The following is a 72,089-nucleotide window of genomic DNA, read 5'->3' on the forward strand; positions in this document are numbered from 1 at the left end:
ACCAAATTCACGCAGGCTATGGCAACGTCTTCCTCGCTCTGAGAAGAGAGGGAAAAGCCCACTGCAGAAAAAAATCTGATGAACTAGACTTTTGCTCACGCTTCTTCCTTAGATTGCTTGGCGGGGAAAGGCAAAGCGAAAAGACAAGGCTGAACACAAGGGAGCCGACAGGACAGGCGTTGAAGCTACAATTAACATATTTATTGCGAACAAGTGTAGAATTTATAGGCCAGCCTTAACGCACGTGGCGCAAAAAAAAGAGGAGAGAACTGTCAGCAACCAGTGTAATAAAAATGACTGAAGCGAAATGTCGTCCTTTCAGTAGACCTAAAACACGTAATTCCAGGAGCACATCACGACATCAAAACCCAGTGTAGCCAAGAGAACCTGAGCCAGTGACCAGATGACAAGAAAAACAAGGACAAACGAGCACCCCTAAGAAAAGCGGCGAGAGCAGTTTCACAAATATCGAAGCAACAGTAGAGACAAAGGAACAGTTAACAACATGAACGGCAACGAAAAACAAATACGAATCAACCAAGAATGACGGTTCAGCGGAAGAATACCTCGCATATATACTTTGCATGTCAGAACAGTTGTTTTTAAAATAAAATTTGATTTGATCTTAAAGCATCGTCGAAACAACAGCCGCTCAAACAAGTAAAACGCGGCAGTTAAAACCAAAACAAAACTTATAATTATCGCGAAACAGTCTCAGTGCCCAAAATCAAAACCTTAGTCCAATTAGTGACGTCCTAAAAAACTGAATTCTCTGTCCGCCATCAAAACGAAGGTTTTGCTAACATGCTGATCTTCTGCTTTGTCTACTTGCCGTGCGTCAATGATTATACCTTTCAATTTCAGTGCGCGCGCATCCTCCGATACGATGAGTTCAATGTAATCTTTTGGCAGCACCGACGACGCCTGAAGGCACCACTTTGACAGTTGCCTTGTCGACTACGCAGGTTCTTGGCGCAGCACAACTGTATTTCCACGCCCCTCCACGTGTGGCACACATCTGGACCGACGGGCCAACGCTGCACGGTCATCACCGATAACCCTGATATCTACCTCGTCTGCTGGGTACCACGAGGGACTGTGACGTCAACGCTCGCCTATATAAACTCTGTGCTATCCCTGGACGCGCCATTTGGCAGCACCGACGACGCCTGAAGGCACCACTTTGACAGTTGCCTTGTCGACTACGCAGGTTCTTGGCGCAGCACTTCTGTATTTCTACGCCCCTCCACTTGTGGCACACATCTGGACCGACGGGCCAACGCTGCACGGTCATCACCGATAACCCTGATATCTACCTCGTCTGCTGGGTACCACGAGGGACTGTGACGTCACCGCTCGCCTATATAAACTCTGTGCTATCCCTGGACGCGCCATTTGGCAGCACCGACGACGCCTGAAGGCACCACTTTGACAGTTGCCTTGTCGACTACGCAGGTTAGTTGCAGTCTGTCTGTTTTCTCTTCTTCTTTTTTTTTTAGTAAGGGCGTCGTTGCTGCTGCTGAAGTGTTGTTGCATTGCCGTTACATTGACTTCTTTGAAATTGTTTGTAGATTCTTGTTGTGGTAGCTCTTCTATCAGGAGGACCTGTCTAGAATGGGAAAGGGCCCTAATTCATCTGAAAAGGGCGCCCGGAGCGACAGTCGGGAGGAGAGGGCTGAGATGAGAGAAATGGTCAAAAGTATGGAGTATATTAATAAGGATCTTGAGCAATTCAGAAAAGACTTGGGGGAGGTCCTTGCCGAAAATAAACAGCTTAAGAAGGAAAATGAGTGCCTTCGGAAGAAGTGTGAGGAAAATGAGAAACGCATAAAAGATCTTGAAAAAATGTTTGTTCACAACGACCAGTACTCTCGGAAATGCAACCTTGAGATCAAAGGTGTAATTCAAACAGAGGCGGAGGATGTTGTCGAGCTTGTTGGTAAAATTGGTACTGCTGTCGGCGAACCTGTCTCGCCTTTAGATATTGAGGCCTGCCATCGTGTGTCAGCGCGGAATGCTCGACAGAGCGACATTGTTGAGCTGAGCGAAAATCAAGAAACAAAAAAGTTCGCTGCGAGCAATATTGTTGTGCAGTTCAGAAGTCGCCGGAAACGTGACCAAGTTCTAGAAAAATCAAGGAAGAAGCGCATCACTAATGAAAGTCTAGGATTGTTTGACAGCAGTGCTGACGGTACAGATAGCTCTGCAAGCAGCCATCCAGTGTTCGTCAACGAACACTTGTGTCCAAGCCTAAAAAAGCTGCTGTCATCGGCCATTGCACGTAAGAAAGCATGTGAATGGCGGTTCGTGTGGACACGCAATGGCAAAATATTGGCACGGAAAACTGAGGGTAGCGATGTTGTTCACATTGAGTCTGTGGACGACCTTACTAAGATCTCCTGAATGGTTTTGTTAATGAAGCGGTGCGAATTGCAGCTACCATAAAATGTTCAGTCTTTCTGATGTCTTATACCAGCAGTTTGTTGAACCTAGAACAGCTAAACTGTGCTCATCTGCAAAATGCACAGTATCCTTTATTCACCTTAACATCCGTTCTCTGGCAAAAAAAACACGATGAATTTGCTCTTTTCATTGATCAGTTTTCTTTCTGATTTAATGTTATCATGCTAACTGAAACTTGGTGCACAACGAGCAACTGTGCGCCTTTGTTACCCGGTTATAATAATTTTTTTATCAATCGAACCGACATGCGTGGTGGCGGCGTTGGCATGTACATTTCTGACAGTTTATCAAGTGAGAAGGTGTCCCAGTTTACCGATATCACCAAACATTATGAAGCACTTTGTTTGCAACAAGAGAGCATTCTTTTCGCTGTCGTATACCGACCTCCTTCAGGCGATGTTAAAAGATTCATGGACTTTGTGGATAACCTACTCGAATATGCATCCTTCGAACGATTGCGGCTAGTTCTTGGTAGAGATTTTAATATTAATGTTACTGCAGGTAATACCTCTTCTACTGAACTGAACAACAAACTTGCAGCCTGTGGGTTTCAAAACGTCATTAAAACACCAACGCGTGTCACATCAACAACTTCATCGGTTTTGGACCTATTGATTACGAACAGCAACACACCAGTAACCGCAGCCGGAACCGTCAATTGCAGCCTCAGTGATCATTGTCCTGTTTTTATGGCTTATTCAGACGTCGCTGTGCGTCGCAAACCTTGTCGTTCAAAGTTCATTTTTCAATCTATAAATGACACCAGTATCGATGATTTTAGGAATAAAATTATTAGCACTGACTGGTCTGAGGTTTTTGCAGAAAGTACTGCAGATAAAGCATACGACACTTTTATGACTATTTTTTCTGCCCATTACAAGGCATGCTTCAAACTTAAATCTGTTAGGCAGCGTCGATCGATAAGAAAACCTTGGATCGGCATCGAGCAGGTAAAAATGATTGAAGATAAAAATAAGCTTTTCGCCCTGTTCTTAAAAACGCGTAAGCCTTCCATATTAGCAGAGTTCAAGAAACTACGCAATCGAATCACATCAGAACTAAGGAAAGCCAAAGTGCAGTACTTTCAGCAGCTGATTCAGGATGCCTCGACATCTCGTCCTGATCGGATCTGGAAGATTGTGAACGACGCACTCGGCCTGCGTACAGCTGCGCCTAATCAGTTTCAGATGACTGTCCAAGGTCAACTGCTTACTGAGGGTGCTCTAGCAGAGCATTTCAACACCCACTACATAACTGCCATGACTAACAATGCTGCTCCTTCTGTAACGTCTTGCGTCCTTGACGACAACCTCTTGAACACTGTTTTTATGGTGCCAACTAATACAGCTGAGGTTTACAACATATTTACGTCACTAAAGAACAGTAAAAGCCTTGACATAGATAATATCCAGGTCCGAACGGTCAAATACGTCCTCGACGTCATCTGTCCAGCCCTCGTACACATTTATAACCTTGCTTTGGAGACTGGTTTTTTTCCACTAAACATGAAACGCGCAAAAGTTTCAGTTATATATAAAGGCGGCGACAAAAATGATGCTGCCAACTACCGACCAGTGTCAGTTCTCCCAGTGTTTTCAAAAGGTCTTGAAAAAGTTATTCTGTCTCGTCTCGACCCCTTTTTTACCAAGCATAAACTTCTTTCTGAATGTCAGCATGGGTTCAGAAAAGGGTGCTCTACCGAGTCCGCCCTTTTGATTCAAAAGGAATTGATACTCAAAAACATGGATGCGAATAAACTGACGCTTGGGGTGTTTGTAGATTATAGCAAAGCTTTCGACTGCCTCAACCATACTGTTCTCCTTAATAAACTGTATCACTATGGCATTCGGGGCGTACCCCACTCACTATTAAAGTCGTACCTTGCAACACGCATGCAATCTGTAGTTATCGATGGCAGTCTGTCGTCCTTTAAAGAAATACCATGCGGCGTCCCTCAAGGCAGCGTTTTGGGACCGTTTTTGTTCAATATCTATGTTAACGATGTGGTTCGTATTGATAAGCATGTCAAGTTTGTTTTGTACGCTGATGATACCAGCTTGTTTTTCACATCAGATAATAGTTCTCACCTACTGCATACCGCTAATGAAACTCTCTGCAAATTGCTTGATTGGTCGAGCAAAAACTCTTTAAGAATAAATCCTAAAAAATCAAAAGCCATTCTGTTTGCTTCAAAAAACAAACCAGTAAGTTTGATTGGCGAGCTCCGCTTGGGCAGCTCTACAATCGATATAGTCAAAGAGCACAAGGTTTTAGGAGTGGTACTATCGCACCGTATGACTTGGGATGCGCATATACAGCAACTGGTGAAAAAACTCTCTTCCGTTGTTGGCTTAATACGTCGATCTCGAGATATTTTTCCAACTAACATTAAACTTCAAGTTTTTCACTCCGTCTTTCGGTCCCACATTAACTACTGCACGTTAATTTGGGCCACGACTACTAAAAAAACATAACTATACTACATAGGCTCGAAAAGAAAGCTGTTCGTTGCATCGCTAATGTTTCATACTTTCACAACACTCATGACCTCTTTACTCAGTTCAAGTTGGTCAGTATACAACAGATTTACGATTACCGTCTACTATACCTGCTGTACTTCTCTAGTGTATCTTACCAGCAGTTCCTGAAGGAGCTGTGTACTCTTACTTTGCAAACTCGCACATATCGAACCAGGTCGTCTGAGGAATGGTTTGTACCGCGGCCACGCACTAATTATCTTCTGCAAACATTAACGTACAACGTACCATTTCTATTAAACAAGATTAAAACGCAATTTTCTGGTTCCATTGCCCTAACGCGCACCGCATTGCGCAGCATGTTTGTTTCTGGGCAATTTTCTAAGACTGTTTTATGATTTTGAGTGGTAATTGTGAAATTGGGCATACAGAGTGAGTGTGTGTGTGTGTGTTTGCCTTCTCATCGGGATCTCACATGTCAAACTCTTTATGGTACTAATTTTTATTCGTTTGTTGCGTAGTTTGATTGTAGTGCACATTGTTCTTTTGTGGCGTAGTTAAGTTGATGAATGAAGTCCGTGTATTCCATTACAATATTCACTTGCATTTTAACTATTGTACTCAGTAAGTAGGACAATGTATGTAGTCTGTTGCACATTTCATTTGTATTTGAATTATTGAAGTGCATATGAAGTCGCTGCTGCCAAAATGGTTCCCTGATCTAGTCAAGCTGTCCTCACAGCTTTTTGTCACGGAAGCCATGAACATTGTATCAATGTTGAAAATAAATTTTTTGATTTGATTTGAAGTTGAACCTTCATGTCATCGCACTAAAAAAGAAATTGACTTTCGGCATCAGAGTGCTTTGAAAGCCCGCCCTTATTTTCAGCTGTACACATTTAACACGCTTACGGTTCTTTCATTTACAGTCGTATCAACTACTCCATCTCTTTATCGGCACCAACGTGTCATTCTCACCTATCCAACTTCAACACCTCTAAAAGAAGCTGTCAGAAACGTGGATATAATGCTCGCTTGACCTCACTCATTTTATTCTTCCCTGAAAATCATGGCAATAAACAATCTAATAGCTGGGCCCTTTCAGGCCCCACTTACCTTTGGGACATAAATATTTTTTGTCTTAAATATCCAATACGCTAGTTTACCATCAGAAACCTTCAATGGGCAACTTTTTACTCGCGCATACAAAGTGCCTTATAAATTTGCAGTATAGTTGGGAAACTGCATTCCTATCGCACAAAGAGTTATTTGATAAACACCGTAGGCATTGTAGAATCTGTTCGTTTTTTGTATATCCACACTACTCTAGGAATCCGAAAAAAAAGCATTGTTACTGGTGGCAATATCTCTCAGCAAGGAAATAGAAGAAGACGTGAAGTATAATTTGAGGCATTACCAAATTGGCGAAAAAGGCTTCCCATTGGCAAGCTGAAGGATGCTGAATTCCTTTGAAAGGAAGAAATGAGTGCTAGCTAGACCATACTCGTACAAAAACATATGACTTTGGGATGTACACAATTGTGAATAAAGAGTCTTAGCACAATCTCATAAACAGCTAGCCTTCTTTATATACTGTGAATTGATCATCTAAGAAAACCAAACCCTCCACAACTTTGAAATTAAAATAACTTTTTATTTGCGAAGGCTAGTACAAATTACCGAAATTATCTGTTGGTTTCGCAATGATTAAACACTAGATTGAGTTTGCAATTTGCAGTTAGTCATCGCGCTATCATCCTTCAAGGCACCTCCTAAAATACATTTTTAACAGTCATCTAGTGTGACAACGTTCTCTCACAGACGTACGGCTACATTTATTTTTTAAATTTATTGTTCTCTCATTCTCTCCTTCGAACAGTGTATTGTGCATTAGAATTTCATCCTTGGCATGTGCGTTTCTTAATCTACAGAATATTGCTTACTTTACTTGATGGATTTTTTTGCAGTTTATTTGTGAGCTTTAGTCTTTATTTACTAGCTGTTTTATTTTAATAAACACTACCCTATTTTATATGCTTAACATATTGTTTGCGTTTAATTAGCTTGGGTAACATGCATTTAGTTTTTCGGTGCCAGACAGGTATTATTTTTTTCCTAGACATTAATGACAAGAAGCACAATTACGATATCTGCTTTGCGACTTCTTCAATGTAATACTGAATGGCTGTAGGGACCAAATTTTTGCTTGTAAACCTGTTTTCTTCTTTCAAATTTTAGGTACAGAAAAATCTATCCAATCTTTAAACTCTCGCACTACTGCAACATAAAACAGTGCATTATCAGCAGTATCCCCAGAACAATGGGCTTTGCCTACAATTCGGCTCAGTTCCGCCAAACAGCAGCTTTACTATTGCTATCTTCGGTTTTGAAATAATTACCTAAAATAATATAAATATATGGGATCCTTTCTATCGCGAAATTCGATGTTTGTATTGTTCGATGTGGGATTTGCAGTTGCAGAATGTCGCTTCAGTTGATCTACTGTAATTCTTTTCTTTCTCGTTTTTCATCGCCCTAGTTTCTATGTCATTCCTGTAATGTGTGCAATGTTGTGAAATTTTTATTCATATTATATACCCGCTGCGGTAAAACGACTGAGTTAGCGGGTGAATTAAGCTGCCAGATCGCAGCATTTTCTCGCAACCCTTTCACGCACATGAGCATACATGAAAACTAAAGTTTTCATTTGAAAAAGAAAAAACGGTGCGGTAGACACTAAAATATATGAATCACTCCAAGATATTGATATTTGCCTACGAGCACTAAATATTTTATATTTCACTTCTTCTTAAAGCTGTTTCGGTTTATCATATAAACGATAGCAGTGTCTTTAGGGGATATGAGTCAAGAAAAACGGCAATATAACGGCCGATATATTGTTTGTTTTGATTAGAGCTCTTGTAGCAGGCTGGTTTAAGGGTAGTAGTGAATCGAAATTACGCATGCCGTTTATATCGCTATTTTTTAGGTGGCCTAAAGGCGGACTACAAGTCACAGCCATCGTTTGTTTGCTGAAACCTAATCCGAATCCGCAAGAAGGAAGAAACTCAATCGGAAATTATTTGGCGGTCGTAGGCGAATACCACAGAGTGATCAATATTTCCGGTGTCTTACTCATTATTTTAAAAGAGAAAAGAGCAAAATAAACATAGCTTTCTATAGCCCTTCAGCTACGTATTTACTGTACAACGGTCTGGTGAGATGGTAAGCTTTCTTCCTCTTCTGGCGATTTAATTCTGTGGCATTTGCCGCAGTCTAACTTAGCGTGTAGCAAAAACACACGAACACCTCAAAAGAGACCACGCCTTCTGTAAAAGGCAAGAGGAGCCAAAACATTGACCGTTAAAAAAATGAAATAAAGTTGGTCAAGAAAGGCGACCTAATTTTTGCTTTTTTAACACTGACAGTTTTCGTGCCGTGAAGTCACTCATGGAGACTTTTGTACGAATACGTCACCAATTGTGCGATTTTTTCATGGAGTGGAGTTACAGGCAGAGCAGCAGGCTTTCGTAGGCTTTTAGAGACAAGTGTTGTTTGGGGAGGACTTGTGCTCGCAAAGAGAAGAAAATTGGTTGGTTGGCCTGAAATAAAGATGGCACATAATTCCAATTTGGTCGTCCTTGTGAAATGGGTAGTACACAGCCGCCTCACGAATCATGCATCGATTCTACATGCCCTCAGTGAGGCTCAGATTGTTTTTTTTTTTGCTGTGGGTGTTTGATTTGGTCCGCACGCATAGAATTGGAGAGCTGAATTAATGTTTCAGTGAGGCAGAAGCAAGCTTTGGCTCAAATTACATATTGCAAATGCACACGACAGCGTTGGCAACAGTATTTTGTTTATAAACTAGCTGACCTCAAACCTCCATCGTACCTCATTGCATGGATAAAACCGTTCTTAAACGACTGCAATTTCTTCTACACTGATGGAAATTACAATTCGAACACATACGCTCAGTCGAGGGGAGTGCCTGAAGGTTCGGTGCTCTCGCCATTACTGTTCAATATACTCCTACGAGATATTCTCGTCCGCCCAAATGTCAAGGTCTGTGTGTACGGAGACGATATTTCATCCTTCGCGTCTGCGAAAGACGTCCACACTTTGTATCGGATTATGCAAGTGTACTCAACGCCTGGCCAGACAGCGTAAGGTTAGCTTTAAATGTTGGTAAGAGTGCCCTCCTTGCTTTCCCGCCGGCATCCCCTCTTTACACCTACTCGCTGTATCGCAATGCCCCAATCCCACATATTGATGCCGTAAAATAGCTCGGTATTACCTACGATCCGGAGTTAGACTGGCGGCTACAAATTCAGAGAAATGTGCTTAAAGCTGAGCACGCTTGGCCGGTTGAAGAGAATCAGCCGCAAAATATTCGGCATGCGCCGTGACATTTTGCTCTTTATAAATCGTATGTAAGGCCACTACTTGAATTTGGTTGTGTTCTTTTTTCTGGTTGCTCAAGGTACAAGCCTCAACCTTTGATTCTTTTGGAGAGACGTGCTCTGCGTCTTTTCCCTGGACTGCCCAACAGTGTGGCGAATGCTGTGCTGCTATTGGAGGCGCGAATACCTGATTTAATCTCAAGGTGTCAGCTTCTCAGTGTGCGAACTTTCCTTAGAGCTTTAGAGCCTATTCCAGGATTAGCTAGCCCAGTCTTTACAATATCCGGGACTCTGCTATCTGGTATTATTTGGCCTAGGTATAAGCTCCCTCAGATTGTGTTCACAAATTCTCTGCTATCACAAAGGTCAAATTAGCGAAGGTAAAATCTACAGCCGCTCTATGTGTGAAAAAAAAATTGGATTGGAAACGCTCGCTGAGGGTATCTGTGACTGCAAAGGTAAAAGTTTAAATGTGTTCTTCACCAAAAAATCCACAATGAAAGGACCCCGTTTAGATGTATTGTTACTGAAAAAGATGCATGACAATGACAAGACAGTAGGTACCTACATAAAAAACTAAAAATTTTGATTACTGACGACCCACTTTCTCTCAAGAATTGTCTTATATATATTGAGTTAAACAGGTTTGTAGGCTATATATTTTCTATTGATGTTGATGATCTGTTTTATTTAATTTCGCTGAGCAAGTTGTTGGTTGCCGTTGAATCCTGTAATAGAAAAAATGGAGTTTCTTTTTAGGACAAAGCTGGTGTTTCAGTAGAGAACTTCATGGAGCTTTTAGAGTTTTACCTGTCTTCCACTACTGCCTACTTTCAGGAATTGGTTTTTCCGCAACATAAAGGAATTTGTTTTCTTTATTGGGTGGCCTCCGCATTATGCAATATTTCCTAGCGGGTCTTAGGAGAGCTCTATCAGATGTTTTTGAGGAAGAAAAAGTCCTAAAGTAATTTAGGTAAGTTGATTTTATAATTGTTTAAAAGAAGCAGACAACGTCGATCTACTTGCAAACCATGCAGGAGGTGCTGGCTAGTTTTGAACAAAATGGGAATTGTTTAGATTTTTACCTATGAGCTTCCCGAAGACTTCAAGTTACAGTTTATGGACATTAACATAACCCTCAATGACGAAAGCGTTTGATGGATATATTGCTCACGTGCATGGGAGAAACTGTTTCCATTTGGTTCAGACCACTCTAAGAAAGTTAAAAGCGCCAATACTCTTATTTGCCTTCAAACTTCCCTCAAAAAATCTTGCTGCCAAAAGCGCAGGAAAACATCGAAGGGTAGGTACTAATGCTGCAGCAAGGTGGGTATGCTTTTTTGCTGACAAGCTAAGTTTCTGATGCATTAATGAAAAAGGTGTAATAACAGTGCAAAAACGTTGTTACCAAACAGAACGGTAAACCTGTGATAATTCCTTACATTAATAAGTTGGCGCACAAACTGAAATATATTGCAGCAAAGTTTAAATTTCCTGTAGTTTATTCCGCCCCCATGAAGCTGTCTTCCTTGGGCGGAAAACTCGATCGAAAAAAACCGAAAAAAGTAGAATGCTAGAAAAAGCATAAGACACCGTTTATAAAATGTGCAGTGGGCGTAGTATATCGGATCCCGCTAACGTGCGGGAAATCTTACATCGGCCAAGACGGCCGATGTATTGATCGCCTTGCTGACAATAATAGCGCGTTAGAAAATGACCCGGGTACTCTTCTTACATCATTTAAAGCGCAGAGGGACAAAGAAGAGAAAAAAATGCAACGCGGAGCTGAAGTAATCAAAAATCATAAGCAGGGGTAAAGATACCATAGCCCGTGAACTTATAAAGGCTTTAAACATAAACAAAGGCGGAAGCGATTCGGCAGTGGCACACTGCGAAGACAACTAAGCCCATGAAATTGTTTTGTGCTTCGTAGGTCTGCTGAAACCATAGCAGGAATCTGAGCGGCCGAATATACGTGCGCAGGCGCGACGGCATCACCAACGCCCTTCAGAGCGCCCAGCTCCTAGCGCCTTTCTGACGTCACCTGCTGCCCAGGCTGCATAAGCATCCCATCATCAGGCCCGCAGTCCAGTCGGCGGTGGGACGCTGCGCAGACAACTAAGCCCAAGTAATTGTTTTGTGCTTCGTAGGTCTGCTGAAACCATAGCAGGAATCTGAGCGGCCGAATATACGTGCGCAGGCGCGACGGCATCACCAACGCCCTCCAGAGCGCCCAGCTCCTAGCGCCTTTCTGACGTCACCTGCTGCCCAGGCTGCATAAGCATCCCATCATCAGGCCCGCAGTCCAGTCGGCTGTGGCACGCTGCGCAGACAACTAAGCCCAAGTAATTGTTTTGTGCTTCGTAGGTCTGCTGAAACCATAGCAGGAATCTGAGCGGCCGAATATACGTGCGCAGGCGCGACGGCATCACCAACGCCCTCCAGAGCGCCCAGCTCCTAGCGCCTTTCTGACGTCACCTGCTGCCCAGGCTGCATAAGCATCCCATCATCAGGCCCGCAGTCCAGTCGGCTGTGGGACGCTGCGCAGACAACTAAGCCCAAGTAATTGTTTTGTGCTTCGTAGGTCTGCTGAAACCATAGCAGGAATCTGAGCGGCCGAATATACGTGCGCAGGCGCGACGGCATCACCAACGCCCTCCAGAGCGCCCAGCTCCTAGCGCCTTTCTGACGTCACCTGCTGCCCAGGCTGCATAAGCATCCCATCATCAGGCCCGCAGTCCAGTCGGCGGTGGGACGCTGCGCAGACAACTAAGCCCAAGTAATTGTTTTGTGCTTCGTAGGTCTGCTGAAACCATAGCAGGAATCTGAGCGGCCGAATATACGTGCGCAGGCGCGACGGCATCACCAACGCCCTCCAGAGCGCCCAGCTCCTAGCGCCTTTCTGACGTCACCTGCTGCCCAGGCTGCATAAGCATCCCATCATCAGGCCCGCAGTCCAGTCGGCGGTGGGACGCTGCGCAGACAACTAAGCCCAAGTAATTGTTTTGTGCTTCGTAGGTCTGCTGAAACCATAGCAGGAATCTGAGCGGCCGAATATACGTGCGCAGGCGCGACGGCATCACCAACGCCCTCCAGAGCGCCCAGCTCCTAGCGCCTTTCTGACGTCACCTGCTGCCCAGGCTGCATAAGCATCCCCTCATCAGGCCCGCAGTCCAGTCGGCGGTGGCACGCTGCGCAGACAACTAAGCCCAAGTAATTGTTTTGTGCTTCGTAGGTCTGCTGAAACCATAGCAGGAATCTGAGCGGCCGAATATACGTGCGCCGGCGCGACGGCGTCACCAACGCCCTCCAGAGCGCCCAGCTCCTAGCGCCTTTCTGACGTCACCTGCTGCCCAGGCTGCATAAGCATCCCCTCATCAGGCCCGCAGTCCAGTCGGCGGTGGCACGCTGCGCAGACAACTAAGCCCAAGTAATTGTTTTGTGCTTCGTAGGTCTGCTGAAACCATAGCAGGAATCTGAGCGGCCGAATATACGTGCGCAAGCGCGACGGCATCACCAACGCTCACCAGAGCGCCCAGCTGCAAACGCCGTTCTGACGTCACCTGCTGCCCAGGCTACTTAAGTATCCCCTCATCAGACCCGCAATCCAGTCGGCGGTGGCACGCTGCGCAGACAACTAAGCCCAAGTAATTGTTTTGTGCTTCGTAGGTCTGCTGAAACCATAGCAGGAATCTGAGCGGCCGAATATGCGTGCGCAAGCGCGACGGCATCACCAACGCTCACCAGAGCGCCCAGCTGCAAACGCCGTTCTGACGTCACCTGCTGCCCAGGCTACTTAAGTATCCCCTCATCAGACCCGCAATCCAGTCGGCGGTGGCACGCAGCGCAGACAACTAAGCCCAAGTAATTGTTTTGTGCTTCGTAGGTCTGCTGAAACCATAGCAGGAATCTGAGCGGCCGAATATACGTGCGCAAGCGCGACGGCATCACCAACGCTCACCAGAGCGCCCAGCTGCAAACGCCGTTCTGACGTCACCTGCTGCCCAGGCTACTTAAGCATCCCCTCATCAGACCCGCAATCCAGTCGGCGGCGGCACGCTGCGCAAACAACTAAGACCATGAAATTGTTTTGTCTTCGTAGTTGAGTTTGCCTGTAACAAGGTGTTTACCTTACACGTCCAAGTTTTCCATTGTTTGCCACTGCCGACTGGGTGTCTTTTTAAGACGTTTTCTTTTTACCATGTCCAATACAAATTAACTTATGAAGGCCATCGAAGACCTTAAACGCGAAATGCGGGCCGAAATCTGGTCAATGAACCAGAGCATAACATCTTGCTCTGACGCTGCTGATGACTTTAAGACCACTCTCGCAGAACTTCAAACTCTAACGGCAGAGGTCAAGAGGGCCAGGGAGTACTGTGCTGCTCTAAGGCAGGAAAACAAGGACCTAACTGAACGGCTAAGTAAAGCTGAAGGTAGAATTATTGAACTACAAACAATACAGCCGGCTAAACAACGTCGCAATTAAGGGCTTACCACTCACAGTTCAGGACAAAGCAGCTGAGATGGCGTTGAAAAAAGCTCGGACAGCACATGTTCCTCTCAGCCTAGCCGATATTGACATCGCCCATAGCGTGAAAACTCAAAATAGCAGTGATGTTAATCTAGTTGTCAGATTCACGACCCCGAACGATGCGAAACGTTTTTCTTGAGGCGACAAGGAAGGCGAACCTGTCCACTACAGACATTAGTTTTACAGGGCCTACACAACGAATTTGCATAAATGAACACCTCGCACTAGACAACAAGCGCCTTCTTGGCGCCGCAATCGGCAGGAAAAAGGAAGTGTCATGGAAATATGTGTGGACTAAGAACGACAGCATACTTGCAGGGAAAACAGAGACCTCCGATATCATTCGGATCAGCGCTCATGCCGATTTGCTAAGAATGACGTAATGTGACGTCATTACTCATCGCACAGGGCTTATTCCTTTCTTTCTCGCCTCTGGAAGATAGATTAGGTACCACACCTCTTTTCACACGCTCAAAGCTTAATAAATACGCTGGTCTAGATGGAAATGAACAGCTAATGATAATGCATTTGAACATGCAGTCTGCCGTAAACAAAGCTGTCCAATTGATTAATTTCTTAGCTAACCTAACGAGCCCGCTTGACGTCATCTGTTTAACTGAAACATGGTATCGTCACGATACTGATGCTCTGCGAATACCGGAGTATAATTCTCTTTATGTCAATCACGCGAAGAAACACGGGGGAGGCGTTGCCCTACCTGTGAAAAACAAATATGTCTGTGAACTGCTATCTGATCACTGCATTTGCAATGCTGATATTGAAATACCGTGAAATCAGCTGGTGAAACTTTTTCTGTTTACTGCCCCCCTCAGGAAAACTTAAACACGTTTTTCAATAACTTTTAGCGCGAATTATTATTTTTCAATTCAGAAAAATTTTCTTCCTGTATGGCGGGAGATTTCAACATCGATATGAGCACAATTAGCCCAGCACAGAAACAGCTTTCACTGCTCTTCCAGTCCACTAGTTTCCGTAACGCTATCAATTGTCCTACACGCATCACTACCACCTGCTCTTCGACGCTAGACCTCACAGTCACGAACAGCGAAAATACACACTTCTCACGCCGTATTGCATAAGACATAAGCGACCATTTTCCTGTTTTCTTGTGTTTCGAAAAATAAACACCTTCAAAGGTGATTGTGAATGCACGGCGGTAAGTTATTTCTCAAGAAAGGCTTGAACAATTTCGGAGCCACATTTCCTCAGTAAATTGGGATCCCATATACAAAGAAAACACAGCTGAGGGTGCTTATCGGAAATTCCTGGAAATTTTTCTTTTTTCATACAATGAATGTTTTCCTATGGTTGACATAGGGCCCTGTAAAAACGCTCGGAAGCCCTGGATGAGCCGTCGTCTTACTTTTCTCGTGATCAAGGAACGCAAGATGTTTGCAAAATTCAATAAAACTAAAGACACTGACATATTATTCAGGTTTAAATCACTACGCAATCATTTGAATAAAGAAATTAAGGTAGATAGGACTGCTTACTATAACACCTTATTCGATAAGAAACTTTCCAGCAACCCTAAAGAAAAGTGGAGACGCCTAAATTTGCTTTTAAATAGGAACACACGAAATAGAAACATTACAAGCTTAATAATTGATGGCAAAGAAATATCAGGTACGCACCTTGCGAACTCGTTTAATAAGTAAAACACGTTGCGGGGCTAGTTGGTTATGCATATTCTTTCGTTAAAATTTAAGCAGCGCTAACTTTTAGGACGAATACACAGACGACATGACAGGACGGGCGCTGTCATGTCGTCTGTGTATTCGTCCTAAAAGTTAGCGCTGCTTAAATTTTAACGAAAGAATTCGTTTAATAAATTTTTCGCCGAAGTCGGTCCTAGCCAGTTCAATGCAGGCATCTCTAATTTTCTAGGTGACAAATTAATAGCACCCCTCTTTATAAGACCAACGGACGAAAGGGAGGTTACTCAAATATGCAGAAAGCTAAAGGACAATAGTAGTCTTGACGCGCGTAATATTCAGTCTTCAATTTAAACACGCCCTTGCATAATTACGCCATGCCTAACCTATATATACATACCGTACTTTTGACAGCCCAATTCCCAACCGACATGCAGCTAGCTAGAGTAGCTGTGATCTGCAAGAAAGGAGATACAAACACTCCGGGAAATTATAGGCCAGATTTTGTATTTCCATATTTTTCTAAAGGCTTAGAACAACTAATACGTATCCGTCTTCACGACTTTTACCTTAAAGACTGCGCAATAACTGAGTGTCAATATGGCTTTACAGAATACAGGCCTACAGAGCATGCGCTACTTGTCCAAAAAGAACACATATTAAAAAATTTTGAGGAGCAGCTCCTTACTCTTGCCATTTTTGTTGATTTTAGCAAAGCCTTCGACTGCCTAAATCACGGTATTCTTTTCGCAAAACTGGAGCACTACGGCATACGAGGGCAAGCTCTTAGACTAATTAAATCATATCTGTGTACGGGGTCTCGATACGTGGCTATTAATCATTCCTCTTCAGAAACCTTAAGAATTTCAAATGGCGTAACACAGGGTAGCATCTTGGGGCCACTTTTATATATATATATATATATATATATATATATATATATATATATATATATTTATATATATATATATATATATATATATATATATATATATATATATATATATATATATATATATATATATATATATATAATGATATCCCCAAAATCAGCACACATGCAAAATACAATATCTATGCAGACGACAGCAGCCTGTTATTCTCCTCTAATGATATACAATGCCTAGCAGATACAGCAAACCGCGTGCTCTCATCACTTGCCACATGGTCATCTGTGAACTCACTAAAGATAAACAAAGAAAAAACTAAAGCGATACTCTTCTTGCGTAAAAGAAAACAAGTAGATCAGCGCCCTTCTTTATACCTCAGTGGCACTGTCATAAAGTATGTAGATACCTTCAACTCACTCGGCGTAACATTCAGCAGCACGATGACGTGGGATGACCATGTTAATAATTTTGCTGTAACACTTTCCAGAATCTTCGGAATTATTTCGCGAAATAGGCATATTCTACCTATCAAAACGAAGATCACCTTATATTATGCATTTTTTTTTACTCCCACCAAAGCTACTGCCACCTTATCTGGGGCAGTACAACGCTCTATAACATCTTAGAACTGCACACTTTACAAAAAAAAAAAATGCTTCGCGCGATTGTGAACGGATCGTTTGATTCACCGACTAGGCATATTTACTTGCATTATAATATTGTACCTGTCAACAGGATGTTTGATTACAGCTTTGCATGCTTTTATAAAGGGCTAATAAGAAGAGGTGGTTCCTTTATTTCTATCATTGTTGAACTTATATGTCGCCAATCATCATACGCCAGCAGATCACAGTATATATTTGTAGTACCGAAGTGCAGGACTAATTACGGGCATTCCATGTTAAACTATATCGTACCAAAGTTGTTAAATAACACATCCTGTGACCAACTAAACACTATGTCTAAATTCACAATCCGAAGAGCTTTACTAGTGAGTCTATCCTTCAATGATTTCAGATGTTTTCATACCATCTTATAATGTATCACTCTGTTAAAACTGTGAAATTTATTGTATTAATGACGTTGATAATTGAGATATACGCCTGTTACTGTCATTCCTCTTCTATATTCTTATGTATTCTTTGTTTTATTTGATGTTTGTTTGATGGTTACTGTCATTCCTGTTAATTATTCTTTTGTATTCTTTGTTTCATTTGGTGGTTGTTCCTGCCTTGTGCCTACAGCTGACTTGTAGGGGTGTTGAGGCCCCTCAAGCGGCGTCTCATTCGCTGCTTTTTTCTCGCCATCCTCAGTTTGCAACCACAAACTGAAATAAAAGATTGATTTGATTTGATATGCACACCCTGGCTTAAAATTTAGAGAAAAAAATCCTTTTTAGACACTTTCCAGATATGTGCTGAGACACGTCTTTCTATAGCCACTTGTTATCTTTCTGTTTCTACTAGTGCACATCTGTGGGCCCACCTCTCTGCCTTTGCGTTTAGCTTATATATTCACTCGCTTCCTAAGTGAATAAACAGTTGCAAGTAGCGCTTGTTCCATCTGTGTCCTCCTGTGCTATCTTTTCTACGCATCGCCTCTCTTAGGGAAAACTAATACGTTTGGAATATACAGCGGGATATTTATAATGTATTTTAAACATATTTTGTATTCATGAATGCAGTAATTAAATATAGGCCTGAAATAGGTTCCTGAAATTTTATCATTGATATATTCGAAATATATTCTTAAAATTTCTCCTCAAAAATTTCCACTTAAAGCATGCTTCGAGCACGTTTCAAATACGTGAAGAAATATGTGGTTTTAGTATCTTGTCAATGCGTTAAAAATATACTTTAGTAAATATAAAATTAATTCGTATTAAGTATAATTCAATTTTAACTAACGCACAGTCCTTTCAAACATATTTGAAGAACGTTTTTAGCTGCCGTAGAACAATCTAGTGCTCGAAATTACGTTTCAGGAAATGACATGTTGGCAATGCATTTAAAGTGCACTTTCGCAGATACGACTTTAATTCACCCAAAGAATACTTCAATTTTAACGAATGAGCTGTCCGCGTAAACATATTTGCAGCACACTGAAAGCTGCCGTTGAACAACCATGAAGCTAGAAATCACGTTTCGGGAAATCGCTTTTGCATGCTGGCAATGTATATAAAGTGGGCTTCCCTAAAAACGAAATTAATTCGTCCAAAGTATACTTCAATTCTAACAAATGTGTAGTCCACGTGCTCGAATGCACGTTTCCGGGAACAGTGAAAACTGTCACTTTTCTGATGTCCACTCGTTTATGGTAACTCCTAGCAGGAAGGCAGTCACCCCTTATTTAAATTACATGTGTACAGCATGATAGCACTGTACCGGCATGAGCGCCATGCGCACCTCCGGGCCCGAACATGCCAGCCAAAAGGACCCCGACTGGCAAGGCCGACCGGCTCCCGTAAATGCCCATGTATTTGTTGGTTGACAGTTCGACTCCTGACCGACGCCTGACGTAAGTTACGACTAGCAGTTTGGCTCTAGATAAACCGAAGATTTGAAAGCGACGACTCCGACACTTGTGCGATAATTTGGGGGCCCACAGTATTTGCGCAAAAAGCGCCTCACTGGGCAAGATAATGTGCCTCCTCTTGGGGGGGGGGGGGGGAGGGGGTGGGGAGGGTTATGTTGGAGAAAAGCCAAATTTAGTTATTTATTTATTTCTACATACTGCAGCCCATTTGGGCTATTGAAGGGGTAGGTGTAAACAAAACACGTAGAGAAACAAGGAGCAGAGACAATGTGAGTAGAGAAAAAAAACATGCAAGAAAAGGCAATACTATTCAATAGCCTCTAAAACAGTTTCAAGGGAAGAGAGCGCGTACAACCAGGAAAAGAATTCCAGCATTCGATTACACGCGGAAAGAAACTGTACTTAAAAGTGTTCGTACGGGCAAAATAAGGAGTGATATTTAGGCTGTCGTGACTTCTAGTTTTAGATGGTATAGCTGGGATTTGATAATCATTTGAAGAGGTCCGGCAAGGAGAGTTAACAATACAATGCAGAAATTTTAAAGACTCAGCCCTTCGTCCAGCTGAGAGCAGTTGCAGGCCCACTGACGGAAGTGCTGTGGAAGGCGAGGAATTCCTATCAAACCTGTGGTATATAAAGCGAATGGCTTTTTCTGGACTGCCTCGATTTGGTTAATTTCGCGTTGTTTATGCGGGTTCGAGACAGGAGAGGCGTATTCAAGTAGCAGACGGATTAGCGACTTGTACATTCGTAGTTTAGTATCTCTAAGAGCAGCTTTTATTGCGCGACTTTTTATGTGCCTTTGATGTTATTAAATCTACATGTTTGGACCATGACATGTTCGGTGTAAAAAGAAGACTAAGGTATTTGTATTGATTCACGCTCTGGGTAGGGGTATTGTTGGTTTTGTAAGTAAATGCGGAAGGTTCTGTTAGTGAAAATCATAACGGTTTTGCGGATGTTAATCACATGTAATTTTGTGATATTACACGCCGTCATCAGCGTACAAACGTAGGTTAGAGGTGATGTCACAAATTAAGTTGCTAATAAAAATCAAGAAAAGCAAGGGACCCAATACAGAACCCTGTGGAACTCCTGAGGGCACGTCTGCTATTCTAGAATTAATTCCGTTGAAAGACACAAATTGAGAACGATTAGAAAAAAATTTGTAATCCAGTTGAGAAGGCGGGGGTTGTTCAGGATGGCGTTAAGTTTATACATTAGCTTCGAGTGGATCACTTTATCGAACGCCTTCAAAAAATTAATGAATATTGCGCCTATTTGATTGCCCGCATCCAGGTTAATGCAAATATCATGAGCGAATTCATTAAGTTGTGTCAAAGTGCTGAAAATATCTTGTTTGTCGGAGCAGTACCTGTTTGCTGACGTCAGTTACCATCGACACTTCCTGTGTGGCGACATCTTTCCCGTTCAGGTCGCGCCACGTAATCTTGCATTGTCATAGACTTCTTGATGACAACGCGTTTTCTCTAGGGTTGTCTGTCTCTTGATGCTTATAGCCAGTTCAGTCATTACTTCTGCTGTTGACAACATTGATCAGTACCATCCGTTGAATTCGACTTATGACGCAATAAAAGTTGGTAGTCAGCGCCCGTCCTGTGTTTCGTGTTTCTTCTCGTCCTCGTTACGTTGCGCTGTGTTAATCTGTGTCCTAGAAAGTATCAACCAACTAGCCCACACCAGAATCCTCTTATAATCCGACTAGTACACCTTTTTTAAGCCCAAGCGACTGTACTTTTAATGTGTGAATTACATATTTCAATGTAATTTAATGTTTTAATGTATATTTAATGTGTTTTAGTGTATTAATTGTAGATTTTTAATATAATGTAATGCTTTTAATGTATATTGTAATGTATATATCTAATGTATACGAAGTGTACAGAAAATATAGTTTTGATGCATTTGTAAGAATGTTCCAAATATTACTTCTGCCATAGCATTCGTATTGCAATTTAAGCACGGGGAATAAAAAATGCAAAATTGGTATGAAGTTAATACAAGGTGTTCGAAATGCATTTTTAGCATAGCCTTTTTTTCGCTAAGGGCTTTTTTTTTGAAAACCATGCACTAACTAGCCACCTCAGAGTGTAATACTAGACTAAAAAATGGTTTACCTAAATGATGTCGCCAACTCTAATGCCGCGAATGCTTTTCAAGTTTGTTCATTCTTCGGAGTTGCGGGCATGCCGCTTTATCGCTTTGTCTGAGATGCAAGCAGTGACCAGATTCATCTCAATTGATCGCACCCAGGCGGTGCCGATTCTAGATTGTTCCAGAATTTTCTAGTAAATTTGCACGATTTATCTCTAAAGTTCGCTATCAGCTTTAAATTGAGCACGGCCGAGAGCGGCGGGGTTTCAGTTCGACGACCGCCGAGCGCGCTTATTGCTATATACGCCGCCGGCAAGTTTAGATCTGAGTTTGAAGGTTGCGACGGGGCACGTCTGTTGGGAATATCGTCCAAGGATGGGAAAACCGCTGTTAAATTATAAATCGCATCATTCCAAAACAGTTAAAACAGGAATTGTGGTCTCATCTCTTTTGTCCTCATTATCAAAATCTTGTATCCATAGGGCAACCAACAGCTTCAACGAACAAATTAAAAGGTTGAAGGAAGCTGGATACCCGGATGGTGTTATGTTATTGGGCTGTAACAAGGTAGCCAAAAAGCTTAGGAATCCATCTTTGGTCAGTAGTCCGGGAAAAGAGAAGGAAAGGAAAAAGTTTGCCATTCTCCCATACGTACACCGTATGTCACATAATCTTAAAAATGTGGCAAAAAGGTATGGCGTAGGGGTGGTTTTTTCAGCACCCAAGAAACTTAAAAGGGTTTGTGCTGTTTTGGAAAGAAAGGTTGAACAACGAAAAGAATCTGAAACAACTTGTGGGGTTAAGCACGAAACAATGTATGTGCCATGCGCAGAAGAGGTTGTGTATAAAATCCCAATGTCATGCGGACAAATATATATCGGGCAGACGGGGCGTTGCATCAATAAACGTTTGAAAGACAGCGCTTGTCCTGTATTTTCTTCCACTCTGTCCGCGTCGTTGCGCTGTTTGCCACCAACAGTTAGTGGACGCAAGTCAACCTACACTCTAAGCCAAAAAGGAATAAAAGGAGGCGAGAGATTATTCTCTTTCGGAACCAACTGATTTGCCAACCATTAGTCATTTTCGGGATCAAGTGCAAAGGGTGCAATTGTTGGTCCCCTAGGAAAGGAGTGCAACAGTTAATCTCCGGGAGCAGCCTTTTCACAAAGGAAAGCAAACGAAGCGCGATTTCCAGCGCAGTTTAGAGTGGGGTCGTCCGCCCGAAAGCACTTCTTACGAAATGAAGGCACTGCGCACGGAAGACGGGGCTGAGAAAGAGTCAGTCCCGTCTTTCGTGCGCTCTGCATTCATTTAGTACCATGTACCGACTAGCCCAGACAAACAACTTATTGCAGTGCACTTCTTACATACAACAGGAAAAGAAACGAAAATAAGCACACATGAAAACACCAAGATTCGAACTCACAACCATTGGATGGGATTGAAAGTAAACACCTTATATACGGAGCACACACATTGGGTTATACGTTCGCTGTTTAATGAAACATATTGCTGTACAGAGCTAAGTATCGTGATTTTTCCGTCATACGATTTTACAGCAAGGTAAGCTAAGGCTTAAAGTATATACACATTGTTGTTTAAATCGCGTTTTTGAGCAAAAAAGAAGAGTCGACCCGTGCATACATACTAGACGGTACGTTAAAACCACAAATCATTGTATTCTTTTCTTTTTCTGAGGATCAGGTGGTCTTATTTCTAGCAAAACAGTACGTATTGAAGCTCGTAGTGCTTGTCTATGCACTTAATCAGCTGCCAGCCGCTTCGATTCTTTTTTCAGTTAAGACTGCTCAGTTATAGGCTGTTTTGTATTGTGCTGTCCTGGGTTGCTCCTCCATTTGGGGAGATTACCCTATCATCGCTCCTAAATGACTCAACTATAACGGATGCAATGTACTTCACAGCATCATCTCAGCTCTAAATACTTTCCCTCAGCATCTTGAATCTGTTCATGCTTTTTTGATTCGTTTTACCCAACCAGCTTAAATGGCTCCAGAATTTTCTTGGCCCCGCTTTAGTGGCATCGTGAACTTCAGCCAGCCAGCGATCAGAGGACTGCTTTATTTTAGCCTGGACGACGACTTGCACTTGCTCTTTCTTTTGTCGATAAGATTCTCATTTTTTTCTTGTTTTCTCTTCAGATAACTGCTCCCTCTTTGCTTCTCTGTGTTCCCGTGATGCCAGCCGTCGTTGTTCGATGGCCTCCCTAATTTCCTTTTTCCACGAACTTCGTGGCTTCCTCTTTCATGTAGGAACAGATGTCACTTGTGCGCGCAACGCGCGTTACATTTGGAAAGGAGAACGCCTGCGCGGCAGCAGCAGAAAGTCTCAGTGTAATCCTATTCGCAGTCTAAAACCTCCGTTGGTTTTGAGCAGAGCAAACGTGTGCTCTGTTTTACTTTGCAGGCTGGCACTTTAATACCACCTCGCAGCGCTATTGAGGTGTCCAGTCACCCATTGAGCCAGTCATATACCATTCCTTTCCTCAAAACCAGCGGAGGGCATGCACTGTGAAAAAGAGAACACTCGGAACTAGACTGTCTAATTTGCTTCCTGCAAGCGGGCCATGGAGTTGGTGAAGTGTGTCGAGAACGCGATGGACCCAAAGACGGCAAGCGGAAGAAAGCCGAGTTGCATGTGAGCGTATAGACGCTCAAACGGGCCTGTGAGACGCCCAACAGGGTAGTTTTCTATGAAACACGACAACAGGCCAGCAGCTGCACACCTATCAGGCGCTAATGCTAATAAGCTTTCACTTGTTAATGCGCTAAGCCGGTACGCTTAGGTCTACTAATCCTTAAATGAAAACACAATGCATGCGTATGTTGAATAGTTCGACCGAATTAAGCCGATTTATTCTTTTTGTGTGCTCCGCGACTGCGGACTGTGGCGCCTTCCCTTCAGTTAACTGCCGTAATATATTATTGGATTAAAGTCCGATAAATAGGCATGTTGAAAGATTTCAGTACAACGTTTGATAAGGTTCTCAACAGCAAGCTTCTTTTAAATTTCTATTTCATAGGCGTGCCTTGGACATTAGTAAACCGGGTCTATTCACAAACGAGAAAGCAAACACAGCTTGTGGAGATTGTTGGCTGTTGCTCTTCGCCCCTCCCAATCTCTGCTGGTGCACCCAGGGCAGTGTCATGGGACCTCTCTTCTTTATGGTCCATATAAATGATCGTCTTACATGACACAAATGTTAAAATTTGCCCCTTCGCTGGCGATCGTATGCTGTAAAAACCTTTATCTTCACATTTTAACCAAAATGTACATAATTCGTTAAGTAATGTTTTAAACTGGTTTAACAAGCGGAAGATCGATATAAATACCGAAAGAACAGTTGTTTTACGTACAAGGAAAAAACGCCTTTTTCTTAGTGCATAAATGAAAGCCCAGTAATCAAAGTTAAAACACAATTCCCTTGGTGATTTTATAAACTCGAGTCTAACCAGCACTGATCGTATAAAACATCATAAGCGGCAGTTAGGAAACCTGTCCCTCTCTGCCAAACACTTAACGAGCATGAAAGAAAGTCAAGTTATTAGCCTATAACTCTCTTATAAGGCCAAAGTTTAAGACTGCATTGATAGTTTAGGAGCCTTAGACAAAGAAAGACATAGCTGTATGTTGAAAATTGCAGCGGACCGGTGTCTGTTTGATGTGTGATAACTATCTCCGCACTTATTATAATGATCTCAATTTGTATTACACCTTACATATAAGAGGAAAAGTGTGGCGCTTTCATTTGCGCACCCACTTATTCGCGGAAAATTTGGTACTTCACAAAGAGACTCTCTTAAACTACGGGGAACTCATAAAACTCGCCGCCGTCCTAAGTACTTAATTTCTCCCAACTTTGCTCACGCATATTCAAAGTTTGTCATTTCCGCCGAACCATTCAAGGTTGAAATAAATTACTGCAAGATATGTTACAAAATTAAGACTATTAGAAGGAATTATTAGGAATGTGTGAAATAATTTTCGGCTTTATATTTGCTCTTATATGCCTGCGTGCCTGGCATTCTTTGCTTTCTGTTGCAGATTGTTGGCTATATGTACACGGTATATTGCTCTTAAAACCTGGAACTTGTCCTGTATTTCTCGTAGAAATAAATGTATGCCACAGGCGTGGGATGTTTTTTCTCCTGCTTTTAAACGAAGACTTAAGGTCTGCAATACTGCACAAACAATTAAACACATAAATGAAAAAAACGAAAATGATTACCCTCAAACCTCTCAAATCTTTCCCTACCCTGAGAAAATTGGCAGTATTTGAAGGATTTTCCTTACAGTTTTTGGCCAAGAAACACGAGGATTAAAATTTAATGAAATGCAGTAAAATGAATCAAATGCAACAAAACTTGAACACAATTTCTAATAATAGGGTGTTGGTAAAGGGTTTTATGGCTTATTGTCAATCTTTTGTTGAAATCGAATAAATTTCTGCAGCAATTGCAAATACATTCTCTATTAAAGCAGAAAAAGTAAAGAAGCTTTAGAATATATAAAACATGTGCCTACTCGATAGCAAATATATACAGAAAATTTTAATTCTTTCCTTGAAAATTTTTTTGCATAGAAAACAATAAATTTAAGCCACGCCACTGGGCGAAACAGTCGGGGATCTCTTCGTAGCATGGGGCCAGTTATTGAGGTAACATTACACATGGTACATATAACGTTGGTGATGTTAGTAATCCTTTCAAAACGAGTGCTGAATCAAGAATAACGGGCCCAGATGCAAAACTAATCAAGGTGCGGCCAGCAATGTTCTGGGTTGATTCCTCGGATCTAAAGACGGATGATGAGCCAGCATTCTCTGAGTCACTGCTACTTCGGTCGTCGACAAAGTCAACCACGGACGCAGCTGAATCTAAAGAATGCTGGATCTGATGGTCCATGCCACGCTAGCGTAGGCGGCATTTGTCAACTTCTAGACTTCGCCATTTTTACAAACGGCTCAAAAATTGCTTCCACGCAGAAAAAAGACGAGCCGATTAGAAAATAAGCTGCGGTTTTCTAGCTGCAAACCAGATTCCACTGCATGTTCAAGAGCGGCGTGAGAGCGTTTGAAATTGGCGTTCAAATTAAATCAAATTTATTTTCCAGCAACTGGACGATGGCCTGGGCTAAAAGCTCTAAAAAGAGCTTCACAAAGATTCAGAAAACCAAAAAATGGTATGCCAGCATCTACCAGAAACGAATGAACAATTAATGAACAATACAGAAATAGATATGAAATAAAAACTTATACAATACATTACATCAGTATAATACAAATAATAAACGCAATAAATGCAGTTCATCAATATGAAAGCAGTTCGTAAAGACTTCGATAATAATTGAAGTATTTACAGATAGAGGGATAAAGATCAAATTTGCACAAAGCAAGTTCTCAATCGTTTTGGAGCAAATCCAGTAGTCTGTTTATATTTGTTAAGAAAAATGAAAAATTATAAGTCAAGGATTGAAGTTTGTAATTGGTTCTAAGCTGCGGAAGAGATCAAGTGTCATTACATCAAGTGTTGACAGTAGTAGTCGAAGCTCAAGACCGGGAAGTTGTACTAAGAAAATACTCATACCTGTGGAAGAAAAGTTCATCAATTGCAACAAACTAAATTCACAGAGATTATCCTCATGGATCATAATGTGCGATGCTATTCGTTGCTTCAGGCGCCATGAATGAACAGCACACGACAAAACAGCATGCGTCAAAGCTGCGTTCAAAAAACTGCGCAGTGAAAAAACAGCACTGGGAAAAAACGGCGCAGCGACGAAACAGCACGAGGAAAAACAGCATGGCAGCATAACAGCACAGCGAAAAAACAGCAAGTGGCAGAATAGCACGCCGGACAATACAGAGCATCGACAAAACAGCACAGCGAAAAAACAGCAGGACGAAAGAAGAGCGCCGGGAAAAAACAGCACGATGACAAAACGGCACATCAGAGTGCGGTGCAGCGCTACTGGAGGAGTGAACAATCATAGCCATAAACGAACGGTAAATCACAACACATACGGCAGCAACCTTTGAAGTTAGCGAGTGCTCGTTTCACATACTAAGTAAGTAACAGCGTAGGGTAATATTCGTGATCTGAAATGTGCAGTTACCTGGCGGGTAATGCAATGAATAACGCTGAAGAAGTTGTTCTGGAAGCATCGATTCGGCGGGTTGACAATGCGCCCACTCTAATTAATCAAATCCTTTTATTCAGCATTTTTTTCCATAATAAGCCAGGAAAAAACAATGGGACAGGAACAAAAAGCTACTATCCTAGTAGCTCGACGGGGTTCCTGCCCCTGTCTTGGCATGGGTAGCAGACAACAGGCGCTTATGTACAAAACTTAAATAACGCCATAATCATACACGCGCTCAAACACAACATCGCATAAGTCATTTATAGGTCAGATTAACAACAACAATAAGACAGAAAACATAAAAAGGATAGAACTTTCAAATGCAAATTTGTGTCAAATACAGTCTTTGCCACTCCGAATCATAAAAAAAAATAGCAGAGTTCCATGCTTTGTGATACGAGGTATTCTTTCCATATTTTCTTTGAGATGTTACATATGTCAATATTATTTGCTTCCAATAGATTAAGGTACTTCGGTATGTGGTGCTGTAGACTGTGTAGGCCATAATTTGTGCGTGAAAAGGGAATTGACCAGAATTCTCTTTTTCTAATGGGATAGGGTGCTTCTGGAGTTTTCCTGAGACTACAAAGCTTTATAAAGGGACGCTGTCATCTTTTATGGCTTCTTTGTATTTCATAATGAGGTTAAATTGGTGGACATGCTGTAAAGGAAGCACATTAAAGGAGGAAAATAGTACTTGTGTATAGGCATCATAGGGAGTATTTGCTATGTGACGAATGGCTTTCTTCTGCAGCAGACGCAATTTGTTTATGTCTCGTTGGCTTGTGTCAGCCCAGATAAGGCTACAATAATTGACATGGGGGAGAAACAAGGAATTATAAAGCATAAGTTTAATTTTCACTGGAAGCATGTGCCGGAACCGAGAAAGCAAACCGTAGCTTTCGCTAGCTTTTCTGCCACATGGTCCACGTGCGTATTCCAACTTAAGTTTTGATTAAAGATTACTCCTAAGCTTTTAACTTCACTTGCTAGTTTCATTTTCTTTGATCCAAGCTGTATGTTGTGATTCCTAGTAATATTTTTTTGCACAGGCGCAAATAACAGAGCTTTTGTTTTGCTAGTATTGATTTCTAAACCGTTTGCTTTAGTCCACTGAAGAAATTTCATTAGTGTTGTATTTGCGGAAACCTTTAAATCGTTTAAGTCATTCGACTGGAAGAAAAGGCTAGTGTCATCTACATATATAATGAAATATGCATGTCTGCTAATAATTATTATATCATTAAGGGCTCTTGGTGTACCAGAAATCCTTATTCTTCAATACTGTCGCTGTCGGCAATAGAATCTTCAGAAAATTTGTTTGCCGTGAGCTACAGGGCCTTCATACACTGAATATATAGAGTATATGATGTTTACTTTTAGCAATAGCAGAATTGCCCGAGCGGAGATTTTCAGGTTGTTTGGTGTTTAACTAGGACGCTGCGCAGTGGTTGTCTGAAACTGACCGGCAGTTATTGTACTTTGCAAAACGGACTACCCAACTGACCTGAAAATTCATGCACCAGCGTGCATTTGTTGAATTGAATTTTATATAGAAGCTGTTTTTTCACTTCAAAGGGAATTATCTCGAAACATCAATTTTCGCGACATTTGACCAAAGCTACGTTTTTCGCCGCTTAGAAGCAAATTTATTTACAACATCCGTTTTCGGCAAATTTGACCATTTTTCTTAGGAATCACAAGAAGCACCTAACCTATCCTAACAAACACTGGTGGGTGTAAACTGAATTAGAGTTGTAGAATGAATGCAGGGAATTTCAAGCAAGCAAGGGCTATACATAACCGCTAGTTCTACCATATGCACCATTTAAGCAATGCTGTTCCTGAATAAATGAGCCAGACCTGTCTCGTAATGAACCCGCGAAATAAGCACTCGCTAACTCTAAAATTCTCTGCCGCAGATGTTGTGATTTACCGTGGGCTGTTATGGCCAGGATAGTTCACCCTTCCAGCAGCGCTGCACCATACTCCGATGTGCTGTTTTATCATCCTGCTGTTTTTCCCTGCGCTCTTCTTTCGTCGGGTACCTTTGTCGCTGTGCCGTTTTGTCTGGCGTGCTGTTTTGACGCGTGCTATTTTTCCCTATGCTATTTTGTCGCCAAGCTGTTTTTTCCCTGTGCTGTTTTGTAGATATTTCGGTTTTTCCCTGTCCTGTTTCGTCGCTGCGCTGCTTTTTGTGCGCTGTTTTGATGCGTGCTGTTTTGTCGTGTGCTGTTTTTTAGTGTCTCCACTGTTGCCCATACAACGGCACAGTAATTTACTTGACAGAAAAATAGAGCATAATATATTTGTAATTCAGCACTCATGAGGAGGAATGCGCGGCATCATGAAATTACATTATTGACAGCAAGGAGCTTTTTAGAGATGTGGGATATATGGGCGCCCCATTTAAGGTGAGAAGAAAAGAATTCACTAAGAACCTTATTTTCTTCAACTATTTATATGTGCTGGCCTTGAAAAAGAGGGAATATAGCGGATGATATTCTTAGCACGGACTGTAACGGTTTTGGATTTAGTTGCCTGACGTTGATTTTATTGAGAGGGGTCCATGATGACAGTTCATTAAGGATAAGGTTGAATCTTGACATTACTTGGCTGATATTATTCGCAGAATTAAGGAACTGTCGTCAGTATATATCACAAATTAAACTGATGTGTTGATATCGACAATATCATTTATATATGTATTAAATTAAAGGAGACGAAAAATACTTCCTTGTGGTACGCCACTTGTTGGTAAGAGAGATGACCTTTGGTCGTTAATGCATACACTGCCTATTTCCCAAGTATGACTGTAGCGACGCCAGAGCTTTCCCACGAATTCCACACGATGAAATTTTATCGAGAATACTTTGATCAATGCAGTTGAACATTTTGCTAAAATTGGTAAAACTTCCAGCTGCCAATAAATTGTTATCATTATTTTGTTGTTTTTCTTCTTTCAGCGCTAGCAATGCAACCTCAGTCAACCGACCCTTCATAAAAAACATAGTGTGAATCTGTTCAAATACATGACAAAAAATTTGTAATACAAGAAAGAATGAGCTTTTGTAATTCCTTAGAAAATACTGGGAGTACAGAAATTGGCCGGTAATTGGACGCAGGATTGTGATCACCACGTTAACATAAAATACATGTGTACCAATGCACATTTTCATAGCGGTTGGAAATATACCTGACGCAGTTATCTGTTTAAAAATATGAAGAAGTGCAGATGATAACCATTACAATACATAGTAAATAGGTTTAATTTGAAAAGCGTGAGCATCCAATGATCATCTTTTCTTTTGACTCAGGAATGTGTTATATATTTCATTTTTATCTGTAGGAGCACGAAATAAGCTTTCAAAATTATTATGGGCTAGGGCAACTGCATCTGATGGAGTACAAATTGGTGTTTCAACGTTTACAAAGTACGGGTTGAAGTGTTAAGCCAGGTCGCGATGTTTCAGTTTGCAGCCATGTAGAGTAATTTTTCTAGGAATTTAACTGCAGCCATCACGTTCAAGGGTGTCATTTACAATATTTCACACAGGGACAGAAAGGTTGCCTGTTAATATCTGCAAACAGTTATTCGTAATATGCACTCTTCGCCCGCTTAATCTCCGCGTTTACTTAGTTCCTTGATTTTTAAAATTCATTTAGCATAGGATCGCAGCGTGATCGGTTAAAAAAAGGATAAAGACGGTTTTTCTTTCTAATCACTTTTCGATGTTCCCGGTTAGTCCATGGTTTCCATGTTTTCCTTGATGTCTTCAGTGGTATCAACGAAAAATGCTCTGCATATGTATTCACTAAGATTTTAAAGAATTCATTGTATGCATTATACGCATATGCTTTGCTAAGTTCCGTAGACCAACGCAAGTCATCAAGTTTGGTTTGAATAATTTCAAAGTATCTTCAGCGGTGGATTAAAGTATAATGGTCTTCTTGCATTCTCTTGTTTCTGTACTATTTCTCTGATAAGTCATAAATGCAGGGCCATGGTCACTTTCATCAGAAATGTGCGTACCAGAGCTATGAACTCTGGTATTAATATTTTTCAAAATGAAATCTAGTGCTGATTGAGTAGTGACACTAACTTGTGTAGATGTTTTTATTAGATTGAGAAAACCAGCAGAATGCGGCACAGTGTTAAATTTTCGAGTTGTGTGGATATATTGAAGTATATTATGGTTAAAATCGCCACCGTAGACAAGGCGGAAGTTTTTGCTGCACTCGTATTCCAGTGGGCTAACAACAGGAGATGGGCAGAGTACAGCAATACAGTGAAACACCTTGTGGCCTTAAGATGAAACCAATTATTGCCGCGTTAGATATTATATTCCCCGTTCTAACTGATATTTATAATCCGTCGCTCAATTCTTAGAAATTTCTCATCATAGATAAAAAGACATTAGGCTTTCATTATGCAGAAAAGTGGCGCAAAAGGTGACCTCAATAATTACAGACCAAGAAATTAAAGAACATCCTTACAGTTTGGGTTAAGACCAAAATTGTCCAGTGAGCTGGTCCTGCTGCGTCAAAAGGAAATCATCATTAATAATACAGAAAACAGGAAAATAATTTTAGGAATATTCATTATATATATAAAAACGTAGGCTCAATCGATTGCTTAGGTCTTGATCAACGGTCCATTTGCGGCGCTAGCTACATAGTACTAGCCTTAATAGTAGTTATTTAAGTGATCGTGATCAGTACGTTTCAATGAGCAATTGTAGGTCAGCATGCAACCAAATACCACGGGGCAATATCATCAGCCCTTTGTTATTTAATATCTGTGAAATATATGGTGCAAATAAACCATATCGTAGATTTTTCCATATATGCAGATTACAGAAGCCTATAGCTTTCTGGCACAGAATATAAGTTTAGTCCGAAGAGCCATTCTGTCTTTGGGTGAGTCTTAGTCGCCGTCTCGTAGAAATGCACTAACAGTCAACAACGCGAACACAAAAGGAGTGTGTTAATTCCTGCGCGAAAGTATACAAACCAGTTTGTACGCCAAGCCATCGTGTGCTAATACAGTTTAAATTTTTAGTGGAATACAAATATGAGGCCTCGTTTTTATTGGCCATATGCGTTGGAATAATAATATACAATTACTGTAAATTAATTATTTCTTGGTGTGAGAGTTGTGTTGTGTTGCTTTTTATGGCACATAGGCAACTGAGGCCATCATGCGCCAAGAACAATGTCTAGGAAAAGTGTTTTGTTGAATATTATACAAATGTAAAAATCATACATGGTGTAGAGGCCCTCAAACGTTAATACTACCTTGTGAACACATAGACAAATTGTAGAAATGGCTACTAGTAAAAGCTTTAAAGAGGGCTGGGTAACCTCAGTAGCTTTCCTTGGTTGTGCAAGGATATCGAGGCTCCCACCCAATCAATATAAAAGCCTCAGCCTTCTTCTCAGGCATGAGAAAGTAGCTGAGGTCTACTAAAATTCAAACAGACCAGTGGGTAAAAAATTTAGAGTCTCTTGAGAAATCCCGTTTCGTTAAGAAAGCTAAAAACACGGGATATATCAACAATTGCATCATCTCCTAAAAGCAGTGCGGGATGAAAAGAAATGTATTCGTTATAAAACTGAGTAAAGTAGTTTTTCCTTAATTTTTTCAGCTTCGCACAAGAAAGGAAAATGTGGTTAACCGTAACTTCATGTCCGCATTTTTCGCAGAAAGGTTGATCTGGCTTTGTCAGTAGGAAATTGTGTGTGAGGTGCGTGTGTCCTTTACGAAGACGGCACATAATCACTTCCTTAAAACGTTCCTGGTAGCTGCAGGACTTCCATTCGCCTATAGCTGGTTTTACATTGTGTAAGTTGTTTACTTCGTTGTTCCACGCGGGCTGCCGTTTCTGTCTTATTTTACGATTAATTAAGTTAATGCAATCTTTGAACGGTTAATTTACTTTCTTTACATGCTGATAACAAGCTTGAGCAGCGCAGAAGTCTGCTCTTTCGTTGCCTTTAATTCCGGTATGGCTTGGTACCCAGTACAGTTTTACGTTTTGTCCTTTAGCTGTGGCTATTACTATGTTGTGTATGATATCACCAAGCATAGGAGTGACTGCATTTCTAGAGTGAAGAGCTGTAAGCACGCTTAGCGAGTCTGTGTATATGATACTGTTTGCGAGGTTCCCGTTCACTATTTTTTGTATGGCTCCAGAGATCGCGCAACATTCGGCAGTGAAAATGGAGGCACACTGTGGAAGCCTTACTATTTCAATCCAATTCCCTTGCACCACTGCGGCTCCTACGTAGGCATCTGTTTTTGAACCATTTGTATAAAGAGCTCTGAAAGTACTGTACTTTTCCTCCAGTGCAAGAAAATCCTGTATGATATGTTGCTGTGGAGTTTGTTTCTTCCGGAAGCGTGTAAGAGAAAAATCGCAGATTGCAGGGCAATTGCGTCATGGAAGTAGTGCATCTCGTATTTGCGCAATACGAGATAATGTGTTTAGGACATCAAGATTCTGACACATCTCTTCATATCGCAAGAGCAATGGCCTGGTAGCTTGAGGTTTGTTGGTAAAGAGCGTTCGAGATGGGCACTTCGTAGCTATATGGTAACAAAGATGTTTTTTTAGGGAACGGATTTTTAGAATGTACGAGCAGGTAAGCATGGTTCTTCTGTCCGTAAGTGATAGTTCATTAGTTTCTACATATAGGCTGTTTTTGGGTGATGTCCGGCATGCACCAATGGAAAGACGTAAACCTAAATTATACACTGGATCCAGTCGTTCAAGATACGATGCTCTTGCTGACCCATATACTATACATCCGTAATCTAAGGTATAGCGTAAAACGGCGCGATAAATTTGCAAAAGACAAGTCCCGTCAGCACCCCAACGTTTGCGTGACAGTACCTTAAGTATATTCAGGGATCCGGAGGTTTTCTTTTTCAGTGCGTTTACATGGGGCAGGAAAGTGAGTTTTTTTATCAAAGGTTATCCCTAGAAATTTGCGTTCATTTTTGACGGGTATCTGTGTTTCGTTCAGGTGTACGAATGGTTCTACTTGTATGCCGCGTTTCAGCGAGAAATGGATGCCTACTGTTTTCTGTGGGGAGAACTGGAAAACGTTCTGATCTGCCCATGTCACTAGTTTATTCATTGTCAACTGTATTTGCCTTTCGCATGTTGCAATGTTTGAGGATGTGCAGGCTATTTGAACATCATCAACGTATACTGAATACAGGATGGACTTTGGGATTATTTTAATTATGGAATTCATTTTTATAATAAACAATGTCGTGCTTAAAATACATCCCTGAGGAACCCCGTTCTCTTGAACGAAGCTCCTGGACAGGGTTGATCGATCCCTGGCGTACTTGAAACGAGCGGTCGGAAAGGAAGTCAGTGAGGCAGGTTAACATCCTATCGCGGATACCTATGTCACCTAGGTCATGGAGGATCCCAAACCTCTAGGTTGTATCATACGCTTTCTCCATATCGAAGAAAACGGCAAGACAGTGCTGTTTATGTATAAAAGCTTCTCTTATTGTGTTTTCGAGGTGAACTAAATGGTCTGTCGTTGAGCATCCCTTTTTACAACCGCACTGATGGGCATCAAGAAGTTCGTGGGTTTCAAGGACAAATGTAAATCTTATATTTAGGACACTTTCGAAAGATTTCGCGAGAGAGCTTGTGAGGGCTATTAGCCTATAGCTACTTGGGGAAGTCGGTGGTTTTTCCATGTTTCAGGAATGGAACTATCACTTCTGTTTTCCACGCTTTAGGCATTTTTTCTTCTATGAATATTTTGTTAAAGAAATTCAAGAGTGCCCCTATGACAGGCTGAGAAAGATGTGCAAGCATTTTCTAGTGTATCTGATCGGGTCCTGGTGCAGTTTTTTTTTTTCCGCCAGACAGTTCTGTCTTTATTTCTTGGAGAGTAATTAAATTGTTGTATTGTTCCTTTTCCCCTCCACTCATTGGAAGTTTTTGTTTTGCGGCTATATTTTTGTGTTTAATAAATGACAACGTAAAGCGAGAACTGGAGATTGCAGCGAAGTGTTCCCCCAAATGTCTGCCTGTTCTCTTATGCTTATTTGTGTGCCAGGTGTTGTTAGAAGAAAAACTGTGAACAGTGAGAAGGTGCCATTCAATTTTCGAACCTTCTTCCACATTTTTTTGATGTGGTTTGACTGTTTAAAAATGAAATGTAACTCTTCCAAGAAGCTTTCTCGGCACTGCGGCGGAGGTACCGACCTCTGGCTTCTGCCTTATTAAAATGTACGTGGTTTTCTTGTGTTGGGTACCTGCGAAATTTACCCCAAGCTCTATTTTTTGTTTTTTTGCTTCCTTGCATTCTTTTGTCCACACTTTATGTTTTTGCCGCACCACTCCTCAAGACAGAAAAATAGCTAATTGTGCGGCGGCAGTAATTATACAATTCGTGAACATTTCGTTTATCTCATCGATGCGGACGTTTTCTAAAACTAGATCTTCTAAATTGGCTTGTGCTCTAAAAAGTTCCCAGTCTGATAAATGCAGCTTCCAACGTCGCGGTTTAGTTGGGATGATTTCTGGTGCAGATGTCAAACTTATTAATACAGGAAGGTGATCGCTGCCATAAGGGTTGTCAATAACATCCCATTTAAAATCATTGAACACAGATGATGAACTAACAGATAAATCTAAACAGCTCATATTGCCTGAGGTTGGCGAGCAGTATGTGGCTTTTTCCGTGTTTAAAATACATATAATGTTTGCGAGAATAAAATCTTCGATTGTTTGACACCTAGAGTCGCAGCGCTCGCTTCCCCAAAGACGGGAGTGAGCGTTAAAATCCCCAACTACCAGATACGGCTCTGGAAGTTCATCTATCAGTTCTTGTAGATCATGAACTGTTATAAAAAAATGTGGAGGAATGTATACGGAACAGATTGTTAGCGTTTTGTAGCTGACGATGCTGACTGCAACCGCCTCAAGTTTTGTTTTGAGCTTGATTCTTGAGCAGGGACGCCGCTTTGACCGACAATCGCGACGCTTCCCGAGAGTCGGTTTGCCTGCTCGTGATCGCGTCTAAAAATTTTTTAATGTTTTTATTTATTTATTTATTTTATTTGTTCCTCAAAGGTCCACGAGGGGCATTACATGAGGGGTCCGGATTATGATTCGATGGACATTTACGACATCTACGACGTCTTGGTCGGTGAGCCCTTCGAGCATTTCTTTTTCAGTGATGTGAACAAAATCACTTTCGTATATTACGCCTCGGACAGTGTTAAGTGAGCGATGAGAGGTCACCGAGACAGGGATTTCCCCTATGGACGTTAGGTTGGAGAGCTTGGAGTGTTGCACATTGTCACACAGTTCGAGCAATAAATCGCCGCTGGCCATTTTTGAGAGCTTATAGCCAATGTCTAAGGTTTCTGTCAAGCAATTAGACACAAGGAAGGGGGATATTATTCTTTCTTGCTTATCTTGTTCTTCACTGTGGATCACGTGATATTTAGGAAAAGTTACTTTTTTTATGAAAGAAGTCGTCTTCCTCGTTCCGCCCTGCCTCGTTCCGCCCTCTTTTGAGAGAGCGATCTGGTTTTGAAAGTAGGGGAGCCATAAAAAAAAACTCGTTTTTCGGTCATGGTGCCAGCCACCCACCACGGAGCCTAACAAGGGGACGGGACAGAAACTTGACAGCAAGTCCTGCCCACGCCAGATGTACACCTCAACTCTAACCAAACATCGCGCAACTCAAGGTAGTTGGCCACACAAGGTTAACCCTTGTTGTCCACATGTTATGGACCAAGATTAGTCTCCTGAAGACATAAAACTATGGGTAACATTGATCCTAAAATACGTATTATGTCACTGCAGTTCAGCATAAGTCCTCTGAAATTCCACTGAATTAAAAAAAAGGCATGTTTATGTTTTTGAGAAGAAATGAAAGGAGATTTACTTATGTGGTTGGCCCGTTATGAGGGGCCTGACTTTCCGCTCAAGAGAGCTATTCCACCGCTGTAAATCGGGCGGACTGGGGGTTATATCTATCCCCTCGGCAGAGGTGCTGTAGGACCGCGCAGCCGCGGTTGTGTTAGTTTCAGGCCTCTCCCGACGGTTGGAGGTCCTGCGGGATGCCGACCCATGGACCGGCGCTCCTTGCTTTGGCAATGACAGGGCAGCTTTCGCTGACCCTACCTGGGGCGTGGATGGCCCTGCCATAGGTTCTGTGAAAGCGGCCTTGGCAGGTGCCTGAGTCCTGTGCGGTGCTATGCCCCTGCGCACCACATCAGCGAAGTTTTGTTTTGCTGTGAAGGAGAATGTGTAAGCGCAAAACGCCTTCTCGCTTCTTTAAATGAAATGTTTTCCTGTGTCTTTATGGTTATTATCTCTTTTTCTTTCTTCCAGGACGGACACGCCCTGGAGTATGCAGCATGGTCTCCTTCACAGTTTGCGCCGCCGGGAAAGAAGGAAAAACCAAGAAGTGAGTAGGAGATAGGAGAGTTGTGAGAAAGAGAAAGGAAAGTGAAAGATGGAGGGGAGGATAGGAAAAGGCGAGAGCCGATTCCCCCCGGTCGGGTCAGGCCTGAGGTGCCGTCTACAGGAAGCTGGGGCCAAAGTGGTGTGTTGCCTCCGCCGAGGAGCCTTAAAGGTTCAAACGCTCGGCATCGGCTCAACCACCAGGCTACTCTTTTCCCTGAACACGGCGATGCCACGCACGGCTAGGCGCGGTGCTCGGGTCCGTGGGGATGCACTGTGTCACTTAGTCTGGGGTAACACGGCACACATTAACACCCAAAAACATTAAAACGGCGGAAACAAGCTCTCAAAACGTAGTAAATGCAGATTATTCAGCGCCTACACATTTTTTTCGAGGTACTGGGTTATATCACTAAGCAGTCTGCGTGAATTACAAATATGGCCTGTTTCCGTCAGATAATACACCATAAATACTGGTACGTCCCGCGTTCGAGCACTAATCACTTCAGTCCTTTTATGTTATGTCGGGCCGTCCACGCTGAAATAATTTCAGTTCATCAGTGCTCAGACCGCTTCATTACGTTTAACTGCAAACAGAACACCGTATTTACTAATGAAATGAACGCGAGCGAATCGAGAACACACCCCTAGTTTGGTTGTCAAAAATTTATTTTTGCCCCCAGCCACAAAAAACTCACCTCTTTGTTTTGGCTGTGTCTGCTGCTGATAAGAGTGAATGATAGGAAACGCTCTATTTTAATGCCAAAACGACTAATAAATTCCAAGACTTCTCTACCAGAACATACGGGACGAACACCTAATTATCTCAAATAAATATAGTGCCTGGTCACGAAGTGCTCTTATTTCCGATGTGGCTAATTACGAATAGCAGCAAATTGTTGCAGCTGTGCTTCGCGCTGAATGGTGCAAGTCCAGCTAAACTTTACCTTGCTTATAGTCACTTTGGGCAACATTATAGCCTGCCACTTGAGTTATACATGCTGGTTTAAGATAAAAGATGTTACCCATGCTCTCGAACACTGAAACCGTGCTGAAGACTGCTCTAAGTTTTATTTAAGGGCGAGTAGTAAAGGGTGAAGTTTTGATTCTGCCAGTCTTCTCTCTGTGCCATTTTAGTGATTCATATTTTTCAAAACATATTGAGGGCAGGCACCCCGAACATTTATGAGGTTTTTCAAAAAAAAGTGCTGTTATTTTAGAGTACGTACGGCGTGCTCCTCTAGCACTATTGGGCGACAGGAGCTATGTCAAGCCGCCATAAAGCGGCTTTTTCTTCAGTCACCCTTTTTTGCTGCAATATATATGCGAAAATAAAATTGATTGAATGATTTAAGTATTGATTTATTGATTGATATTGAGGTAAGGCATTTTAATGGCCGCTTTTTCATTCTTGAAAGCTACCCCAACGCAGCTATATCGCTTTATTTGTGATGCAAGAGGTGACCAAAATTATCTCGATTGATTGCACCTGGGCAGAGCCGATACTATGCTGTTCCAGACTGTTGTGGTTCCTTTGCACGCCATATCTCAAAGCTCATCGTTGGCTTTAAATGGAGCGCGGCCGAAAGCGAACGGCATTCTGTTCCGCGAACGCTGAGCGCGCTCGAGACTATCGCCTCCACCGCGTCATTCAGTTCTCTGTGGGCCCGAGTCAGCCTAATAGACAATTTTTTTATAAGTCATATTTGCTGTATTTCTGACTGCCGGACCACCGTCACCGCCACGTGACATCTGATGGATGTGCTGACATGCTGCACTGCTGTGCCCCCCCCCCCCCCCCTCCCAAGATGGACCCTTGTGCACAATCAACGTCCGTAGTGCTTCGCCAGCCTCGTGAGCCGCCGAATTTCAATGTACAACCCACACGAAGGTCTCGACGAATGGCTGGATGTGCATAACCGTGTGGCCATGCTGAACTCCTGGGACGACAATGCCACGCTTCGAAAAGTTTACTTTGCATTGGACGACAATTCCAGAACGTTGTTTAAGAATCACGAGCTTTCCGTCATGACCTCGGACACCTTGAAGAAAGAGCTTGTGGGGATGTTCAGTAGCCTCATCCGGAAAGAAAGAGCAGAGGATATACTGCAGTCACGAATTCAACATCGAAATGAAACAGTGACTGCGTATGTCGAAGAAATGGAACGCCATTTTCGACGCGCAGATCCCACCGCGATAGAAGAGAAGAATATGGGCTTTCTGTACGAGGTGTCAAGGAGCCTATTTTCGTCAGTGTGCTCCGCACTTCACTGAAAACAGTTAACCACGGAAGCGACCACAGTACTAGACAGGACCCTGGATGCCAGAGCTTGCCAGTACGAATGGCACCTACTCGTCTTCTCAGACAGTTACCTGGACACGACGTTCATTACCAGCGAAACCTTGCCGGAATTCATCCGGGAAATAGTCCGCGAGAAAATGCGAAGACTGCTGTCATCTTTCCCACACTCTCAACCAGCGACTCTTATGGATGAAGTACGGGAAGAATTGCAAGAGGGACTTGGTACCCCGACTGCAGCTGCCACGGAGCCCCAAGTCATGACTTCCGCCATCGTGGTACGCAGCCAAAGGCGTCCTGCCAGTCTTCTCCAGCAGCCCTGTGCACTACTCCCCAATCACCTGCCCGCCCACCAATGTTTCAAGTTCAGCCAAAAAAAGCAGACCTCCGGAGGACTCCCCACCAGAGGCGTCCGCTCTGCTTATAATGAGGTGAGCCAAGTCACATACTCCGGCACTGCACATACAAAATGATGGGCCTCCGGGGTTTCTCCTATGAAGCACCACGACTACAGCTCGATCAGTGGCTACGCTAGGTAGAATGTTACTTGCGTAGCGCTGACTACACGCAAGAACGCCCGTCTAAGTCCCCGTCGCCGTCATCTACACGATTTGCATCGTCACGTCGCAGCTACATCACTGTAGAGCAACCTCAGGAACTCGCAGATACAGCAACCTATGGAGGTCGGTTTGCTTTACAGCAAAACACTGAATATCCTCCACCGCCCATGCCGAATGAAGACACCGCCCCCAATACGGCGACGCCGCATACAAACACGAAGTCGATCATGACGCGATCCACGGCTCACGTACCCGACGAAGCCGTGACCATACGCTGAGACAATGTGCAACGCAAGAACCAGAGCATCTGACTAACAAGTGGCTGTCGACAGCCGGAGAGTCAATCTCTAATCTACACAGGAGCCATTCGGTAATCAACGCAACATTTTCCGCACAGCTGAGCAAAGTAACGACCGATTGGGATGGCCCAGAAATTCGCACCACAGGAGGCCACCTCATTATGCCAACAGGACGAGGTACAGCGCGAGTGGCCGTCAACGGACGCACCTATCCTGCGACCTTCGTTGTCCTGCAGCATTGTTCCCGCGACGTGATATTGAGCACGAATTTTGCGAATGAGCATCAGGCGATTATCTACCTTCGATCCGAGTTTATTACACTTTCGACGAACGAAGCCATCCCTACAATGGCAACAACAGAGCATCATGCTGCCTTGAGTGTCCTGGATGAACAAGTGAGCCTACCACCCCGATCAAGCGTCCCGGTGATCATAGGCGCCAGAGATGCCAAGAACATCGAAGTCGTCACCGACGGGAATACGGAGCCTCTTCTGCACCGAGGATTGGGCTTCGCAAGAGGCGTCGCCCATTTTCGCAATGACCAAGATCATGTGCTGATGAAACATTTTGCCGAAGAACATCGACATCTCTGCAAAAGCGCGACGATTACACTTTTTTGTGATATTACTGACATACAAGACAACTTCGCACTCTCCGAAGTATCCAGAAAAGACCCGCTTTCCCAAGACAAGGCGCCTAACTTTGGCATTAATCCTGCGCTGCGCCGACACAGACAAACCAGATCCGCAGACTCCTTCAGAATTACAGCAACTATTTTTCTTCGTGATCAAAGTCCCGACAAACGACTCCTGCAAAAGCATCGCATTAAAAACAATGAAAACACACGTAAAAGCTCTTACCGTGTCTAGAAGTCTGAACGCCAAGCCATCCGGGACCAAGTTCCGGAAATGCTGCGCGACGATGGCATCCAGCCGTCGAAGAGCCCCTGTACAGCCCCGGTCATTCTCGTGAAGAAGACGGTAATCTCCTGGTTTTGCGTCGATTACCATCGATCGAACAACGTAACCAAGCAAGATGTGTGCCCTCCACCCCACATAAGACGACACCCTAGACAGCCTCTGCGACACCAAATATTTTCTTTTCATGAACCTAAGGCGCCGATTTTGGCGAATCGAGGTCGACGAAAAAAAACCTAAAAACACAAATGGTGGAACCAGCGAAACTGACACAGGACAATCACAATGAGGCAAACACACAACAGTGGTAGAACACCGCTAGACAAGAACCTCCTTCTTCTTGTCCTGCATTAGTTTCGTTGGTTCCACCCTATGTGCACCTTGAACCAACTAGCCTCTCAATTTACTCTATTGAATTGTAAAATGAATGCTTTATCACGCTCGACGGCCTCTACAAGTCCATGGTAATGCCATTTGGAGTTTTTTTTCTGCCCCTTCAGCGTTCAAGCGTGTAATTGACATAATGCTGTCGGTCCTCAAATGGCAGATTTGTCTCCTATACTTAGATGACGTCGTCATCTTCTCTTCGATTTTTTACGACCGTTTAAGAAGGCTTTAAACCATGCTAGAGGCAATCAAGTCATCGGGGCCACCCTAAAGCCAGATAAGTGACATTTCGCTTACGTAGCTGTTGTTTCTAAGCCACACTGTACGCAACGATGGCATACAACATGACCGCCGCCTTCGCCCAGTTTTCACAGCCGACGAGCAAGAAAGCTGGGCGCCGATTTCTGGGGCTATGGGTATATGAGCGAAGACTGCTATATAGTTTTTCGCACAACGCCGGATCCTTGACGCAGCTAACGAGGTGTGATGTGCCATTCATGTGAGAAGCTCCGCAAAATGAAGCATTACAGTAAATTAATCATTGTTTAGAGTCACCGCCCTCGCTTAAACACTTCGACGAAAACGCCGAAACCGATATTAATACAGACGTAAGCAGCGTGAGGCTAGGCGGCGTACTCTTTCAGAAGCAGCAAGGCCACGAGAGAGTAATAGCGTACGCCAGCCGTTGTTTGGCAAAGGCAGAGGCCAACTATTACACGGTAGAGAAGCAGTGCCCAGGAATAGTCCGGCCACATAGAAATTACGTCCGTACTTGTACGGCATGTGTTTTAAAGTAAAGACTGACCATCACGCGCTGCGCTGGCTCGCCAACTTGAAAGACCCTTCTGGCCGCCTTGCTCGATGGTGCTTACGACTCCAAGAGTTTAACGTCACTGTCGTTTAAAAGTTCGGACGTAAGCACTCGGACGCCGACTGCCTTTGACGAGCCGCTGTAGATGCACCGCTGCCAGATGGCGATGACGACGCCTTCCTAGAACACGTGAACGCCAGCTCTTTTCCACAACAGGAACGCTCGGACCAAGACATCTAAAGCCTCACCGTGTACTTCGAAGGCAAGGTCTCATCGCCCGCAGCCTCGTTCAAGCGGGGATTGTCTTCGCTTTGTGTATAGAATTATGTTCTCGTGAAGATCTTCGCACCGAAAAAAACCGCTTACCTCCTGGTTGCGCCTGTAAGTCTTCGCTAAGAAGTTCTGTACGCTTTGCACTACGATTCGAGAGTTGTGCATCTCGGATTTTCTTGCACCCTCCGCCGCAGTCAAGACAAGTACTACTGGCCTCGACTATCGGCCGATGTCGCTTGAACGCTATGTCCGCAGCAGGTCATGTAGCGTGACGTCACAGGACACACCTCCGCTTGGCCTTTTGAAGGTCAAACGTGTGCCACATTTGACCTTGGGAGTTTATTTCAAGGAGTAAAGCTTTTGCTCTAAAAATGCAGTACAATTGAATTCAATGCACATATTATTCCTTAGTTATTGTAAAAATGCTCTCGTACTTAATGTTATCATATTGCTCTTCTGTTTCCTATCTCACGTATTTCTTATCTACAGTAGACTGTTTGTGTGGTTCTCTATTCACTTGTTACTGCACTTCTAATTTCGGTTTTTTACTGCGGGTGTTCCTCGCGTAATAGTGGTCCCAAACTTGTATGTTTCTACACATTCGTTTTTTTATGACAACTATCAGTGTGGTGTTTGCTGACCCGTACTGATCTTATGAGTCGTGGTTTGCACCGTGGAGTGGCCTCAGTCGCATTATCTCGCTGAAATACAGTTATTTGTTTTCATTTTTGATTTTATATCATTCGGGACAGAAAAACAAAGGAATGGAAGAGTAAACTGTAAAATATCTCTTCGGTTTTTGTCTTGAACTTGTCTGAGTTCGCATCAGCCTGTTCAATCTTCTTTGAGCCTGTAGAGTGTGCGTTCCAGAGCCGAACCCGAAACGAACCTAAAGCTGCGCATTAGATCTCTAAGTGATCTCGAAATATTTCTGTTTCAACAGCTAGATTTTGCATGGCCATTCTCAGGATTGTATCTAAACCAGCCTCACTAGGTGCATGTTACTGCAGAAACTAAGCCAAGTAACTTGAGAATCACCACTGAGAAGCACTTGAGAGTAACTTGAGAAGCACCCAGCACTACTGCTGGTCGTCAGGCTTTAGCAATAAATCGTGTCACTTAGCTGAAGACAGAAGACATTTTTTGCCACTATGATCTCCGTTCTGAGTTTGGCCCAAAGGAGAAGATAAGTTTTTAAAACACCCTATCAGCCTGTGAAGCCGGCACCATTTCACTTTTCATTATAGTTTCGTACACTGCTGGCTCATGGCAATGAACAACTGGGAAACAGCTTAAGCATGTTTTAGTCCCGGCTTATCAGCGATACTCAAGAACAAAGATCGTGCACGATGTCGCTCTAGATATTAAGACTCCAGTCAAATATTTATTAAAAAAAAACACCCTTTCTCAAGGTCGAGAGTAGATGTAACCTTGCAATGCTTTGCACTACCGGCGTAGCACAATCTGGAGACAATCTCGTAGTTTGAACTATCAAATTCAGATGGTTGCGTTGCCTCTAAAAAAATTATGAAATCATTACCTTATAGTCTGAAAACGGTGCCACTTCGGTTCTCATTTAAATGTAATCTTCACTCGTTCATTTATTACTCGATTTTTCGGGATATCATGTTAATCGCCACGTCACCTATTTGGTCTTTGCTCTTTCCTTGCTATTTCGTTATTTATTTTTATTGATAATCTATTGTGTTTGCTCGATATATTGCTAATCATTTTTGTGTGGATGTGGAAGCTGACTCATTTTATTGTAAGCGGTCCCACTACAATGCTCATCTTTGGGACCTCTGTCTGTATTACTTTTGTACTTGTAACTCTGAAGGCAGGGTATCTTCTCGGTCAAGCACAACCATCCGTCCACTGTGTCACTCGAGAGGCAGAGGGCAGTGCCTTCACTGTTTACAGTGGGTACCGCGCTGCACCGAAGAATGACGTCTTGGCTACGCACGAGACTACCGATGAGCGGCTTGCGCAATGCGCTCGGCGCTATCGGTTCGCTCACACCTCGTAAGGACTGCGTTGCCCCACCACGGGACTAGGGAGACTCTGTTGTTGCCGCATGCGCTGATCCGGCGGCAGTGCAGCACGTAGGCACCAAGAGGCAACCGAAAAACTGAGCCAAAATTTGTTTAGGTTCGTCTCCATGTTCTTTCTGTTCGCCTTCACTTCGGCGCCGTGTTCTCCCTCTATTCTGATGGCAAGGTCCCCCGCGGCGCGCCGAGAACAGGAGCTTAAAAAATTTCATGCTTGATGCTTGACTTACCCATAGCACTTCAAGGATAAGTTGCAAAAAGATAACAACTAAACTTCGTAACGTTACTGGAGATAATGAAGCTCTGGGATGTATCGCATATTATTAAACCAACCGCTCAAAATTCCTATCCCTCTAACATGCTTAATCAAGGACAGCTCCCATTAATTCTAGGGTTCCCCAGTAACACGCCCACGGATCACTGCTATTCTTAGCCTCACATTAGACACACTGCCATTAATATTGAATGTCGCATAAAACTTTTCGGTCATTACTGCATTCCGTAGAAACAATAAACATCCCGGAAGACCACTTTTCCTTGAGCAGTTCTGTAAAATATTGGCCGAATGGTACACTATTTGAGAAATGACAGCAAAGATTCAAAACGTGCTTTCATAAAAAGAACCAGAAGAAGAGCTATTTTGTTTAACCTACGTTATTAAAGGATCACTGTTGTAGTACGTATGAAAATAAATTCGTTGGCATAACGTATTAATGCCTTCTATAACATCTGATCTTATTCTGTTGGCTAGCAAACGATTCGCAATTCTGTACACTTGTGAACGGTTCTTCCTCAGAGAACGCCTACGATCAGCAACAAATAGCACTCAACGTTTTGTCTCTACTGCACTTGTAAGGACAATCTGAGAATATGCACACATTGCTTGGTTCCCACAAACACTCACTTTCATCACACGCCCTGAGAAAGTTCAAGGAAACGCAATATAGTTTGTCCATAAAAACACACAAGCATACTGATGTTTCTACCAAGTCTTGCAACATCATCTGACCTTCTATCTTTATCGTCTAGTGCGAAAAAGGCCGCCTTAAGACAATCACTTGCCAAATTGTCTTTTTCACCGTCAAAGCAAACCTGGCGTAAACATGTGCTGACTCGTAAACCGTCACGCATTATTGTTTTCCTTCAGTAATTCACGAATGCAATGCACTGAATACATCTATCCCCAGCTCGTATTCACCACCTTCCTTCAGCTGAAGGCTAGAAACCATCGCACGCTAGTGACGCTCTCATTGTCTTGCATCCTACGAGACGATAGTGTGGCCTGTTTGCTCGGGCTCCATTCCTATTTCCTGTTTTTTTTTCAACTTGTGGGGTTTGTGCTCTCGTTTTTGGAGCGTTCTAATTATTTGTGGTGAGGTCTTCGTACTTATTGCTGTTATAAGTATTTCGCCTGCCGGAATGATTACTAACATGAACAACCATTATGCCACAATCATACTGCACTTGCTTTCTGACAGATTGCTCGTAGTGTTAGCTTTTTTACCCTCCCTACTACAGTTACAATCCCTAACTCGTTCAAGACTTACAATGGTCTTGTAATGAAACGAACCGCATTGTATATGAAATAGATACTCTGGTGGCTGCTCTAAGCGTGAGAGCGCTACGAATCCAGTGGGAGGTGTAAGAATAGCTCCGTAAAATATTAGCAACCAATGTGCTTCGATTTTAAAAAAATGAAGCTCACAAATTCCAACTTGCAAAGGCACAAAGTAGTCAAAATGCTTACCGGTAGAAGCAAGTGCACCTGCTTGCTAATGGTTGAAAAAGGATTTGAAGCCTCAATAAAAGCCGCCTTGCTTAATTAAAGATTATGAACATATGCTTGGACCACACTTTAAGCGAGTTATCAAGACGCTCAGTACACACCCTGTACCTTTCTTGCGCCTTCTCACTCTATAAAAGACACGAGATCTGTACATTTCTTTAAGGACAGCATAGAAAAGAACTAATGACGCACATGCTCTTTTATTGTCCGCTATTTCTGCCGTCAATATATTTCTTCTGTTACAGAAAACCTGGGACTAGAGAGAGACTTGTCTTTCACGACTGCCGGGCGGCGGCGATCGTCTCGGCCCTGATGTCGTCCCAGAGGTGCATGAAGGATGCTGCCTCCTGTGCTTCTTGTATCTTCGCCTCCATGCGCCGCAGGTGCTCCGCCGTGAAAAACTTGCTCCACTCGCCCACCTTGGCGCTTCTGACGGCTTGGTATCCTGTTTTGCTGCTGGAGGCCTCCACCCCTGGCTTCTGCAGCGCGGTCGCCACCAGCAGATTCCTCATGCTCTGGGCACTGGAGTGTTGTACAACTTTGTCGACAAGTGACTTTTCCTGTTGCAACTCTTGGCCGTAACGTTCCCCTAAGAATGCTGCGAGCTTCAGGACGACGGTCGCAGTGTTCCGAATCAAGTCCTCGTAAGTAACAAAAAACACGTTGGATTCATCTTTCATGGCATAGGCCGCGCTAACGGCCTGTATGTACCCTTTCAGTCCGAAGGATTCCTGGAGGAAAGCGTCGAAGAATTCCTGAAAGGTGCCGTCCTGAAAACGATAGGCGCTCAAGTCTATTGCCCTGTGGAAGTAGGAGACGCACACGTCCCATGGGTTTCGGGCGACGAAGGCGTACTTCGCATCAGCGCTCATCATGTCGCGGCTGAGAGGCACTCGCGTAATGAACAGGCGCATAGGCAGAACCTCTGGCACCCACTGGTCGAGGTTGCTGTGGTGGTCGATCGAGCGTATGCAGCGGGCGAACTCTTGCGCACTGGCTAAGGGCTCGCCTCGCCTCAGGATCAGAGCGATGATGTAGTGAAGCCACTTGGTGCCGCCTCCGATGTACGTACACTGCACCACGTCACCTTCTTGGGCCCTGAACTGGAAGTTCTTTCTGAACACTTGTTCGACGAGGTTGGGACACCTCTGGATGCCGTCGACCACTTTGAAGTAGGGCTTCCTTGCCGCCATGCCAAGTTCTTCTCGCTGACAGGTGCGAATAAGAAGGCAGGAAACAAATCGGGTTAAATTAAAAAGGGTGATGCCGAAACTAACCGATATGTTTAAGCTTTTTCGGTCAAGTGGCCCAGCAGATAATCAATACTTAATATTCAAAACACTGCTGGAAACTTGAGGTGGTGTAAATTTTAGAAACGTGCATTTTGCGACTGTCATACCAGAAATGTCGCATAAGCCGTAATTTAAGCAGCTTCAAGCGTTACATTTCTGGACACAGTTAAAGGCCACGTGACGAAAAACACGTAGTCCCAGTTGGTAGCACGACATTTATTGCAATTTGAGGACAGCTAATATTTATGCCATTTCATGAACCACCTGGACGCCTGAAGGACGCCTGTTTAAACGGGAGGATAAAATGCAAAATAGGACAACCAAGCATCTGTGAAATGCCACGTATGTGCGCATTCCACGCATAAAAAAATGCACTGAGATTTTTCTTACATGCTGATGGGATTGTAATGCCACGATCAAGCGCGTGCTGTGTGGGCCTGTCGTGGCGTACATGGGACCGCTGTCATGTCATGTAGGGTAGATGTTTCGAGTGGAACAGCTTGCACTTCCAGCACATTCATCGTTACTCGCCCTCACTGTTTGAAACGCATGACGATAGCCAGAAGGGCCTAGAAGGTACATGGTACCGCTTTTGTCCAAAGTATTATGTCCAAAGTATGTATACAGTATTTATCCCGTGGCGCGCATCATGGTGATTTTATTACGCCCATTCGAGCTGGTTCTCCGTCTGCTGGTTTTCAAGATTTCTGGTTGATATCTGCTGCTTAAACTTATGAGTACTTTGGAGCCTTTTTCTTGAGTGACTTCTCATGAAATGCACATGTAAATTATATATCGGCTAAAGTAAGCCGGACATTAAACTTCCTCTATCGAAATTTTAGGGATGCTGCAATTACACGGAAAAAGAGCTTATTCATGCCCAACGTATGTCCTGTACTTGATACGCTTGCGCCGCTTGGGACCCGCATTCAAAACAGAATATTGAGGAACTTGAGCGCGTCCACTGGGGGTTTGTAAGTGGCGATTTTAATTTCCAAAAAAAAACTCTTCTGGTTCGCGCGACAAGCTGGGGTGGCTGTTACTTGAAAAGAGGAGAAAATATTTTAGACTCTCTTTCTTTCATAATGTGCGTAGTGGCAAAAGCCAAGCTACCTTTCCGCCAGCACCGAGCATCCACTAAATGTGCGCGAGTACAATTCCCGAAAAAACGCATTGAAATATTGTTTTTCTTCCACGAGCATTACACGATTGGAAGAGTCTGCCTGCGCAAAGTGTTACCGCTCGTCCCACATATTTTTACAGCGCTTTGCAAAACCATCTATTAGCATGATTGTAATACGTAAAATGATTGTTAATATCATTGTTATTATAATGTGACAATATTTATTGTCCTAGTGCATTTTGTTTTGTTTTTTATTCTTTCTCAAAGTTGCTGTGTTGCTAAAACAGCGCTGTATTTTCAAATGTTATTTTCTCTGCGCCTGTCTTGCGCGTGTTTGTCTTTGTGCAACTTTCTTTTCATTGTCGCTTTTCTCCCAATAGTTTGTGGGTTTTCATTTCATTTAATTTCATTTTATTACCTTAAAGGCCCCAAAAAGGGGTTTGCATAAGGGTGCAGGAATTAAAAGCACAAATTCACAATAACAGCAATTTTTTTTTTACATTTTCAGCAAAAAGACTTAAGCAAGTGATGATGACAGCGTTATTTGAAAAGCCATTCCGGCTGCACAGGGAAATAAGGAATTAGAACAAGTGACGGTGCGAGAGCGTGGACGGGCAACTTTTAGGTGATGCCAGCAAAGCCTCTCTTCCAAGGGTAAATTGACTGTGCTAATGAAGCCTGTAGACTGTAGCTTTATTAACAGCCCTTTTGGTTGGGCGCCCGTTCGGCTGCGGGGAGGTGGTTGGTTCGAAACCAACTGCCGGACACCCAACGGTAAAAATGGGTACAAGCGGCTCCCGGCCTGGCGCTCGGCTTCCTTTGGGGTGTTCGCTTGGGGGAAGCTCCGTAAACCCCGCTGCGGGCCGAGTGCTCCACCAGCAGCGAACGGTGCCTTCGGCCACCATGGTTAGAAGGTATCATTCATCAAAAAAGAAGGGGGCCACAAATGGGCTTCTGCCGCACGAGGCGGATTTAGCGTTGTTGAAAGCGGAACTTATCGCTGATCCGTAAGAGCAACTGTGGACACGACCCTTTTCCCAAGCATCTCACCCAGAACAGCCGAGCACCAGGCCGGGGGAAATCTTGTACCCATTAAAAACCGGTGGGTACCCGGCGGCACTGGGGATCGAACCCAGCACCTCCCGAGTGCGAGGCGGATGCTCTACCACAAGGTCACCGCTTCGGTCTGTATGATATTAGGTGTGTAATCATTTTTCATTCAAATAAGGGTTGCATTATTTCTCGTATTTCACTCACTGCTCATTTATGATGCCAAAAACTTTAATTTTTTTTTGCATCTGCTGTCTGTAATTCATTTTTACAATTGTTCTTACAGGAGGTCCCGTCCACAGTCTCTGACTTTGGGACCTCTTTCTGTATTCCAATGTTTTTCTCTTACCTTGTACCATAAACATGTAATAAACGAACCTTGAACCTTAAAGAGTAATACGTAGCCTTGAAGCAGACTCTTGATTTTTGTTCCTAAATTAGCAACAGCATCTTTAGTAGCCTTGAAGAGCACGAAATTTCATAGGACCCCGTTGTATTCTGTAATGAAATTCGCTGACCTAATGCTATTGCATTCCCCACACGTAATGTAATGAGGTGCGCTCATAGGTTTTCGCTTGAATAAACACGGCACTGAGTAATAGAAAGCGTAGTCCCCGTTCTATTTGTAGCTCCGGAACAAAAGCGACTAGAGTTGCAAATATTCTTCAAAAACGTATTCGTCTTTCCAAAAAGGGCTCTAAACTCTCGTCTTTTGCATAGACACCCTTCTTTAAATTTTGATTATTTCGGGAACAAACGTGCACCGAAGCATCGTGGCACCGCTCCTTTGACATGTGTGGTAGGTAGTCTGCAGCCATTATTCAATGGAAACATCTAGCCCCTTCTGTGCCAGATCAGTCATAACAAAAAACGCGACTTAGACCGCAAGGCTTAGCGACTCTAACTAGGAGACGTCCCAAACTCCTGGCGACGGTACAGAAACAAACCAATTATCGTGAGGAAGAGATAAAAACGGGTCACTTTGTGCGGCATTGATCCTGACTGTGCTGCAGTGGACGGAAACCATAATGAAGCATTTTGCACCGCAGAGAATGAAGCCTTCATTACGACAAGGTACGTCTTTCCCTCGAAAATATATGATTTTGACAGTCAGCAGATGTATTCAAGCTGCCGCAGGATATCAATAAATCAGCATGGAGTTCCATGCGTACCATGCAGACAACCGCCACTCGAGGAGAAAGGTCTCTTTCACATCTTTCTTATCAACGCGGTCTCGTACAAGTTGCGGCCGCATTATCGCCGCAAACTTCGTAACCTTATCAGCCCTCCTGACTTTCTGTCAGCCCGTGCTGCATTTACCTTCTCTTGCAATGCACTCTGTTACGTTAATATAAAATCAGTTATCTTCCCTTTGAATTAATGCTGTGCCCATGCTCATTTCATCTTCTTTATCGCGACTACGCTATGATTAACTCTCGTTTGTTCCCTGACCAACTCTGCTCCCTTTCTGTCTCTTAACGGTAGCGCTATGATTTTCTTTTCCATAGCGCACTGTGCTGTCGTCAAAAGTTCAAGCCTTTTCGTTAGCATCCATGTGCTGTTGCAGATAAGACCCATAAATTTCAAGTACAGTCTACAGCAGGGGCAAATGAAAGAGCTAGCCGCAGGTACACTGGTATCTGGAAACCAGCAGCAAATGCATTTCAAATGCATGACCCTTTGTTCGACTAAAGTTTCAAGGATAGAAAGAGTCCGTGGCTGGAAAGCTTTGCCGTTTTCTAGCAAGTGCATTAACTAAGGCGCCACACACCATTTGTCTTAACTTTTTTCCTTTCAAAGCAATCTGTGCACTTTTCAATGCAGTCAGTTATTCATATTTTCGACAAAAACACAAGAATATACGCAAGAAACATAATAATATTATCCTAGAAAACAAACTACCATAAGGACGCAAACATGTCATTGTCAGTAATAGTAACGAGAGAAGAAAAAATGGCATTCAATTCTTCAACAGTATGGGGAAAAAACGATGATTTGAAAAAATTGCTTCTAGACCTGAATTCACAAAATTTGTGATTGTGATCAACACGCTCAAATCAACAGTGTGGGCAGAAAATGTGCTTCTTTCTTGGAACAGAAATTCTCTTGTAAAAGATATTATAGAAAATTTTCTCCTTCTGACTTCAAGAGGTCCATATTGTAATTTGTTTTACGCTTGGCATACTGGTCTGTTTGATTCAATTTCCAGAAGCATAACGGGCCGCCAAGTTCTAGACCATTTCTAATTTACGTTTATCTGTATTTTTAGGAGGATCCCATATAGTACGTGCATACTCGAGCGCAGACTTGACGCAAGTTTTTTGCAACAATCCTTAGAATCATGGTGAAATTGTAGAATCCGTATGCATTCAATGAAAGCAAGGCGCTAGCACTCTTATGGTTGGGACTAGCTGGTTGCACGTTAGCGGGCAAAGTGGGTGAGGGAAGAAACTTAGGTTAATGGCATTCTAGTCGAAATCAAGAGGGCATGGACAGGGCATATAATGCGACGCCAAGATAACCGCTGGTCCTTAAGGGTAACGGACTGGTTTCCAAGAGAAGGCAAGCGCAGCAGGGGGCGGCAGAAAGATAGGTGGCCAGTGGGCGGGAGAGATTAAGATGTTTGCAGGGATACCGTGGCCGCAGCTGGCAAAGGACTAGGTTAATTGGAAGGGTACGGAAGGGGCCTTTGTTTTGCAATGGACGTAGTCAGGCTTCTGATCATGATGATAAAGTGAAGAGGCTTGAGGCACTCCAGATAGCATGCGCATTGGAGCTGGTGTCATCCCTTTTAGAACAACTTGCTGTTTGCGCATGTTCATCATGACTGCTGCTGGTGATGAGCAGCAACGATCATTATAATGATGATGACGGTTGCACATGCTTGCTTCCTCGCTTGGCTTCGAATTCACACCACCAGTCACATGACGTTAATCTTTTCCCGGTGACCGATAAGGCTCCACACGTAAATCCAGAGACTACGGAGACAAACATTCTCTGCTGACCTGTTATAAGTGAAAACAGAGCCAAATTCATGAGAATCTAGTTGGTGACACAAGCTGAAGGAAAGGACGCGCGATTTAAGAGAGGTCGTAAGCATCCAAAATAGTCTTGGTTCTACTTTTTCAACTAAACAAAATAATGCTTTTCAAAACCTCTCCCATTTGAATATGGTGCTGTTTTATGTCCTGACGCCGACCCTCTACGCTAGCAGCTAGCCATGACTTCCATAATAAGGAAGGGTTTATGTCAGCGGGGTTGCCATGTCAGTGCTCAGCTTCTAGATCGACAAAGGAGGCGCTCAGAACATGCAATGACGTCGACGGGTCGGCATGAGGTCGGGAGCTGGCATTCGCACAGTGCAGCACCGCCCTTTATAGTCAACGCCTTATCACCTTCAGCGTACCAGAAGATTGAAAAAACGCTAACATCGTCCTAATCTATAAAAGAGGTTCATCAAGGACTTGAAAATTTAGTCCGATCAGTTGACTGTTCATTGCCTATAAGTTATTTCCTAAGGCATTCGCTAATAAAGTCAGGACAACTTTAGACTTCAATCAACCAAATGATCAGGCAGGCTTTCGTAAAGTATATGAGACAATAGACCACATTCACGCTATCAATCAGGTGATAGAGAGATGAGCAGGATATAACCAACCCCTATATATAGCCTGCATTGATTACGAGAACGCATTTGACTCAGTTGAAACCTCAGCAGTCATACAGGCATTACGGAATCAGGGTGTAGAAGAGCCTTATGTCAAAATGATGGAAGCTGTCTATAACCGCTCCACGGCTACCATGGTTCTCCGCTAAGTTAGCAATAAAATTCCAGCAAGGAAGGGTGTCAGGCAGGGAGACACGATCTCGCCAGTGGCTTTCAGTGCCTGTTTACAGGAGGTATTCAGAGACCTGGATTGGGAACAGTTGGAAATAAGAGTTAATAGAGAATACCATGGTATTCTGCGATTCGCTGATTACATTTCATTGCTAAGTCACTCAGAAGATGAACTGCAAAGCATGACCAATGAGTTAGATAGGCAGAGCAGAACGCTGAGTCTAAAATTTAACACGCAGAAAACCAAAGTTACAGTCTCGCAAGGGAACAGCAGTTTAAAGTTTGTAGCGAGGTGCTGGAAGTGGTAAGGGATTACGTTTACTTAGGGCAGGTAGTGACCGCAAATAAAGATCATGATTGTGAAATAACGAGGAAAATAAGAATGGCGTGGAGCGCATTTGGTAGGTTCTCTAAGATCATGACTAGCAGTTTACCAATATCCCTCGAGAGAAAAGCAGATAAAAGGTGTATCTTAACGGTACTCACCCGCAGGGAAGAAATGTGAAGGCCAACGAAAAGGGTTCAACATAAGTTAAGGACAAGGAAGCGAGCTATGGAAATAAGAAATGATGGGTGTAACGTTAAGACAGGAGGAGGACAGAAGGGTTCTGAGAACAAACGCTGGTTATTTACACGCTAGTCGAAATCAAGAGCAAGAAATGAGCTTGGGCAGGGCATTTGATGCGAAGGCAAGATAACCACTGGTCCTTGAGGGAAACGGAGTGGATTCTAAGAGAAGGCAAGCGTAGCAGGGGACGGCAGAAGGTTATGTGAACGGATCAGATTAAGAAGTTAGCGAGGATATAATGGCCACAGCTGGCAAATGAAAGGGTTGTTTGTACCATTTCTTAGCCTTAGCCTTAGCTTAGGTGTACCATTTCTTAGCCATTTTGCTGCTTTGAGCAGTAACCAGACAGAAGGCGGTAATATTACCGGTACCTTACCTGTTGCCGTGTTTCCAACGGCGAGGCGGTGAACTGGAAGGTAAATCGTCGGGTCTATGCTAGAATCTCGCAACCTGCTTTTATCGTCTCTGCTTGCCGAATAGAGGCTGTGAAAACAGGAAAAGGAGAGTTTCCTGTAGCATGAGCTATCACTGGTGGAAGTTCAGCTTTTATGCTTGAACTTCAGTCGCCTGATGAGAGCGTAATGGCCGTGGGCGTTCTTTGCTTCGCATTTTTGAAAAACAAAAAAAAGCTTTTTAGAACCGAAAAAAATATCTAGGTATAGGGCGTCGCGCTGAAAAAAAAATTAAGAAGAGGGCAGTTGTCTAAAAAGGGGTGCGCTGACATTTCCCACCTGTGGAGGCTCGGAACGCCGGATGCACGTGCAGCACGTGAAGGGACGATGACTTTACGACGCCATGGCACGGCTTGGTAAGCACAGGAAAACGCATGTATCCCATCGGAGTGCCCTTGTCTGATAAAGAGCCACAAACTGCGACCGCAGGCTGCACGAGAAGGGGGGCGCACCGGATGAACGCAGACTTCCGACTGATGTTTGTTCGGAAAAGGCAAATAATGGCCTTCCTGGGAAAAATACTACGAAAGGGCGCCTGCACAAAACGCAGCAAAGAAAATCCCTCGAAATTCAGCAAAAACTGCCAAACAATTCCAACTCTCTGCCGTACTTGTGAGTGAAATCAGCGCTAACCCTTGTCTCAGGAGCCTATTAAGAATGATGTGCTTTTAGCTCCCATCCTCAGCAATGTCAATCATAAATTACCACGAAAATGGCGGTGAAGTTCACGTCTATACTAACGCTTAAACTGAGAGCAAACCAGCAGCGCCAAATCCTAAATTTTCCACCGAATTTCATGCGCGGTCGTGAGAGTGCTACTTAACGCACTAGACTATTTCATAGTATTCACTCCTATAAAATGGTGTTTTGCAACCGGGAACAAGAACGAAGGAAGGAGGAAGCGACAACAAAACTGCCTAGTAAGAAAAACGCATCGCCAGGGCAGCACGGAAGCATGGCTGAGGAAAAAATAAAAAAAGGACTACTTGGTTTGGTTTTGTGAGGTTTAACATCTCAAAGCGTCTCAGGCAATTAGTGGCGCTGTAGGGGAAGGCACCGAATAAAATCAACCGCCTGTTGTTATTTAACGTGCACTGATATCGCACAGTACACCCGAACTATTTGTTTCCGGTTCAAATGAGGAAAGAAAATAAAAAGAGAGTGTGTGTGTACACATCTTCCAGACGAGGGATGTGCTATAACTGCGGCACCTATCACAGAATACAGCACCGACTGAAGAAATTAATCGCGGTTTATGCCAGATGAAGCCAGTTATGCGCAGCGTCATTCCATTCTTAACACACGCATGGTTGCTCCCTATCTCCCACATATTTATTCCGAGAAGTTTACGTCTTTTTTTTAATACGGTAGCGTTCCGGGCCCCATGCTGCAGAAAAGCGGTGTCGCCGTCGGCATCATTGGTCGAGAGTGAAATATACGCGAAAAATGCCCTCTGCAACCTAGCTGGCAGGTGCGCCACCTTGGTCATATGGCATGTTACGTCAAAAAACGTGCCCAACTTGGCAGGTGCGAGTTCAGTTAATGATTAGTCGCGAGAGGATACTCGGTTGGGGCAACCTGCGTCTCACAAGCCCACGAGTGGCAGCACCTTTCATCGCAGGGCATCGCTGAACCGCTGCACCACTGAGCCAGGAGTGGCATGAGGACTCCTAGACATGTTTTACATGGCGCTTCTGAAGGAAAAGAAAATATAAACCCGCTTTTTTTGCATATCAAAAGTTTCGACAGCCGTAAAATACGAACAAGATTAAATATACAGTTCTACTAGCAGCGCATGGTTAAGAAAAAAACTTCCAATATACACAACACACAAACATAAAACACCCAAAATACATAAACATGACTGAAAGTTCCGACACGAAAAAAAATTATTAAAAAAGATTTAGAGTGTTACTCTTCATTCAAAAATATATCCTTCAGTATTTTATTAACAATTGGTTTAGAGAACGAGCATTTGTTAATACATCTTTACTCATTGGATAGTGGTTTATCAGATCTGGTATCTAATAGCTTAATCTTTTGCACTCGTAGTTCGTTCGCATTCGGGGCTTGGCTATAATATTATTCCTTAAGTCGTATGAACTACTTTTTTCATGATATTCGGATTCAAAAGTCTTTTCAACGGACCAGTAATGTTGATAAACTTCAAGTGCTAATTTGTATTTGTAGAGCCTACGTATTTCAAGAATCCCGTACAATTTGAAGTAAGGCGCGCAACTATCGGTCATCTCTAAGTTTCCGATAGCTCGTATTGCTCTTTTTGAATTCATAGTAGGGAATCTAAATTCGTTTTAATTGTCATTTGCCACACGATAAGCATCCGGAGTAGAGTAGTCCAACACCAAGGAAGCCGCAAGTTTCCGCGTCGCCAGCCAAGTTTCTAGTCAGGTATGCTGAATTGTTGATGTACAGTACTCACGGATTGAAATAGGACATTCGGAGCGCTAGCCTTGCAGTGCCACGCAGGCATGTGGTAAACCACAGGCCGGCTGATTGGCTACTGGAAGGAACAATTCTGCTTTGTAGATGTTCTCCCTCTCACGCCATACCACAATGCACCACCTTGGTTCCATGAGCGTCTACGGGCGGCGCTCCATGAAGCGACGGCCACGCGCTCCGAATGTCCTATTTCAATCCGTGAGTACTGTACATACAGGAGCCGTCAGATGGTGGTCAACAAGCCAGCGAAGCTACCGGACATGACAGCCACACCGTAGAGTGTGGCTCTGTGATGTGATCAGGACGCCGAAATTACTTGGAATCAATGACTAACTACGAGCTGTGTTGTAGAGTTCCTATGAATGTACTTAGCTTAAAGAAAAGGAAAGATGTGATGACCCTGTAGATAAGAACGAGCACGCTTCTTTTACTCAGACATTCAGCACTATCACAAGTCATGTGATCAGCGCTTCTGTATATATTGAACATCATCGCAATAGACGAGGTCAGTCCCTTAGCAGCGCCCAACGATGCGTGTCTGACAGTTTCTATCTTAGATACATGCCGCCGCTGTTGATGACGTCATCATCGAGCTCCCTACCCACCACTGTGAGCTGGGGAAGAGCATGAACGCCGCCGCAGCGATTGCGTCATTATTCTACATACTGGCACAAAATAACTTCACAGGCTTGACCTGCAGCTTTCCCATAGTCGATCCTCTAACAATGTCGAAATCTGAAACCTCTTGAATTGCCCTTTAAGCTATGCGCCACAGCCCTGGCAGGCAGCTGCTTTAAGCACAGCCACCGGTGGGGCCTGTGAGACTTAAGCTGGTCTTCCCGAGCAACTTCTCGCGACAGATCATTGATTTAACTGGCACCTGCCACGGGGAACCGGTTGCGTAAAGTCACAAGGTCACGTGACCCACCAGCCAGTTAGCGTGATTGAAGAGTTAGCAATATACGATGCCAATTCCGTTGGCCCAGTCGGTCGTCTTTCTTCCTACGTTGATTGTTTGGTAGATAATTAAATGACATGCTTTGCACTTCTGCGCACTCGCTGACGGAAGGGATAAGAAGACAGGCTCACCGTTATGGCGGAAGCAGCATCCCTTCTGTCATATATCAAGTTTCGATGGTTGCCAATTAAAATTTGTTTCGCCTTCATGCTCAGTACTTTACAGAACAACTTTACTTTGAACGCACGATGGTTCCATCAGTGCGGGCAGCGCTATATGCATTATCTGGTGCATTACGTTCATTGGGAGGAGAAACGCTGAGAGAATCCGTAGTTCTCAAGGTACGCAACTAAACTTGTTTCGAAACTTGTGGGGACTGCCCCACTGTCTCCTTACTTGGCTTTCCCGCGATGCACCCTGCAGCAACAGCCTCACCTCGATGCGGGGCGCGCCAAGTGACTCTCCTTGGTTAACTTAACTAACAAGAGAGGGCGCTTGCGTCGCAGCGGGCGACGCTTTGGCTCGTGACGCCCCCGGAGGAGGACGCTTTTGGTATTTTCTTTTGTATGGGCTGTAGGGGGCGTAGTTTTAAATCGTGTTAAGGGGTGTGCCGAAGGTCCTTGTGTAGGAAATTTGGCGGGCTTTGACGTTACGTAGTCGGCCGGACGATGGGTCGGCAAGCTAGGAAAGTCAAGCTGGACGCGGAGCTAGTGCAGTGCGAGGAATGAGAGCGTTGGTGCTCTTTTGGACGAGACCGAATTCGGGAGCTTAGCCGAGGCAGAGGGGGCTAGCTTCGCGTGCAGGCTTGTAAGCGTTTTGAGGAGGCCGTTCGGACGTTGAAAGGGGAATGGGCAGATAGGATTAAGGAACTCAAAGGGGACCTGAAGGTGGAACGGATTCTGCTGGAAACTCAGGTCATCGAGTCGCTTAAGAGGCAAGAGGCTAAGGCCGACGTGTTGGAGCGAATTGTAGGCGAGCTGAAAGAAGAGCGGGAAAAGTTGACTCTGCTAGAAGAGCAGACATAAGCGCTCAAGTCGCGGCCGGCAGGTCACCCTGGTTCGGAGCAATGTCAGGTGGTGGACGAGGACAGCGAGGGTAAACCTAAAGGAGGCTCGTCGATCCTACAGCGCTGTAGCGCAGCAGGCTTTAAGTGGGGAAGACAGGAAGGTAAGAACGGGCCCGATGACGCACGACAGTAGCGTACGGCAGAGGGAGAGACTTCTAGCGCGATCCGGAAGGCAGCAGTCGCAGTCAGGAAGCGAACGGTTAGAGCGCAGAAGGGTTCTGGTAGTCGGTGGCTCGAACGTCGCGAGGGATGAGGAAGGCGGTTTGACGACAGTGAAGGCAGACAGGCGGGTGCAGGTGGAGGCCCATTCAGGGAAGTGCATGGTAGATGCAATGACCAAAGCCCAGGAGGTGGTAGGGCACAACATGGATAGCGAACACCTTGTCGTTATCCATGCTTGTCTCAACGATGTGCTGAAGGGGAGGAGCCAGAACCACGAGAAACAGTTAGAAAAGGGAATGCGTAGGCTTAGAGATGCCCCTGAGAGTGTGAATGTGACCATATGCACCATCTCAGAGGTCCAGAGGCAGGCTGGCGAAACGAAAAGGAGGGTCGTTGAGGCTAACCGTGTAATTAGGTTAATGAGTCGACGACTAGGATAGGGAGTACTGGAAGTAAACAGGGACGTGTAGGAGGTCAGCTCCCATCTTTTTTCACAGGATGGCATTCACCACAGTGGTGGCACTGACAAGAAGGTAGGAAGTAGGATAGGTCGCCAGGCAATAGCTTTTCTGGGTGGATCCAGAGCTCTGAGGTCACCAGTGTAGACAAGCAAGAACCAAGGTCAAAGAAACGATGGAACCATAGGAGAAGAAATAGACATAAGGGCCAGGACCAAGTTAATTCAGATATAGGTTAGATTAACCTGCAAGGTGGCAGGAATAGTCTGAAATTGGTGGAAATAGAAGAACAGTTAAGGCAGGAGGAATTAATGATATATGGTTTAGTAGAAACACATCTTAGAAACGTGGAGCAACGACCCTGTAACCCCGACTACGCATGGGAATATTGCAATAGAGCGGAGGGCAGCAGAAAGAGGGGTAGAATTTGGACATTCATTCATAAAAGCATGAATTTTCAAAGGATTAAACTGGGATGCAAGGAACTTTTATGGCTAAAAGGAAAAGGGGCAGGGGACCAAACACTCCTTGGCTTCGTATACCTGTGGACAGGAGCTAATGCCAAAGAGGAAATCCAGGAAATGTTAGAATGTATTGAGAGCGACATTGATGAGCTAGGAGGACAGGGCGAGATAATTATATTAGGGTACATGAATGCACACATAGAAGACCTGGATGGCTATACAAATTCGAGAGGAAGCATGCTGGTGGATATGTGTGACAGGCATGATTTAGTTGTATGCAACAGTACCGAAAAGTGGGAAGGGCTCATAACATGGGAGGTAGGGCGTCTGCACTCGACGATAGATTATGCATTTATGTAAGATAGGATGTATACTAGATTAGGGGTAATGAGCATAGATGAACATGGTTTCAGAGGTCTAGGTAGTGACCACAAACGTGTCAAGTTGAGTTTCAGAAGAGAAACCGATGTAGGACAGAAACGAGATGACCAATCAGAGGGTAATTTTTACTCAGAAAAGCAATTGGAAGCAGCCGCCAAACAAATTGAGAAAGTAATTTTTGAGGATAATGCAACAGAATGGACTTATACCAAATTAACTCGATTACTTGAGCTAGAGCTAGCTAAGGTGCGAGTCAAACCAAAAGGAAAAAGACGCAAACCCAAGAATTGGTGCGATGCGGAGGGAAAGAAAGCGATAGACAAACGTCAGGAAGCGTCCAGGGAACACACATATTCCAAGAGGGGGTAACCAGAAGCTGAAGTAGACAGAAAATGGGATACCTTCATAAAGTGTAGAAGGGAAGCATTCTATTTTGATTGATGAGAAAATTAAAAGAAAGGGTGTCTAATGGATGTCAAAATTAAATAAAAAGGATAGAAAAGCAGCTCAGAAATTCTGGAAACATCAAAATACAATGAGTAATAAGACTAGGCTAGAGCAAGGTTTTATTTTTACAGATCAAGGTATTCGACTAGATGGGGATGAGGCAATGAAGCACATAGGAACAAGGAACACAGAAAAATTTAAAGAAAGAAATGTTGCGCATAATTTATCGAAGGAGGAAGACCGATTACGGCAATTGCTTCACTTGATCAAAGAGAGTGGGATAGGGCAGAGAAGAAGGTTCCAAGTGGCACGTCTACTGGACCGGATGGTATTCCGATTATGTCAATAAAGAAGATAGAACCGAAATCCAAGCAAACATTAATAGATGTAGTGAACAAAATGATAGTGGACGGCAAAGCATCGATGAATGACGATTAACTAGAATGAACATGATATATAAAGGAAAGGGGGACAAAGCTGACGTAAGCAACTACCGTGCCATAACAGAGACATCTGTAGTTTACAGGATGGTGTTGAAGCTTATAAAGGACAGACTGCAGGCTTCGGTGGAGAACGAGAGGGTGCTAGGGGAGCTGCAAAATGGGTTCCGCAAACACAGGAGGTTGGAGGACAATCTGTTTTCATTGACGCAATATATGGAGATTGCTGAAAAGGAACACAGGCCCCTATGGCTAGCATTTCTGGATATTAGGGGAGCCTACAACGTTATTCAAGAGGATTTGTGGGACATACTGGGCGCATAGTATGTGGAAGATGGGGTAATGAACCTTTTAAAAATATATATAAAAGTAATAGAGTGCTTATAGAATGGGAAAAATGTACCAGGGCCTGTAGAGATACAGCGGGGGCTTAGACAAGAATGTCCTCTGTCCCCTTTGTTGTTGATGTTGTACCTGCAAGGGTTGGAGACCAAGCTAGAGGGGAGCAGACTAGGCTTCAACCTATCTTTTTTCAAGCAAGAAGAATTGATTGAACAGACATTACCGGGACTAATACTCGCGGACGATATAGTGATAATGGCTGACAACAAGGAAGATTTGCAGAAGTTGACAGACATTTGTGGTACAGTGGGAGATAGATTAGGTTTCAAGTTTAGTAAGGAAAAATCTGCAGTCATGATATTTAATGATGAGGCCGCTGAGAATAGAATAAAGGAGTTCACGCTAGAAGTAATGAATGAGTATAACTTTCTTGGGGTGTGGATAAATTACGGTGTTCAGTATCTGACAGAGAATGAAAAATATGTAATGAATAAAGCTGGTAGGAATGCAGCTCTCATGAAAAATAGGGCACTGTGGAATTACAATAGGTATGAAGTGGTAAGAGGAATCTGGAAAGGGGTGATGGTTCCTAGTCTGACTTTCGGCAATGCTGTCCTCTGTATGAGAGCAGATGTTCAAGCAAAGTTAGCAATCAAACAACGCGGCGTAGGGAGGCTGGCTTTGGGAGCACATGGCAATACACCAAATCAGGGGGTACAGGATGATATTGGGTGGGCGTCGTTCGAGAGCAGAGAAGCTGGCAGTAAGATAGCATTTGATGAGCGATTGAGAAAAATGGGGTGAAAGCAGTAGGCTGGGAAAGTTTTCGGATATTTTTACATAAGGAATGTAGACACGAAATGCAGAAAGCGAACTAGAAAATTGACAAGCAAAAATCTGGACAGCAGTAGGAGGCAAATCAGCAACTATCGGTTAAGAAAAAGGTTAAAGAAACAAAGAGAGCTCTGTGGAAAATAGATGTGCATTGGGAACATACAGGATCATTAAGAAGAAATGTGCAAAGAAGATATCTATGATTATTGTAGGGGAAGCTCTTTGTTCTTTGAGGCCAGGACGGGAGTTTTGCGGACTAAGACATATTGATTCAGGTACCACGAGAGAGACACGTTGTGCGTTGCGTTCGGAGAGGAGGATTAAACGGCTTAACACTTGATACTTTTCTAAGGGCTTCACCCTAGAGTGGAACGCAGCAAGGCTGATTTATTCAAAGCATTGGCGTTTAAGTACAGCGAAGGAAAAGTAGATTTTCAGCGGGTGGAAGTAATTAGGCAAGGGAAAGTCTTCTGATTGGTGGTTAAAATGGACACGAGTAAAATTTTAGAAGTCATGGCTAGGTAGCTTGAACCACTGCCCGATTTAAACGGCTCAGCCTCCATCCATCCATCCATCCATCCATCCATCCATCCATCCATCCATCCATCCATCCATCCATCCATCCATCCATCCATCCATCCATCCATCCATCCATCCATCCATCCATCCATCCATCCATCCATCCATACAACAATCCATCCGTCCGTCCGTCCGTCCGTCCGTCCGTCCGTCCGTCCGTCCGTCCGTCCGTCCGTCCATCCATCCATCCATCCATCCATCCATCCATCCATCCATCCATCCATCCGTGAGACTGCTTGTGGCGCGCGCGGGTACTGCATCCTATGCGGCTGGGGAACGTAATCGAGAATGGGCGTATCGCCCGCGGCGCACCGCTTTCCTTCAGCGGGGCGAGGCCTCATGGGGAGGACCGTTCTCTCGCCTCTCGTCCCGTCCGGCTACGAAGTCTCCCCTGCCCCTAGTGGGGGTGAACATTCCCTCGTAACATTGCTGGTGAGTCCGACGGCCTCGATTCCTCAGCGTATTTTGTTGCTCGCTGGCGTTATTGTTGTTGCAGTAATAAATGCCTGTTTGCGTCATCCAGAGTGTCGTTCCATCGTCCTCTCAGAGCTAGGCCCGCCGTGGTCGGCGTGCGCTCGGTAGCGTACGCAATCACGGGGTGGGGTCCGGGCGGTTTGAACAGTGTCAGCCGCGATTAAAGCGGGGAAAACATTACCTTCCCTTACTAAAACCACACATCTCGCTCCCAACGTGGGGCCTGCTCTCGGAACATTGGACGACTGTCTGTTTGGCTCGAGGAACGCTCTTTGTCCGGACTTGACAAGTGCTAGGCCTAGAATAATATTTGATCCCTAGGACCTGGGTGTATTGCGCTGCAACATGTTTGAACTTTTCGAAATGCTCTGCACGCATTTCGTGATGTTTCATCAGGAGTTTCTTCTTCACGAGATCCACTTGGTCCGCATCGAGGGAGCGCGAGGCCTAGCGCCCGCGGAGTTGCCGAGTCTGAAGCGAGTGAGTGCGGAAGCCGCGTGGGTAGTCCCAGTTTTATTTGCATATTTTTCTCTGCTGTCTCTTTTCCGACTCTGGGAGTCGCGGCTCCGGGAGCCGGGTGGCCTGTTGCCACGGGTGCCGCTACAAGCTCACTGGTTTTGCAGCTCGGCACCGGGAGCTCCGGCACCGTCCGATACTGTGGGCGCCGACCGCTCAGAAGCTGCTCGTGTAGTGAGCGCGTTTATTGTAACCGCGCTCCCCCCGGGTAGGGCCCGGGTAGGACTACCTCAAAGAGCTGACGTCTCCTCGCTGCTGCGCGCACGTAACCCTTTGGGGTCGTTTTTTTGTTCACGGTCGTTGTCGGAGTGGGAGTGAGGCCTAAGGCTTTTCGGAGTTGCTTGCACCACGTCAGAAGAGAAACGACGACCGGACCGTGGTGTTGGGAGGGGCGCACTTTGCTGCCCACTCATTTTTGAAATCTCGCACGAACAGAACACTCTTGTTGAACACAAGAAAGGGCGTTGTTCACTCGAACTTTCAGTTAGGTGGCGATGCTCTGTACGCACGGCTCGACCTAAAGCGTTTCCATCTGCTTCTGCAGGAACCACCTGTCGGCTAAACGACGGCGCGACCAGCGGAAGAGATATCAACGGGTAAAGCCGGTCAGCAAAGACAACGTCAGGAAACCAAGACGGCGCTGGCGTAAAGCACCGGATGATATAAGGATGACCGGGCGACGGGCTTGCTCATCATTTCGGTGGCGTTGCACTGTACGCACGGCTCGATCTAAAGCGCTTCCATCTGGTTCTGCAGGAATCACCTGTCGGCTAAACCACGGTGCGACCTGCAGGAGAGATAACGCAAAAAGCCGATCAGCAAAGACAACATCAGGAAACGAAGACGGCGCTGGCGGAAAGCACCGGAGGATATAAGGATGACCGGGCGACGGGCTTGCTCATCATTTCGGTGGCGGTGTACTGTACGCACGGCTCGATCTAAAGCGCTTCCTTCTGGTTCTGCAGGAATCACCTGTCGGCTAAACCACGGTGCGACCAGCAGGAGAGATAACGGAAAAAGCCGATCAGCAAAGACAACATCAGGAAACGAAGACGGCGCTGGCGGAAAGCACCGGAGGGTATAAGGATGACCGGGCGACGGGTTGGCTCATCAGTTCGGTGGCGGTGCACTGTACGCACGGCTCGATCTAAAGCGCTTCCTTCTGGTTCTGCAGGAATCACCTGTCGGCTAAACCACGGCGCGACCAGCAGGAGAGATACCGGGAAAAGCCGATCAGCAAAGACAACATCAGGAAACGAAGACGGCGCTGGCGGTAAGCACCGGAGGATATAAGGATGACCGGGCGACGGGCTTGCTCATCATTTCGGTGGCGGTTTACTGTACGCACGGCTTGATCTAAAGCGCTTCCTTCTGGTTCTGCAGGAATCACCTGTCGGCTAAACCACGGTGCGACCTGCAGGAGAGATAACGCAAAAAGCCGATCAGCAAAGACAACATCAGGAAACGAAGACGGCGCTGGCGGAAAGCACCGGAGGGTATAAGGATGACCGGGCGACGGGTTGGCTCATAAGTTCGGTGGCGGTGCACTGTACGCACGGCTCTATCTAAAGCGCTTCCTTCGGGTTCTGCAGGAATCACCTGTCGGCTAAACCATGGCGCGACCAGCAGGAGACATAACGGGAAAAGCCGATCAGCAAAGACAACATCAGGAAACGAAGACGGCGCTGGCGGAAAGCTCTGGAGGATATAAGGATGCCCGGGCGACGGGTTGGCTCATCAGTTCGGTGGTGGTGCACTGTACGCACGGCTCGATCTAAAGCGCTTTCTTCTGGTTCTGCAGGAATCACCTGTCGGCTAAACCACGGTGCGACCAGCAGGAGAGATAACGGAAAAAGGCGACCAGCAAAGACAACATCAGGAAACGAAGACGGCGCTGGCGGAAAGCACCGGAGGGTATAAGGATGACCGGGCGACGGATTGGCTCATCAGTTCGGTGGCGGTGCACTGTACGCACGGCTCGATCTAAAGCGCTTCCTTCTGGTTCTGCAGGAATCACCTGTCGGCTAAACCACGGCGCGACCAGCAGGAGAGATAACGGGAAAAGCCGATCAGCAAAGACAACATCAGGAAACGAAGACGGCGCTGGCGGAAAGCACCGGAGCATATAAGGATGACCGGGCGACGGGCTTGCTCATCATTTCGGTGGCGGTGCACTGTACGCACGGCTCGATCTAAAGCGCTTCCTTCTGGTTCTGCAGGAATCACCTGTCGGCTAAACCACGGCGCGACCAGCAGGAGAGATAACGGGAAAAGCCGATCAGCAAAGACAACATCAGGAAACGAAGACGGCGCTGGCGGAAAGCACCGGAAGATATAAGGATGACCGGGCGATGGGCTTGCTCATCATTTCGGAGGCGGTGCAATGTACGCACGGCTCGATCTAAAGCGCTTCCTTCCGGTTCTGCAGGAATCACCTGTCGTCTAAACCACGGCGCGACCAGCAGGAGAGATAACGGGAAAAGCCGATCAGCAAAGACAACATCAGGAAACGAAGACGGCGCTGGCGGAAAGCACCGGAGGATATAAGGATGACCGGGCGACGGGTTGGCTCATCAGTTCGGTGGCGGTTCACTGTACGCACGGCTCGATCTAAAGCGCTTCCTTCTGGTTCTGCAGCAATCACCTGTCGGCTAAACCACGGCGCGACCAGCAGGAGAGATAACGGGAAAAGCCGATCAGCAAAGACAGCATCAGGAAACGAAGACGGCGCTGGCGGAAAGCACCGGAGGATATAAGGATGACCGGGCGACGTGTTGGCTCATCAGTTCTGTGGCGGTGCACTGTACGCACGGCTCGATCTAAAGCGCTTCCTTCTGGTTCTGCAGGAATCACCTGTCGGCTAAACCACGGCGCGACCAGCAGGAGAGATAACGGGAAAAGCCGATCAGCAAAGACAACATCAGGAAACGAAGACGGCGCTGGCGGAAAGCACCGGAGGATATAAGGATGACCGGGCGACGGGTTGGCTCATCAGTTCTGTGGCGGTGCACTGTACGCACGGCTCGATCTAAAGCGCTTCCTACTGGTTCTGCAGGAATCACGTGTCGGCTAAACCACGGCGCGACCAGCAGGAGAGATAACGGGAAAAGCCGATCAGCAAAGACAACATCAGGAAACGAAGACGGCGCTGGCGGAAAGCACCGCAGGATATAAGGATGACCGGGCGACGGGTTGGCTCATCAATTCGGTGGCGGTGCACTGTACGCACGGCTCGATCTAAAGCGCTTCCTTCTGGTTCTGCTGGAATCACCTGTCGGCTAAACCACGGCGCGACCATCAGGAGAGATAACGGGAAAAGCCGATCAGCAAAGACAACATCAAGAAACGAAGACGGCGCTGGCGGAAAGCACCGGAGGATATAAGGATGACCGGGCGACGTGTTGGCTCATCAGTTCGGTGGCGGTGCACTGTACGCACGGCTCGATCTAAAGCGCTTCCTTCTGGTTCTGCAGGAATCACCTGTCGGCTAAACCACGGCGCGACCAGCAGGAGAGATAACGGGAAAAGCCGATCAGCAAAGACAACATCAGGAAACGAAGACGGCGCTGGCGGAAAGCACCGGAGGATATAAGCATGACCGGGCGACGGGTTGGCTCATCAGTTCGGTGGCGGTGCACTGTACGCACGGCTCGATATAAAGCGCTTCCTTCTGGTTCTGCAGGAATCACCTGTCGGCTAAACCACGGCGCGACCAGCAGGAGAGATAACGGGAAAAGCCGATCAGCAAAGACAACATCAAGAAACGAAGACGGCGCTGGCGGAAAGCACCGGAGGATATAAGGATGACCGGGCGACGGGTTGGATCATCAGTTCGGTGGCGGTGCACTGTACGCACGGCTCGATCTAAAGCGCTTCCTTCTGGTTCTGCAGGAATAACCTGTCGGCTAAACCACGGCGCGACCAGCAGGAGAGATAACGGGAAAAGCCGATCAGCAAAGACAACATCAGGAAACGAAGACGGCGCTGGCGGAAAGCACCGGAGGATATAAGGATGACCGGGCGACGGGTTGGCTCATCAGTTCGGTGGCGGTGCACTGTACGCACGGCTCGATCTAAAGCGCTTAGTTCAGTTTCTGCAAGAATCGCCTGTCGGCTAAACCACGGCGCGACCAGCGGAAGAGATAACAACGGGTAAATCCGGTCAGCAAGGACGTCAGGAAACCAAGAGGGCGGTGGCCGAAAGCACCGGAGGATATGGGAAGACCAGGCGACGGGCAGGCGACGGGCTTGCTCACCAGTTTGATGGCGGTGCACTGTACGCACGGCTCGATCTAAAGCGCTTCCTTCTGGTTTTGCTGGAATCACCTGTCGGCTAAACCACGGCGCGACCATCAGGAGAGATAACGGGAAAAGCCGATCAGCAAAGACAACATCAGGAAACGAAGACGGCGCTGGCGGAAAGCACCGGAAGATATAAGGATGACCGGGCGACGGGCTTGCTCATCATTTCGGAGGCGGTGCACTGTACGCACGGCTCGATCTAAAGCGCTTCCTTCCGGTTCTGCAGGAATCACCTGTCGTCTAAACCACGGCGCGACCAGCAGGAGAGATAACGGGAAAAGCAGATCAGCAAAGACAACATCAGGAAACGAAGACGGCCCTGGCGGAAAGCACCGGAGGATATAAGGATGACCGGGCGACGGGTTGGCTCATCAGTTCGGTGGCGGTGCACTGTACGCACGGCTCGATCTAAAGCGCTTCCTTCTGGTTCTGCAGCAATCACCTGTCGGCTAAACCACGGCGCGACCAGCAGGAGAGATAACGGGAAAAGCCGATCAGCAAAGACAGCATCAGGAAACGAAGACGGCGCTGGCGGAAAGCACCGGAGGATATAAGGATGACCGGGCGACGTGTTGGCTCATCAGTTCTGTGGCGGTGCACTGTACGCACGGCTCGATCTAAAGCGCTTCCTTCTGGTTCTGCAGGAATCACCTGTCGGCTAAACCACGGCGCGACCAGCAGGAGAGATAACGGGAAAAGCCGATCAGCAAAGACAACATCAGGAAACGAAGACGGCGCTGGCGGAAAGCACCGGAGGATATAAGGATGACCGGGCGACGGGTTGGCTCATCAGTTCTGTGGCGGTGCACTGTACGCACGGCTCGATCTAAAGCGCTTCCTACTGGTTCTGCAGGAATCACCTGTCGGCTAAACCACGGCGCGACCAGCAGGAGAGATAACGGGAAAAGCCGATCAGCAAAGACAACATCAGGAAACGAAGACGGCGCTGGCGGAAAGCACCGCAGGATATAAGGATGACCGGGCGACGGGTTGGCTCATCAATTCGGTGGCGGTGCACTGTACGCACGGCTCGATCTAAAGCGCTTCCTTCTGGTTCTGCTGGAATCACCTGTCGGCTAAACCACGGCGCGACCATCAGGAGAGATAACGGGAAAAGCCGATCAGCAAAGACAACATCAAGAAACGAAGACGGCGCTGGCGGAAAGCACCGGAGGATATAAGGATGACCGGGCGACGTGTTGGCTCATCAGTTCGGTGGCGGTGCACTGTACGCACGGCTCGATCTAAAGCGCTTCCTTCTGGTTCTGCAGGAATCACCTGTCGGCTAAACCACGGCGCGACCAGCAGGAGAGATAACGGGAAAAGCCGATCAGCAAAGACAACATCAGGAAACGAAGACGGCGCTGGCGGAAAGCACCGGAGGATATAAGCATGACCGGGCGACGGGTTGGCTCATCAGTTCGGTGGCGGTGCACTGTACGCACGGCTCGATATAAAGCGCTTCCTTCTGGTTCTGCAGGAATCACCTGTCGGCTAAACCACGGCGCGACCAGCAGGAGAGATAACGGGAAAAGCCGATCAGCAAAGACAACATCAAGAAACGAAGACGGCGCTGGCGGAAAGCACCGGAGGATATAAGGATGACCGGGCGACGGGTTGGATCATCAGTTCGGTGGCGGTGCACTGTACGCACGGCTCGATCTAAAGCGCTTCCTTCTGGTTCTGCAGGAATAACCTGTCGGCTAAACCACGGCGCGATCAGCAGGAGAGATAACGGGAAAAGCCGATCAGCAAAGACAACATCAGGAAACGAAGACGGCGCTGGCGGAAAGCACCGGAGGATATAAGGATGACCGGGCGACGGGTTGGCTCATCAGTTCGGTGGCGGTGCACTGTACGCACGGCTCGATCTAAAGCGCTTAGTTCAGTTTCTGCAAGAATCGCCTGTCGGCTAAACCACGGCGCGACCAGCGGAAGAGATAACAACGGGTAAATCCGGTCAGCAAGGACGTCAGGAAACCAAGAGGGCGGTGGCCGAAAGCACCGGAGGATATGGGAAGACCAGGCGACGGGCAGGCGACGGGCTTGCTCACCAGTTTGATGGCGGTGCACTGTACGCACGGCTCGATCTAAAGCGCTTCCTTCTGGTTCTGCTGGAATCACCTGTCGGCTAAACCACGGCGCGACCATCAGGAGAGATAACGGGAAAAGCCGATCAGCAAAGACAACATCAAGAAACGAAGACGGCGCTGGCGGAAAGCACCGGAGGATATAAGGATGACCGGGCGACGGGTTGGCTCATCAGTTCGGTGGCGGTGCACTGTACGCACGGCTCGATCTAAAGCGCTTCCTTCTGGTTCTGCAGGAATCACCTGTCGGCTAAACCACGGCGCCACCAGCAGGAGAGATAACGGGAAAAGCCGATCAGCAAAGACAACATCAGGAAACGAAGACGGCGCTGGCGGAAAGCACCGGAGGATATAAGGATGACCGGGCGACGGGTTGGCTCATCAGTTCGGTGGCGGTGCACTGTACGCACGGCTCGATCTAAAGCGCTTCGTTCAGTTTCTGCAGGAATCGCCTGTCGGCTAAACCACGGCGCGGCCAGCGGAAGAGATAACAACGGGTAAATCCGGTCAGCAAAGACGTCAGGAAACCAAGAGGGCGGTGCCCGAAAGCACCGGAGGATATGGGAAGACCAGGCGACGGGCTTGCTCACCAGTTCGGTGGCGGTGCACTGTACGCACGGCTCGATCTAAAGCGCTTCCTTCTGCATCTGCAGGAATCACCTGTCGGCTAAACCACGGCGCGACCAGCAGGAGAGATAACGGGAAAA

The 72,089-nt window shown here is 45.0% G+C and overlaps 1 protein-coding gene across 1 annotated transcript; it reads right to left on the bottom strand.

Annotated features, from left to right (window-relative positions):
• Positions 1-47,252: 47,252 nt before the first annotated feature.
• LOC144127878 (sulfotransferase 1E1-like) lies at positions 47,253-55,522 on the bottom strand. Its single transcript, XM_077660856.1, has 2 exons — positions 55,334-55,522; positions 47,253-48,294 (listed from the first exon to the last, which is right to left on the bottom strand). The coding sequence occupies exon 2, from the start codon at positions 48,277-48,279 to the stop codon at positions 47,362-47,364; it is 918 nt and encodes a 305-aa protein (XP_077516982.1). The 5' UTR covers positions 48,280-48,294; positions 55,334-55,522; the 3' UTR covers positions 47,253-47,361.
• Positions 55,523-72,089: the final 16,567 nt, after the last annotated feature.

This window comes from Amblyomma americanum, chromosome 4 (assembly GCF_052857255.1).
Source record: "Amblyomma americanum isolate KBUSLIRL-KWMA chromosome 4, ASM5285725v1, whole genome shotgun sequence".
NCBI lineage: Eukaryota > Metazoa > Arthropoda > Arachnida > Ixodida > Ixodidae > Amblyomma > Amblyomma americanum.

Excerpts from the sequence above, each read along its gene's own strand:
- LOC144127878 (XM_077660856.1), bottom strand. The coding sequence starts at position 48,279 with ATGGCGGCAAGGAAGCCCTACTTCAAAGTGGTCGACGGCATCCAGAGG.